We start from the raw sequence: 62,935 nt of genomic DNA, 5'->3' as shown, positions 1-62,935 counted from the left end.
GATGCTTGTTCCCTGGAAGAAAAGCTATCACAAACCTAGACAGCATATTAAAAAATAAAGACATTACTTTGCCGACAAAGGTCTGAATAGTCAATGGAAAACCAGTCCGAATATGGTTTTTCCAGTAGTCATGTATGGATGTGAGAGTTGGACCATAAAGAAGGCTAAGTGTTGAAGAATTGATGCTTTCGAACTATGGTGCTGGAGAAGACCCTTGAGAGTCCCTTGGACAGCAAGGAGATCAAACCAATCAATCCTAAAGGAAATCAACCCTGAATATTCATTGGAAAGGCTGATGCTGTAGTTGAAACTACAATACTTTGGCCACCTGATGCAAAGAACTGACTCATTTAGAAAAGAACCTTATGCTGAGAAAGACTGAAGTCAGGAGAAGGGGATAATGGAGGATGAGATGGTTGAATGGCATCATCGACTCAGTGGATATGAGTTTGAGCAAACTCTGGGAGATGGTGAAGGACAGGGAAGCCTGGCATGCTGCAATCCATGGGGTCACAAAGAGCTGACATGACTTAGTGACTGAACAACAAATATCAAAATTTCCCAGATTTATATCTCCATAGTTGAAGACAATGCTTAGACTTAGATTGCTTAGCCTTAGTTCTAAATTCTTTGAGAGGAACTGCAATTGCCCAGTAATGTCAAGTTGACCACTGGGCTGTCTCCAGGGAGCTGGGATCTTAGGACTGGGGGAATCCTCATGGTATGAGTCACACTGTACTGACCATGCAGATGGAGTTAGTGGAGAAGACATTTCTCAGAGGTAGAAATTCTCCAGGAGGTTGTTCAACAGACAAAATAATAACTGCCAATCGGCTTTTTAAGATTTTACTTCATTTTTATGTTAAGGGTCACTAAAGGAAAGAGAAACAAAATGTGCAGAAATTTTTAAAGATTCATATTAAAAGAGATTCAATAACAAAAGTGAGGTTGTTACTTTCCTCCTCCTCATAGTCATTGACCTGAGACAGGTTTGATTATCACTTGACCTTTTGAACACCAAGTTTATCACTTATGGTTTCTTAAAAGTTCTTTTCCTGAAAACTTGAGACATTTCATTCCATTTTAAAGAAATTACAGCAATCCCAGGGCACAGAATGGCAAGACCTGGGTCCAGAGCACTGGTCATTTCATTGTGAATTTACCAAAACCTAGAGATTTTCTGGCTTCTCATTTATGAAGAGGGCAGAGTGAATGATATTATCATCAAACCCTGAAACTACTTTGTGCGAAGTTCATAAAGCAAACCTCCTCGGATGACACAGGGAATAACATGAACGGCAAACAGATGAGGCCTTGACATCTTTTCTCCCAAATGAGATGAGCCGGCTTCACAGTGAGATGCGTAAGGACTCCTCAGGGCTCCCTCCCTGACCTCTGTCCCCCTGCCACCACAGACCCACTGCCCTACCTGGTAGACCAGCACCAGAGAGGAGTGCCCACTGCATTCCTGTGGGCTTCTTGCAGCCTGGGTGCTGGTCCCCAGCACAATCCACACTGGAGCCCCAGAGCTCCCAAGCCATGAACCAGCCATTTCCTCTCTACCCCACAGGAATGTTTATGTTCTTACAGCTTCCCACTCACCATGAGCACAACCCACTCCGGGCAGGTAAACTGTTCCCATGTCCCTAGTCAGGTTCCCCTCAGCTGTGAGGAACTGACCCCTGGACCCACTACATCCCAAGATGTGGTTATGACACACCCCCAAGGCCTAGAAGAATATCAGCCCAGGCCTGCCGCTTCAGCTTGCGGCCTTGGCCTTTAGCCTCAGGGATCAGCATGGAAGCTGCAGATCCAAACAGTGTAGATGGAACCACTGATGAAGGAGAAGGAGGCATTCTTTTTTTTTTTTTTTTTTAATGAGGCCAGAACAGCCCACAGGAGCCCAGTAGACAGTCCCTGTGAAACAGGAGGGAAGCGGGCAGGGCACAACCTTTAAAAGAATAACACAGCCCTTGAAAATATGGCATAAACTGGCTAAAGCCGACTAGGCCCAAGATGGCGGAAGGTTCACCTCCCCACAGACCTTGAGCCTTACTCACTGTAATACATTAGCACAAGCTAAATAACACACCACCAACACCATAACATCTCTGAGGCCGACCATAACAGGTCAAAAAGTGGGCAGTGGCCCAAATCCTGAAAATCTCTGCTCCTTCCCCAAAGACTTGAAATAATCCTCCCACTGTCGTTAGCATAAGAAATGACACAGCCCACAAAAACTAGCCTCCAGGGGTGCTCTTACCTTTTGAGACAGTCTGGGTTCTGTCTTTGCAGTATGTTTCTCCCAGGGCCGCTCTCACTTTCCAAGACGATCCCAGATCCTGGGGCATTGAGATGGAGCACACTCTGTCTGTCTACTATGTATCTCTTTTAATAAATCCACTTCTTCCCTATCAGTTTGTCTCTCACTGAACTCTTTCTGCGAACAAAGAACCTGAGCTTCAGTAAGTCCTGACTCAAGGGGAGCAATTTTGACTAAAAGACAAGTGCATTCAAGTCCCAGTCAGAGTTGCTTGGTTTCACCTGGAGCCTACTGCCTCGGATTTGTTCACAAGCCTCAGCTGTGGGAGAAAGAAGGTGGGGAAGAAGGGCCTGGCGGCTCAGCGGTGAGCCCAGTCTTTGACCTTGAACCCCACCAGCTTTTCCCCATGACATTTTCTGACCTTGCTTTTTTGCCTTTACCTAAATTTGTTAATGGACTTCTCTGGTGGCTTAGACGGTAGAGAATCTACCTGCAATGTGGGAGATCTGGGTTTGATCCCTGGGTTGGGAAGATCCCCTGGAGGAGGGCATGCAACCCACTCCAGTATTCTTGCCTGGAGAATCCCATGGACAGAGGAGCCTGGCAGGCTACATAGCCTTTGCTATATGGGGTTGCAAAGAGTCAGACACAGCTGAGCAACTAAGCACAATACAAAAACAAATTTGTTAATATATTGTTAAAACATTTGTTATAAAAATAATTCATCCTTGTTGTTGAGAATGAAGTGATAAAAGGTACTTTAAAGGTAGCAAAGTTGTTGAGAGGCAATTCTTATTACCAGTTTGATGTTTTCTTCTGCTTGTTTGTGTGTGGTTTCTATATATGTTAGGGAGAAGGGAAAGAGTGTGATTTAAAACCTTTGGTGCAGCTGCTGCAACCTTTTAAGAGAATGATGTAATTCACCATGAGGGACCTTGATTTTTTAATCTGGAAAAAATGTTGTGTAGGGGGTCCTTTAAGGGTAAAATGTAAGTAGCACTGACCTCCACCCTTCCTCCCACAGGTGAGAGGAAAGCATGAAAAGGGCTAAGTTGACAAGACATTTTAGAAATTATTCACTGAAAACCTAAAGGAGGGGTAAGGGCTTGCAAAGGTGGAAGAAAGGTTAGATGTGAGGGGAGACTATCCGAGTGCAAGTTCTGTGCCTGTCATTTACCTTAAATACAGAGCTATGGTACCCATTCTTGTTGGGCCCTCCTTTGACTTTATAAGACCCATGAGACTACCCAATCAAACTGCCTCTTGCCTCTCAGGGCCCATATTCCCATGCTTGCTTCTGTCTCCTACCAACACCGCCATCACCACAGGCCACCTGTTTTGACTTCTTAAAGGATCTGTCCTGTATTAACTACACATGGGAACTGATAGACAATGTGAGAGGGTTCTAATGGCTTACACAAAATCCAGAGTTGGCTTAAGATGAATTCCCAGTGGATATAAAGAACACCAAAGATGGGGTTCTGCTACATTTCTTACATTCACCCTTCCAGCCTCAAAGCTGGCCCCCTTCCAATGCCTCTCTCTCCCACTCCATATCCTGAAATAACTGCCTACCAGACCCCAAGAGAAGAGAGCTTTATCCCTAACTTCATAGTCAGAAATACTGTTATAAATAGCTCAACTCTGGCTGCTCTTCATCTGGCGAGTTGATTGGAACATAATACCAAGATCACTTAAGCAAGAGCTGGGGGTAGATTAAGGAGGGTGAAAGGGCAGCCCTCTCAGGGAAGGGCTCAAAGCACCCTCTCCAAGTGAGCCAGAAAACCTCTGGTCCACTGGGGCTGGCCTCAGATTCCAGATCCCTGAGCCCCTTCTTCTCACACACGAGGTGTGGCAGTGCTTAGTCATTCAGTCATGTCAGACTCTTTGGGACCCCATGGACATAGCCCGCCAGGCTCCTCTGTCCATGGGATTCTCCAGGCAAGAATACTGGAGTGGGTTGCCATGCCTTCCTCCTAGGGATCTTCCCAACCCGGGGATTGAACCCAGGTCTCCTCCATTGTAGGCCGATTCTTGATCATCTGAGCCACCAGGGAAGCAGATCATTGGACCCAACTATAATTTCCAGGGAGACTAAATCCCCCCATCCCTAGCCGCCAGTGACACTAGCCTTGGCAAGAGATTTGCTTTGGTCAGCGGATATAGTCAGCGGATATAGAGGCCAGCATTTCCACCAGCTCTTTTCCCCCTCCATTGATAAGGATGACATATTCCAGACAAGGGCTGTCCTTCAACCCGGCCCTGAGGTGAGAAGACACACACAGTAACCAGGGCAGCATGCCAATGTAACCAGTGGCGTGCGGTATGGATGAAAAGAACACACGGTTGTTAACGACTTCTGGGATCTGCTCTTGCAGGATAATCTGGCAGAAGTTAACATGCTTGGGTCCCAGACTCAATGCTTACGGAGCAAGCAAAGTAAATGAGTGACACAGAGTATGTAAGACCACGGGGACGGCAGGGCTGTGGATGGTAGAAGGCTCCGGTACTGAACTTTGTTATCAGTTAAAATAAAGAGTGCTGCTGATGTGGTTAAACATCAGAGGCCAAGATTTTAATAATACAGCTGATTAATACTGCTGCTGCTGCTAAGTCACTTCAGTCGTGTCCAACTCTGTGTGACCCCATAGACAGCAGCCCACTAGGCTCCGCTGTCCCTGGGATTCTCCAGGCAAGAACACTGGAGTGGGTTGCCATTTCCTTCTCCAACGCATGAAAATGAAAAGTGAAAGTGAAGTCGCTCAGTCATATCCGACTCTTAGTGACCCCATAGACTGCAGCCCACCAGGCTCCTCCTTCCATGGGATATTCCAGGCAAGAGTACTAGAGTAGAGTACTCTAGTACTAGAGTAGTACTAGAGTACTAGTACTAGTATGCCATCACCTACTTGGAAACAAACATGAAGTTAAAGACAAAAAATAAAATGACCCGACCTCTTAATGTTTTTCATAATCATTTAATTCTTTAGAGATCTCTTAAGCAACAATCTGTAGTTGAAAAGGAAAAATCTTCTAAAACTTGGCAATTATTCACATTTTACTTCTTTTTTTAGTCTTACAAGTGAAGGGACACTATCTTTTATTTCACAAGTTCTCTTTAAAACTTCTTTGAGTTTGCTTCCCAAACATGAATATAAACAACGCAAATTCAATCAAATCTAATCCTACCAAAAAAAAAACAAACAACCCACCACCTGTGTCTTAGAGAAAGTGACTCCCGGATGCGTGGGAATTAGCAAAGGCATGGATTGATTCCACAGAGTATTTATTTTATGATTTTTATTGTGATTGGATCAGGTCTGAGATGAGGGAAATGGAAACAGCCTTGTTATAAGGAATCACACGTTATAACACTTCTAATTCAAATTAAGCTTTTTTACAGGAAAATTACAAATGTATGAGTGTTCTGAGAGCTGACTATATACTTTAAAGTTCATATTTTCTCCCAACAGATTTGATCTTTTGCCATAGTGTAACCCAGAGAAAGTTACTTGTCCCATATCAGGCATAATGGGAAACTGCACAGCCCCAAGAATATGGGGGCAAGGAGTGCTCTTCTTGGACCAACTGGTAGGTCAAAGGTGACCTACGTCACCACTTCTATGAAACAACGCATTTCTCTCCAACATGGAAATTAGACTTGATTTTAGACCATGTAGTAGGGCTTTCCTCTTGATGTGAAACTAGTAACAACAGCAACAGTGCTTTTTTTCTTTATTCTTTTTTATTCTCAAACTGATTGTTAATGAAAAAAACATGGAACAGTTAACTGCAACTCAAATATTAGTCTTCTCTTTCCAACTCAAGCACTGAAATACGATACTGCTTTCCATGATATTCTGGCCATCGTGTTCGTTCGTTCTTTTTGGGCTTCAGAGTCCTTTCTAAAAGGAAACATGCTACCTGGCAGTCTATATTACTCCAAATTTCCAGGCAGAAAAATGAGACAAATGAAGTGACATCTAAAAATACCAGGGATTATGTTTCTAAAAACAAGACAGTAATTTTGATCTTCTTGCTTTAATTCTTCTCTATATTACCACGATGAAATATTTATCAAAGTCCAAGAGATTATTGATATACAATAATGACTACACATTAGTGGAGCTATTCATCATAAATTCATCACTGAAGTAACTGGAAAAAAAGTTTATTCTGTTTATGCAGTATTGAAACAACCAAAACATTCAAACATCCATAAAGTGTAAAACTCTAAGTATTATTAAATAATAACTCTTTAATACTGCAACATCTTGAAATATCTTCCAAATGACCAAAAACAGATTAAACTTTGTTCAGAAATAACTTCAGTTTCTTTTACACAGAACTGTATATTTAAAGAAACTAGTAATCCATGTAAGATATACACAAAACCCTGAACTGACTAGATGCCTCAATGAATAATGCTCCACACTGTTTTGTTGTTATGGATAAATGAGCTTATAATTCAATGAAAACCCATTTAAGAAGCTCTAGACTACAGAATGACATGTTCAAACTGTTTGGTCCTATTAGTTTTATTTTAAAAAAACCCCTCCCATTCCTATAAGATTTTAATTCCTCTGAATATCACCTTTAAAAGGCTTGACTTGATTGTTGTCATAATAAACCACAGGCCAAGTGTAACCCTCCAGTCTCCAGTCTATAGGCTCTATACGAGCTTCAGCTTTGAGCCACACAGTGACCTTCTCATGGGTTTTTCATTGGCGATTTCATAGCCTAACAATAACACTTTCCATAAAGTATCCTCCCTTCTCTAGGCTTTGGGTAGAATGTCAAATTAATAATGACATGTGGTGTTCCTTAGCATAACCTGCCAAAATGTGATGATTTCCTTGGAAGAAAAGCCATGGGCTGCAATCACACGTCTGAGCTGACAGACATCCAAATGGATCCTATATAAAAAGAAAAGGTTGGTGTCTTCTGGAATATGAATGTCCACTTTTAATAAATTCAAACAGATCCCAACATATACATCTTCAAACTTGATGGGTTTTACGTGACTCATCATTTCATAGATTCTCGGCACCAAATCTCTGGACATTATATAACCCAACCCACTGCAGTAAGGCGGGAACACCTTGAAGGGATATTCCTGGTATGAAATATGGGTTTTTTGGTAAAATCCTCGATAAGAATAATTATCAATTAGAGGATAACCTGTGAAAAACTTCTCTGAGTGGTTTAAATTTAAAAGATACTTCACTAAATTGCCAGTATTGACGAAAACATCAGTGTCTGTCTTCATGATATACCTGGCGTTGGGGCAAAACTCAGTTACCCACCTAAATGCCATAATGGTTTTCAAGGTCAGATTATTGTATGTATCTAAAAAATCCTGTCGTATTATGTCCCCATAAAGGAGGTGTTCATCCTCTAAGGATAATGCTAACATTTTGTCTTCCTTTTCAGCCTGTTGGCCTAATAAGAAAAATGTAAGAACTTCATATCCCCACCAAGACTTCTTTTCACCCCAAGTAACTCTAATGGCCTGCCTGGCTTTCACATCTGAGGGGTGTGAGGTCACCAGGATGACAAGAAATGGGTTTTGATGAGAGCAATTTGAATGCTCTCGAAGTGTGAAGCGGAAGTCTTGTCTGTAAATGGGCTCATACTCATAGAAGTACATCCAGTTCACACGTTCTATCACATTGTAGTGCGGCAGACTGAGGTACCACATCACCAGGAAACTCAGCAGCGACAGCAGCAGAAGGCTCCATTTCAGGGATCTGAGTGACATCCTAGCTGGAAGCGTGGTCAGGAGTGCCGGGGCCATTCACAGCAGCTCAGAAGCATGCAAGCCTCGGGTTCTGGAAGATTTATCAAAGACCTGCTTAGTATGCCATCACCCGAAACACATTTCCAAATGATACTGATCACCTCCTTAAAAGAAAAAGAACCGGGAAAACAAATGTATCAAAGCAAAATCAAATACCCTGACCTGAGTCTACTTAACTTCATTTAACTATAAGCAAAAGGATACCCACAACCAAAAGTATATTTCAGCATTTTATATCAAGACCAATGTTAAAAACATATTCTTAATTATTTGGGGAAAATTAATACTTCCTGCTTGACATAAATAACTGTTGAAATAATTCTTTACTTCTTTTTCATAGTAGTAGAGAAGTAATTTGTTTTATTTTTACTGTAGATTTATTTTGTAACTCCACTCCCCCATTACTCATCTCTTTCTGTCCCTCTGGATATCCAGGATAAAATCATTACTGCAAAGAAATATTATCAGCAACAAAACCATTAATGTGAAGAGATATTATCATCGACATGTCCAAATAGACCAAGGGTCTTTCTCAGCTGTGGGATCTGATGTGATTCTAGCAAATCTAGAGTAAGAAAAGGGCTACAATTGTTCTTGGTGACCTGCTTGATATGGGATGAGATAAAAGTGGAGATACTTCCCCTGAAAGGCGGGTCTTCTAAACATAAACAGAATAACCATCTCTGGAGTTTTTTAATGCACAAGACTATAAAATAGCTTTTTCTTGCCTCAAATACCACCCCAGCCCCTTTCTAACTCACTTGCTGAACTCAATGATCAGTGTGGACAGCAAGTGCTTAAAGGTCTGTCTGTAGTATGAGTTTTCATGTGTTTTCCATTCTAATCTGTTCAGAAATCCTGCATAGGATGGGATGGAATCTCCTAGAACTCTTGCCTTAACACAGAAATTCCATCTGAGACAAGAAAACAGAGCTAGGAGACATGGTGCATTCACAGTCTCAAGCTCAGCTCTGTTTTGGATCTCAAGGATGAAGTTGGTTTACAGTTCGGGACCCCACAGGGCTTTCCTGGTGCCAAGATCATGGGCCTCAGTCCAAAGGCATTCATGACTGTTATTAGACCTTCTACATCCACAGGCTGCACCAGGCACTAAGGAGGCCAAAGGAAGAAGGAATGGGAGAACAGATTCCAAGACAACAGGTCACAGTAATGCAGTACAAACTGTTTACATCAAGTGCCAAGGGACTTTAGACTAAGACAGATCAACTAACACCAAGGGCAGGCTGAGGAAGCTTCTTGATGATGACCTTTCACCTGCAATTATCTGGGGGAAGGGCTCCTGGGAACCCAGAATTTGCTGTGGAGGGCATACATTAATGTCATTACTTAGAAAGACTGGTTTACCAAGGGCTCTACCCTTGGGTTTATCTTAGGTCTTTGGACACAGTTCTGTCTGTTGAAAGTGAAAGAGCAAGTTGCTCAGTCATGTCTGACTCTTTGCGACTCTACGGACTATACAGCCCATGGAGTTCTCCAGGCCAGAATACTGGAGTGGGTAGCCTTTCCCTTCTCCAGGGGATCTTCCCAACCCAGGGATTGAACCCAGGTCTCTAGCATTGCAGCCAGATTCTTTACCAGCTGAGCCACGAGGGAAACCGAAGAATACTGGAGTGGGCAGCCTATCCCTTCTCCAGAGGATCTTCCTGACCCAGGAATCAAACCGGGATCTCCTGCATTGCAGGCAGATTCTTTATCAACTGAGCTATCAGGGAAGCCCCTCTTTAGTCTCTTAATACACATAAAAATGACAAGATCTCAAGACTCCTTCTCCTTTCCATCTGGCCATATCTTAGCTGCCCTGACTACTTATGGCCAATAATCTTTCCTATCTCTAATGTTTTTTATATTTTAAGTCACACAGTACAGTGGAATGCTTTGGAAAACTCTCTAGTTTGGTTTCATGTTTGTTTATGTGTCTTGCCTTTCCACTTATATCCTATGACCTTATTGGCAAAGAATGTTTTTGACAAGCGTCAAAATAGTTGCTTAAAACTCAACATGAAAAAAAACTAAGATCGTGGCAACTGGTCCCATCACTTCACAGTAAATAGAAGGGGAAAAAGCAGAAGCAGTGACAGATTTTATTTTCTTGGGGTCCAAAATCACTGTGGATGGTGACTGAAGCCATGAAATCAAAAAATGCTTGCTCCTTGGAGGGAAAACTATAACAAACCTAGACACCATATTAAAAGTAGAGACACTACTTTGCCAACAAAGGTCTGTATAGTCAAAGCTATGGTTTTTCCAGCAGTCATGTACAGATATAAGATTTGGCCCATAAAAAAACCTGAGTGCTGAAGAATTGATGCTTTCAAATTATGGGGGCTGGAGAAGACTCTTCAGAGTTCCCTGGACTGCAAGGAGATCAGGCCAATCAATCTCAAAGGAAATCAAACCTGAATATTCATTGGAAGGACTGATGCTGAAGCTGAAGCTCCAATACTTGGGCCACCTGATGTGAAGAGCTGACTCACTGGAAAAGACCCTGATGCTGAGAAAATTTGAAGGCAAAAGGAAAGAGGGTGGCAGAGGATGAGATGGTTAGATAGCATCACAGACTCAATGGACATGAATTTGAGCAAAGTCTGGAAGATAATGAAGGAAGAGAAAGGAGCCTGGTGTGCTGCAGTCCATATGAGCAAAGAATCAGATATGACTTAACTACTGAACAACAACAAAGTACAAGACAGAGACAGACCTACAGTAGAAGTGCAATGAACAATGACTTGTTTGATATGACATTTCTGTTTAAAGCTCAACATTCAGAAAACGAAGATCATGGCATCCGGTCCCATCACTTCATGGGAAATAGACGGGGAAACAGTGGAAACAGTGGCAGACTTTTATTTTGGGGGGCTCCAAAATCACTGCAGATGCTGACTGCAGCAATGAAATTAAAAGATGCTTACTCCTTGGAAGAAAAGTTATGACCAACCTAGATAGCATATTCAAAAGCAGAGACATTACTTTGCCGACTAAGGTCTGTCTAATCAAGGCTATGGTTTTTCCTGTGGCCATGTATGGATGTGAGAGTTAGACTGTGAAGAAGGCTGAGTGCTGAAGAATTGATGCTTTTGAACTGTGGTGTTGAAGAAGACTCTTGAGAGTCCCTTGGACTTCAAGGAGATCCAACCAATCCATTCTGAAGGAGATCAGCCCTGGGATTTCTTTGGAAGGAATGATGCTAAAGCTGAAACTCCAGTACTTTGGCCACCTCATGCGAAGAGTTGACTCACTGGAAAAGACTCTGATGCTGGGAGGGATTGGGGGCAGGAGGAGAAGGGGACGATAGAGGATGAGATGGCTGGATGGCATCACTGACTCGACAGATGTGAGTCTGAGTGAACTGCAAGAGTTGGTGATGGACAGGAGGCCTGGTGTGCTGAGATTCATGGGGTCGCAGAGTCGTACACGACTGAGCGACTGAACTGAACTGAAGGATAAAATGTAGGTCTGCCCATCCCACCCCCATCCTTCCTTCTCCCCATTAATAGTCTTACCCAGCCAGTTCCCAGAGAAACCTGAAACAGAACAGACCGTGAATGAGAATTATGGAAGAAATTAATATCTTCTTGCTCTTTTCCCTCACCTGCCCACTAGACACAGCATAACCCTAGGGGGCGAGCACCATCTAATCTCAGCCACTGATGCCTGTACATTAATCACAACAGTTACCAAATGGCAATTTTACATCTCATTCTAATGAATCAACACATTATAACAAATTACAGACAAATAGAAGGATCCTGAGTAATGCACACACAGTAATGGAGGCCCAAATACTCTTCAATAATGGGAAAAATTCAAAACAGCAAATATTATTATAAAAGTTATCCTATATGCCTTCTACAAGCCATAGTTCACAAATGTGAAATTGTGTCTGTGTTATTACATCTATTCCTTATGGGCCTATGAACAAAATAGCAGAAAAAAGAAAAGGAATGGTCTAATCCAAGAGTCGGGGGAAGGTCTTTCAGGACTGGCTGGAACAGACTGTAGGTTACCCACAACACAGGTGGCTCCAAAGGTGAAGACTAGAGTCCAAACCCAGCTCTATTCTTTACCAACCAGGGCAAGCTTGGGGCGTGTTATTTCTCTCTAGAAGCCCCAGTTTCCTCATCTCTGCACTGAAGATGTCAATATGGTGTGAATTAGTGACAGTGTGTGCAAAGCATCTGGCCAGTGTCAGGTACACAACAAACAGAGGCTGTCATCATGAGCCATATCCCACCCTTGGCATCTGTTTCTTCCTGTTTATGTTCATTAAATTGATTTTTATTGTTGAAAGGGATTGTTCTAAAGAAATTATCTTGATGAATTCTTCTTAACTTGAAGAAATGTATGTTTCAAAGCCATAAACAGATTTCTATTTCTTACCTTCTTTCTTGATTTTTCTCTTCTGAGTGAAAGACCTTCAATTTCAATAACTGAGCATTGATAGCAAGTAGCAGTCAAAATAATGCTTGGAATTTCTGTAAGATATATAAGAAGCGTAACAAGCATTTACTTATGGGTCAGGGGAATCAGAGGTCAGAGATGGAAAGGGAACCCCCTTCCCTATTCTGATTTCTTTCTAAAGTGAAACATATGCTGAAAAAGTAGTTAAAGAAAACCCTACCAGTTCACAGAATTCAGAAAGTTCATGGATTCATCATGAAGGCCACTCGGTATTCAAGACACAAAGCCTCTAAGTCCTCACGTCAGCTGGTGTCTCATGTCATCCTACCCCAGTTCCACTTGCCCTGATAAAGAACTCAGGGTCACTAAAAGCAGTGAAACTGCTAACAGACACTAAACTTCTAAAAGACACTTTGCTTGTAACCTCTCTTTAATCCTTTTTCACACACGTACATATAAGGTAACCCAGACGTGAGACTGTCAACTTCTCCCCAATCCACTCTTTCCCCCTTTGAACCTCCGATTCTGCTCACAAATACCCAAGACACATTAGTAAACTGAAAACTATGCACCACATCTCACTTCCTGCCACGATTCAGGATGCTCAATGTAGCTTCATTTTCCTCAGTCAAGTTTAAAACGCAGAACAGAATGTGAAAAACAGGAAGGTAGTGATATATATATATATATATATATATATATCTCCTTATACCAAAACCACTCCAGATGAGTTAAAGATTCTAAATGGGAGAGAAATAAACTGGTAAGAGCGTTAAAACAAAATATGAGTGAACATTCTAATACTTTTGAAGTGGGTAAGAACTTTCAGTTATCCCACGTAAGGAAACAACCCAGAACTCATAAAGGAAATTTTGATCAAATAAAAATGTCAAAAAATTCTTGAACAAGGTTGAAAACCAAAAAAAAAAACAAAAAACAGTAACATAATAAAAAGCACAAAGTTGAAAGATTAAAAAAAAAACAAAACAGGGTATTTATAGTAAATAATTTATAAGCCAAATAAGAAAAAGGTCCACATAGTTTAATAAGCAATGGATAAATGCAAAAAGATAATAAATGGCCAAAAGGAAAATTTTCAAAATAATTACAAAAGATCAATAAAACAAGAAAAGATACTCAAACCTCACTCAGTAAGATACTCAAATGATAATAAGCAGAGCTATTGATAAAAACCTCAAACTGGAAACATAAAGGGAAAAAATGACAATACTCAGTTTATGTGAGGAAAAGAGGCATTCTTGGACACCTTCTGGAGAGGAAAATTAAATATGTATAAAAAACGTGAATGTGCACACTCTTTGACTAATACCACTGCAAGCAATTTATCTTAAAGACATTTTCAGGCAACTGTGCGTACTTTATAAAATAAAAATAATTTTAAAGCCTCACAATACGGAATTGATTAAATAAAATTATGACACATCCATACAATAGTACGTGCATGCTATGTTGCTTCAGTGGTGTCCAACTCTTTGTGACCCTATGGACTGTAGCCTGCCAGGCTCCTCTGTCCATGAGATTCTCCAGGTATTAATACTGGCATGGGTTGCCATGCCCTCTTCCAAATCTTCTCGACACTATACATTTATTCAATGCTATATACAATGATGTTCATTTATATTCCCTTGATAATCACTAAGTGAGAAATGCAGTAGCAAAACTGCAAATATAGTATGATTCCTTTTGAAAGATGAAAAGGCAAGTCTCTATAAATCCATATAGCTACACATGCAGAGGAAGATGTGTTCTAGAAGGATGTGTTTCAATATGTCAACAGTTTTAATTCTGTGGGATTTCTGGAAAGATTTCTTTCTTTCCTCTTCTTTTCTTATCATTTGAATTTTACACTATTTGTGCATTGTCTTTGTAAACAGATAAAAACAAAGTAAAAAAACTGCACTTCACGCTTGCATGTCTCAAAGTTTTACTGAATGATAGTAACACTAAGTTGGCAGTTCAGTTCAGTTGCTCAGTCGTGTCTGACTCTTTGCGACCCCATGAATCGCAGCACGCCAGGCCTCCCTGTCCATCACCAACTCCTGGAGTTCACTCAGACTCATATCCGTCGAGTCAATGATGCCATCCAGCCATCTCATCCTCGGTCGTCCCCTTCTCCTCCTGCCCTCAATCCCTCCCAGCATCAGAGTCTTTCCCAATGAGTCAACTCTTCACATGAGGTGGCCAAAGTACTGGAGTTTCAGCTTCAGCATCATTCCCTCCAAAGAAATCCCAGGGCTGATCTCCTTCAGAATGGACTGGTTGGATCTCCTTGAAGTCCAAGGGACTCTCAAGAGTCTTCTCCAACACCACACTTCAAAAGCATCAATTCTTCAGCGCTCAGCTTTCTTCACAGTCCAACTCTCACATCCATACATGACCACAGGAAAAACCATAGCCTTGACTAGACGGACCTTTGTTGGCAAAGTAATGTCTCTGCTTTTCAATATGCTTTCTAGGTTGGTCATAACTTTTCTTTCAAGGAGTAAGTGTCTTTTAATTTCACGGCTGCAGTCAGCATCTGCAGTGATTTTGGAGCCCCCCTAAATAAAGCCTGACACTGTGTCCACTGTTTCCCCATCTATTTCCCATGAAGGGATGGGACTGGATGCCATGATCTTCATTTTCTGAACGTTGAGCTTTAAGCCAACTTTTTCACTCTCCACTTTCACTTTCATCAAGCGGCTTCTTAGTTCCTCTTCACCTTCTGTCATAAGGGTGGTGTCATCTGCATATCTGAGGTTATTGATATTTCTCCTGGCATTCGTGATTCCAGCTTGTGCTTCCTCCAGCCCAGTGTTTCTCATGCTGTACTCTGCATAGAAGTTAAATAAGCAGGGTGACAATATATAGCCTTGACGTACTCCTTTTCCTATTTGGAATCAGTCTGTTGTTCCATGTCCAGTTCTAACTGTTGCTTCCTGAGCTGCATATAGGTTTCTCAAGAGGCAGGTCAGGTGGTCTGGTATTCCCATCTCTTTCAGAATTTTCAGCAGTTTATTGTGATCCACACAGTCAAAGGCTTTGGCATAGTCAATAAAGCAGAAATAGATGTTTTTCTGGAATTCTCTTGCTTTTTCGATGATCCAGTGGATGCTGGCAATTTGATCTCTGGTTCCTCTGCCTTTTCTAAAACCAGCTTGAACATTAGGAAGTTCACGGTTCACGTATTGCTAAAGCCTGGCTTGGAGAATTTTGAGCATTACTTTACCAGTGTGTGAGATGAGTGCAATTGTGCAGTAGTTTGAGCATTCTTTTGCATTGCCTTTCTTTGGGATTGGAATGAAAACTGACCTTTTCCAGTCCTGTGGCCACTGCTGAATTTTCCAAATTTGCTGGCATATTGAGTGCAGCACTTTCACAGCATCATCTTTCAGGATTTGAAACAGCTCCACTGGAATTCCATCCCCTCCACTAGCTTTGTTTGTAGTGATGCTTTCTAAGGCCCACTTGACTTCACATTCCAGGATGTCTGGCTCTAGTTAGGACCCCTAATTTCATCTTATCCCAGCCGCTCTTCTCCCAAGGTGTGAGCAAGTACATTTCATGGTATTTCTAGTAGGTATTATTCTCTTTTATCTTAGTAAATATGATCTCAATACAGTAAGTGATGCTTTTTAGAATCTATTCAAAACACAGTAATTCTAATATAACTCTAATAGGATATAATATATATATATTATAATATATAATAGGAAATATTGGGCTTCCCTGGTAACTCAGATGGTAAAGAATTCACCTGCAATGCCAGAGACTTGGGTTCGATCCCTGAGTTGGGAAGATCCCCTGGAGAGGAGAATGGCAACCACTCCAGTACTTTGCCTGGAGAATTCCATGGACAGAGGAGCCTGGTGGGCTACAGTCCATAAAGTCTCAAAAAATTGGACACAACCGAGCGACTAACACTTTCACTTTCAGGAGGTATATTATCTAATAATAATAGCATTATATATACATACAAAACAGTGTATAAAGTGTTTCAACAAATATTATTAGTTACCCCCAATAACCCTATACTGTGGGCCAACTGGCTTTATTGTACATAATTTACAGGTGAATGTTAGAGAGTTCAGGTGAAATGAAGATGAAATAACAACATTCTGAAACAGATCAGGACTTTAAAGTACACAAACTCTAGCTAAAAGAAGTATCAAGGGAACGTATTTTAGTATGAAGAAAAATGAACTCAGGAGGAAGGAAAGGAATGCAAGAAACAAAAGTAAATAAGGAGATTATTGAAAGATAATGAAAACTAACAAATACACAGAGTAAAAGAGAGAGCACAAAAAGTACTTTTAGGTGTGATTTAACTAGTGAATCCAAAATACTATATAAAAATGACATGATTGCTGTAAAGAAAGTTTCACTTAATGCATATTAACCTTCAGAGTGACCACTGAAAGAACAGATACGGAACATATACATTTCCACACAGATTAAGAAATAAAAGAAACAAAGCAAGCTAATAGTTCAACAGAGGACAGAAGAAGAGGGGGAAAAAAAAGCGGAGAAAATGCATGGCAAATAGAAAAGCATAAGAAAAAATAGCAAAACTAAATTCAAATGTATCATCAGAGTAAATATAAATGTAAACTCACTTACTGAAAAACAGAGACTCTCAGATTGGCTTAAAATTCTGCTGTATACTGCTTATAAGACACATGCCTAAAACAAAACAACACAAAAATTTAAAAATTAGGAAATTTTTTAAAAATCAGGAAAATGACCATCAGAAATCTGCTGTAGTTATTTACTAACATCATGTATTTTAAATGAGCAGCATTTAAAAGAGAAAAGGCAGGCTTCCCTGGTGGCTCAGTGGTAAAGAATCTGCCTGCCAAGGCAGGGGACATGAGTTCCACCCCTGGTCCAGGAAGACCCCACAAGCCACAGAGTAACTGAACTTGTGAGCCACTGCTGAGTCTGTGCTCCCAAAGCATGGGAGCCGCAACTACTGAGCCCATGTACTGCAACTACTGAAGCCCTCAAGCCTAGAGCCTGTGCTTTACAAGAAAAGCCCCCACACTGAGAAGCCTGCACACTGCAACTGGAGCGTAGCCCACTCACCACAGCTACAGAAAACCCCAAACAGCAACAAAGCACAGCCAAAACCAGATTTTAAAAATAAAAAAATTAATTGAGAAAAGAGACAAGGAGATTTTGTTGCTAATAAAAGGAACCATCCAAAAAGATAATTTAACAATCATGAAGCTACATAAAGATAGAAACATAGGCTCAAAATATATAAATAAATCCTGAAAAGTGTGAGTACAAATGGAAAAATCTATAATCCTAATAGATTTTTAACAAAAGTCTCTAAATGGCTAATAGATCAAGCAGACAAAAAATAGGGATATGAGTGTTTCAAATAACATTATTAATATTACTAATAGTCTTGATTTAGGACTTTTCATTCAATTAAAAAGAACAGGAATGTTCTTTTCAAGACCACATGAAAACATTAATTAAAAAACTGATCATATTAGGTTACATAAGCTGTCTCTAAAATTTGAAATTCAATTTAACACAGGCCCCAGTCTGAACACAGTATTATTTTCATATATATATAATATATATATACAATATATAATGCAATATAATATATAATATATTTTTAATTACAAAAACATAATTTGAAAAACACAAAGAAAGAAAGAAACCTGTCTGGAAGCTCAAAACTCTCACAAACCCAACTTTTGTTTAATCCATAAACTTAAACACAACACCATAGTGGTAATTACAAAATACCTGCAACTGAATGCCAGCGATTTCAATTTCAAGGAGGCAGCTATAACATCAACCCTTTCCTTAAAAACTATTGGGGGGAAGACAAGTAAATTTTGATTATTGTTGTTTTGCTTTCAAAGAGTGATCTATGGTTCAGGAGAGGCAGATAGCTTCAAGTAAAAAGGAAAAGTTCTTCTTTATAGAAAAATGACAATTATGAATGTAGGTAGAGTGACAGAATAAGAAAATTATTATGTTGCAATATTTCATGAAATTACTGATTAAGGCAATGATTATCAATCAGTGTTTTAATCATCAAACAAAAGATTGACAGAGAACTAGACATTGTATGGTACCAAAGTAATACAACAAAGATTACTTCTTACTTGTAAGGACCGAAAAAAGATAAAATTCACAATGGAGGAATCAAACTCTCATTCAGTCATTAATCTCAGCATTATAAATAATAAAATACATATCGTATGTTTCCCAATGAGATACAATGAAGTGTACATCCTAGCCAAAATGTTTAACAGGAATCTAATCACATTTATATGAAATACAGAGGCCAGAAGAAAAAGCTAAGAACTCCACAAGGAAACACTCAAACAAACCCAGGAGGTAGGGTATTCTGTGATAACTAGCATGGTGTCTGCAGCTAGTCAATCCCATAAAACAAGGAATGACTCTGCAGTAAAGAAGATTAAGGGAATATACACAATTGCAATGTATGATCCCAGACTGGATCTTGGAGAAATTGAAGACAATCAAGATATTAGGTGATGCAAAAAGGATTACTGATTTTGTTAGGTGTGATAATGTTAACTGAGAATCCATATAATGGAATACTATTCAGCTATAAAAAGAAAGTACTGACACAGGCTATACAACATTTTATTTAAGAATTCAGAACATGGAGGTGGCTTCACTGGGGAATTCTACCAAACATATAAAGAAGAACTTAAGTCATCATATCACCCTGATACCAAAACCAGATGATACCAAAAAAGAAAATTACAGGCTGATATCTTAGATGAATACAGATGCAAAAATTCTCAACAAAAATTAGCAAATCAAATCCAAGAAAAAGATCATATGATATAATCATATTGGATTTATCCCCAGGTCACAAGGATGGCTCAATGTACACAAATCAATCAATGTGATACACCACATCAACAAAAGAAAAGAGAAAACCACATAATCATTTCAACAGATGCAGAAAAAGCATCTGATAAAATTCGACATCCATTCATGACAAAAACTCTTATCAAAGTGGGTGTTAAGGGAACACATCTCAATATAATAGAAACTGTTTATTACAAGCCCACAGTCAACATAATACTCAACAGTGAAAAGCTAAAAGCCATCCCTCACTAACATCTGTAATAAGACAAGGACGCCCAGTCTCACCACTTCTATTCAACATAGTATTGGAAGTGCTACCCACCGCAGTCAGATGAGAAAAGGATACAAAATGTACCTAGATGACAAAAGTGAAAGTGAAAGTGAAGTCGCTCAGTCATGTCCGACTCTTTGCAACCCCATGGACAGTAACCTACCAGGCTCCCCGGTCCATGGGATTTACCAGGCAAGAATACTGGAGTGGGCTGCTATTTCCTTCTCCAGGGTATCTTCCCAACCCAGGGATTGAACCCGGATCTCCTGCATTGCAGACAGATGCTTTACCGTCTGAGCCACTAGGGAAGCCCTCAGATTAGAAGGGAAGAGGTAAAACTGCCATTATAGGCAGATGACATGATTCTCTATATAGAAAACCCTAAAGATTCCACACAAAAACTACTAGATAAACAAACTCAGTAAAGTAACAGGATACAAAATTACCATACAGAAATCTGCTGCACTTCTTTATACTGGGCTTCCCTGGTGGCTCAGTTGGTAAAGGATCTGCCTGCAATGTAGGAGACCTGCATTTCTTTACACTGACAGTGTAACTTTTAAAATTGCATCAAAAACAAACAAAAAAACTTTGACCAAGAAGGTTAAAGACTTACATGTGGAGCACTATAAGACATTGATAAAAGAAGGGTGGTGTCATCTGCCTATCTGAGGTTATTGATATTTCTCCTGGCAATCCTGATTCCAGCTTGTGCTTCCTCCAGCCCAGCGTTTCTCATGATGTACTCTGCATAGAAGTTAAATAAGCAGGGTGACAATATACAGCCTTGAGGTACTCCTTTTCCTATTTGGAATCAGTCTGTTGTTCCATGTCCAGTTCTAACTGTTGCTTCCTGGCCTGCATACAGATTTCTCAAGAGGCAGGTTAGGTTGCTTAGTCATGTCCAACTCTGTGCAACCCCATGGACTGTAATCTATGGAATTCTCCAGGCCAGAATACTGGAGTGGGTAGCCTTTCCCTTCTCCAGGGGATCTTCCCAACCCAGGGATTGAACCCAAGTCTCCCACATTGCAAGTGGATTCTTTCCCAGCTGAGCCACAAGGGAAGCCCAAGACATGACACAATAAAGTTCCTAAAAGAGAACACTGGCAACACAGTCTCTAACATAAACTGTAGCGATATTTTCTTAGGTCTATCTCCTAAGGCAAAAGAAATAAAAACAAAAATAAACGAATGGGATCTAATTAAACTTACAAGTTTTTGCAAAGAAAGGAAACTGTAAACAAAATGCAAAGACAAACCCAAGTCTGGGAAAGATATTTGCAAATGATGCAACTGACAAGGGCTTAATTTCCAAAATACACAAACTGCTCACACAACTCAATAACAGAAAAAGGAAACCCAATCCAAAAATGGGCAGACCTAAATAGACATTTGCTGGGAGAAATATCAATAACCTCAGATATGCAGACGACACCATCCTTATGGCAGAAAGTGAAGAGGAGCTAAAAGCCTCTTGATGAAAGTGAAAGAGGAGAGCGAAAAGTTGGCTTAAAGCTCAACATTCAGAAAATGAAGATCATGGCATCTGGTCCCATCACTTCATGGGAAATAGATAGGGAAACAGGGGAAACAGTGTCAGACTTTATTTTTGGGGGCTCCAAAATCACTGCAGATGGTGATTGCAGCCATGAAATTAAAAGATGCATACTCCTTGGAAGAAAAGTTATGACCAACCTAGATAGTATATTCAAAAGCAGAGACATTACTTTGCCAACTAAGGTCCATCTAGTCAAGGTTATGGTTTTTCCTGCGGTCATGTATGGATGTGAGAGTTGGACTATGAAGAAAGCTGAGTGCCGGAGAATTGATGCTTTTGAACTGTGGTGTTGGAGAAGACTCTTGAGAGTCCCTTGGACTGCAAGCAGATCCAACCAGTCCATTCTGAAGGAGATCAACCCTGGGATTTCTTTGGAAGGAATGATGCTAAAGCTGAAACTCCAGTACTTTGGCCACCTCATTTGAAGAGCTGACTCATTGGAAAAGACTCTGATGCTGTGAGGGACTGAGGGCAGGAGGGGAAGGGGACGACCGAAGATGAGATGGCTGGATGGCATCATGGGCTCGATGGACGTCAGTCTGAGTGAACTCTGGGAGATGGTGATGGACAGGGAGGCCTGCTGTGCTGCGATTCATGGGGTCGCAAAGAGTCAGACACGACTGAACAACTGAACTGAACTGAACTGAAATAGACATTTCTCTAATGAAAACACACAGATGGCCAATAGGCACATGAAAAGATGTTCAATTTTGCTAATTATTAGAGAACTGCAAATCAACACTACAATTAGGTATCACTTCAACAGGTCATTAAAAAGTCTATACATAACAAATGCTGAAGAGGTGTAGAGAAAAGGGAATCAACACTGTTGGTGGGAATGCAAATTGGTACAGCCACTATAGAAAGCAGCATGGAGGTTCCTCACAAAACTAAAAATAGAGTTACACTATGATCCAGCAGCTTTACTCCTTGGCATAGACCCAGAAAAAACTCTAATTTGAAATGATACCTGAAGCCCAGTGTTTATAACAGCACTTACAATAGCCAAGACATGGAAGCAAACTAAATGTCCACCAAAAGATGAATGAATAAAAAAAAACGTGGAAAATTATCAGCCGTAAAAAAGAATAAAATAATGCTAACTACAGCAACCTGAATGGACCTAGAGATTATCACACTAAGTGAAGTCAGAGAAATACAAATACCATATGGCATTATTTATATGTGGAATCTCAAAGAAGATACAAATTAACTTATTTACAAAACAGAAACAGACTCACAGACATAGAAAACAAACTTGGGGTTACCAAAGAGGAAGAGGGATATGAGATAAATGAGGAGTTTGGGATTGGCAGATACAAACAACTATATGTAAAGCAGATAAACAACAAGGGCTTACTACATAACAGAGAACTATATTCAATATCCTGTCTGCACATGCTTGTGCTCAGTTGTGTTTGACTCTGAGACTCTTTGGACTGTAACCCACCGGGCTCCTGTCAATGGGATTCTCCAGGCAAGAACACTGGAGTGGGCTGCCATTTCCTCCTTCAGGGCATCTTCCCAACCCAAGAATCGAACCTGTGTCTTCTGTGGCTCCTCCACTGGCAGGTGGATTCTTTACCACTGAACAACCTGGGAAGCCCAAGTACTGACACGGAACATATGTAAGTGAAGAAGTATAGCACAATGTTTATAATGTGTTAACTTTTGTGTTAGAAAGGAAGAAGAAAGAAAGCAAACATTTGTATGTACATAAGAAAAACAAAGTCAAGACACAGAGAGGAGCAGGGTAGAGAACAGAGAGGAACAGGGTAGAGAAGAAAGAAAGGTGAGCGCACTCCTTTTTGTATTACTTCGTTACACTACTTGCTATCACTTGGTTAGATTACTCAATCCAACTTTGTATTACTTTGTGATATTACTTTTACATTAACAATGCAATATTACTAAGTAACAATGTAGTATTAGTAACAATTAATTACTAATATTATGGGGCTTCCCTTATAGCTCAGTTGGGAAAGAATCTGCCTGCAATGCAGGAGACCTGGATTCAGTTCCTAGGTCGGGAAGATCCCCTGGAGAAGGAACTGGCAACCCACTTCAGTATTCTTGCCTGGAGAATCTCATGGACAGAGGAGCTACACTCCATGGGGTTCCAAGAGTCAGACATGACTTAGCGACTAAACCACCACCACTAACATTATAATTAGTAACTGTAATATTATATTGTTAAATTACATCATTACTTATACATATTTAAAATATTATTTTGATTCTTAGGATACTTGAACAGAGAAGGCAATGGCACCCCACTCCAGTACTCTTGCCTGGAGGGTCCCATGGGCGGAGGAGCCTGGTAGGCTGCAGTCCATGGGGTGGCTAAGAGTCGGACACGACTGAGCGACTTCACTTTCACTTTTCACTTTCATGCATTGGAGAAGGAAATGGCAACCCACTCCAGTGTTCTTGTCTGGAGAATCCCAGGGACGGGGAAAACTGGTGGGCTGCTGTCTATGGGGCTGCGCAGAGTCGGACACAACTGAAGCGACTTAGTAGCAGCTGCAGCAGGATACTTGAATACATTACAATTCAAAACAAGGAAAATAAAATTTTTCCCTCCCCATTTAAAAAAGTGATGCATATAAAAATGCACTGGGTATAACTAAAACAATCCTTACGGAAAATTAACTTAAAAATAATGTACTTTTTAAAAAAAAAGTAGTATTATATATTTTTTGTATCTATATGATATATTTTCACTGGCATATAGTTTACATAAAGTTCATCATTTTTATTGTACTATTCTGTAAGTTTTGATGCTCATGTAACCACCAACACAATCAAGATACCAAACAGTTCCAACACAACAATCTACTAGTGTTCCTTTGTAATCAATTCTTCCCCCAATCCCCAGGCAACAACTGATTTTTTCACCCCTATAGTTTTGTCTTTACCAGAAAGCACATAAATGAAATAATATGTTATGCAGACTTTTTTCAGTCTGTCTTCTTTCATCAGCATTAACAGATAACATAGTGGCTCAGATGGTAAAGAATCTGCCAGCAATGTGGGAGACCTAGGTTTGATCCCTGGAGAAGAGAATCTTCACTTCAACCCAGTCCAGAATTCTTGCCTGGGGCATTCCATGGATAGAGAAGCCTGGTGGGCTACAGTCCATGGGGTCACAAAGAGTCAGACACAACTGAGCAACTTTCACTTTCACTATGTTAAAAAACAGATTGAAAATAAATGATCTGAGTACAAGAAGTTCAAAAAATTCCAATGTTACTACTAAGAAAACAAAAGGAATAATAAGATAAAACAGAAAATAATGAAAAACAAAAAACCAATAAGGATGACTTAGCAACTAAACAATGAACAAAAGATAATAGATAAAACCTGTGTGTCTTTCGGTGGAATCCGACAAGGCAGTTAAAAGAAATGAACTAGATTTGCACATAGTGTATTCATGTGAACAGTTCTCAAAATTACAATGTTGAGTAAAAATACAAGTTGAATGATTACACCATTATATATACACCTAATATAATACCATTTAGATAAACAGTTGTAAACTGTACACAAGAAACAGCGAATTTTTAGAAGCAGCTATAAAACTGTTTTTTAAAGGAACACCTTCCACACTAAGCAGTGTGGGTGTTACTATGAAAGATTGAAGGAGGCATGTGGGAAACATGGGAAAAAGCAGATTAGACACAAATACTATAAAGTATTAGCAGTTGTTAACCCAGGGTGATAGAAATGCAGGTTTACTCTTATATTCATAGTTTTCTTTGTATTTCAAGTTTATCAAAACAGGAAAAAAAAAATAACAAAAATGCAATTAGATGGCTCACTCTCCCATCTTGGTTGCAGCACTTAATGGTTGCGTGACCTTGGAGAAGTTAACTTCTCAAAAGCGTCTTCTTCCAGATATAAAACAAGCATTGATACCAATTTGGTTATTATGAGGTTTATGTGGGGAACATGAATTAACCAGTCAGCACTGGGGCACTCAGCAGTTTCTGAAGGTAAATGACATCCAGCCATGCAGACAAAGGCCCATACTGTAATGCCGCAGAAATCCAGCTGGCCTTGCCTGAGCTCTGGAAGCAGCTCATACCGTGATAGCTGGGGCAACTTAGGAAGGCTGAGCAGGAGGCTTGATGAACACTGACACTGTTCTAAACCCCATGCCCAAGGGGAGGGACAGAAAGAAAAACCTAAAACATTAATACACAGAAAAACACAAAAGGGCCCAACATGGATACTATGATTTTATTACTGACTTCTTAAATAATAATATCACTTTTCACTGTCAAGAAATAAATTGTATTTATAATTTTAAAATATTTTCTATTTTCTAAAAAATAAACTTGTGATTGTATTAACTGTACAGGCATTCACCAACTAGACTCTAAAAAATTTACACTAAGCAAACCATCTTCTCTGTCTCACAAGTCTAGCACAATGCTGGGTACACAGCAGGTTACCAGTAATTACTTGTTGATTTGGTGGTTGAGGTACGACAGCTTCCCAGGGGGTGCTAGTGGTGAAAAACCACCTGCCAAAGCGGGAGACATAAGAGATGCAGGTTCGATCCCTGTGTCAGGAAGATCCCTTGGAGAAGGAAATGGCAACCCACTCCAGTACTCATGCCTGGAGAATCCCATGGACAGAGAAGCCTGAGCCTGGTGGGCTACAGCCCATAGCTGAAGAAAAATCTCAAATAATAGAAAAGCCCAGAAAACCTCCAGAGACAAAACAGTTGTCAGCTTCTAGATTATTAAGTATGCAAATGCTTTAAATATCCAATGAAACCACCATCCTCAGAGAAGGAACTGGCGTCTCAGTTATTAAGCATAGGACTTTATGGCAGCCAAAGAGGGCTGCATCTGTGTCTTATCTTCAGGTGTTACAGAACCTCAAAAGGGCTGTGACAAAAAGACTGGAAATCATTCAAATTATTTTTTTATTCAAACTATTATTACTATTTTTTATTGGGGTGTAGTCAATGGCACCCCACTCCAGTACTCTTGCCTGGAAAATCCCATGGACAGAGGAGCCTGGTAGGCTGCAGTCCATGGTGTCGCTGAGTGAGACACGACTGAGTGACTTCCCTTTCACTTTTCACTTTCATGCATTGGAGAAGGAAGTGGCAACCCCCTCCAGTGTTCTTGCCTGGAGAGTCCCAGGGACGGGGAAGCCTGGTGGGCTGCCGTCTATGGGGTCGCACAGAGTCGGACACGACTAAAGCAACTTAGCAGCAGCAGCAGCAGTTGCTCTACAATTGTATTGGTTTCTGGTGTACAACAAAGTGAAACAGCTATAAGTATACATACATCTCCTATCTCCTCAACTTTAGCTCAGCTGGTAAACAATCCACCTGCAATGCAGGAGACTCTGGTTCAATTCCTGGGTCAGGAAGATCCCTGGAGAAGGGATAGGCTACCCAATCCAGTATTCTGGCCTGGAGAATTCCATGGACCATATAGTCCATGGGGTTGCAAAGAGTTGGACATGACTTAGAGACTGTCACTTCCTCAACCTCCCTCCCACCCCCTATCCCACTCTCATAGGTCACCACAGAGCACCGAGCTGAGCTCCCTGGGCTGCACAGAGCTTCCTACCAGCTATCAATTTTACACACAGAAGTGTACACATGGAGAGTTTTTCAGAGTTCTTAATATATTAATGTACATTTTCTGAGAAAAGGATATGTTGTGCAACATTTCTCAAACTTATCTGAACAAAGAACCTATTTTAAATTTCACAGCCTCTGGCAAGACTAGAATTTTGCACTTCGGGAAATCCTGTCCTAGAACATCTTGTATTCTCTGAACTGTGAAACTAATTTTAATAATTTAACAAATAAATATTTAAATAGTTGAAATAAAAACAAAAAGCTGAACAAATTGGTTCAATTAATGGAAACCGAAAAATCTTCACTGAGATACAACTGAGTAGCCCAATGACATGGCTACTATACCTCAGGCAGAACAGGCAACACTGTGTATGTCTGTTTAAGGATACCCAAAGATGTTCATGAAAGTTCTTAATAGCACACTATTCATGACAGCCCCAACCTGGAAACAACCCATGATAGAAGAAAGAAAGAAATTTAGAGAATAGCACTTTATGCAAAATGAAGACAAACTACAACCTCCCATGACACCATGGAGAATCTCTCAACCGTAATGTGAGCTAAAGAAGCCAGGTGCCTGAAGAAGAGACGTTATGATGCTGTTTACACAAAGCAGAAAAGCAGGCAGAAGTAATCTGCTGCTGCTGTTAATTCCTTCAGTCATGTCCGACTTTGTGTGACCCCATAGACGGCAGCCCACCAGACTCCCCCGTCCCTGGGATTCTCGAGGCAAGAACACTGGAGTGGGTTGCCATTTCCTTCTCCAATGCATGAAAGTGAAAAGTGAAAGTGAAGTTGCTCAGTCGTGTCTGACCCTCGGCGACTCCATGGACTGCAGCCTTCCAGGCTCCTCCGTCCATGGGATTTTCCAGGCAAGAGTACTGGAGTGGAGTGCCATTGCCTTCTCCGAGAAGTAATCTATGGTGTTAGAATTCAGGACAGTGGCAACTCCTGGGGAGAGGGAGGAAATGCAATTGGGAGAGTCTGGAGAGGACCTTTAGCGGTGCTGGCCATGTGCTATTTCTGTATCTAGATGGTGGCTACAGGTGTGGTCACTCTAATAATTTATCTTCTAACTTGCACACTTTTCTTTTCGCACAGCATACTCCAACAGAAACATAAAAAGAGCTTGGCAGTTCAATCTGTTATCTGTTTATTCAGACACCGTGTGCAATCTATGTAGGCAGGTGTCCACATGATATGCTGGCCCTGGGTGTCCCAACTATGGGAAGAGCACCAGGCACTAAGTCATGTCATCTTCAAGAGACTCCATGATTTAAGGAGCTTTTAGGACCTTTACTGTTCACATTTAACAGGTGAATAAACTAAGGCTTAGGGAGAGTTGATATATTGCCCAAAGTCACAGGCTATAAACAAAGGTAAACACAGGTACAAACACAGGTAGAACCAAAATCAAACAGAACTCCAAACCTCACATTCCTGGCCACTGCCCTTCCTATCCTAGGGCGTCTGCTGCAACCCTCATGACCAGAGCTACCCTGAGCGGGGTGAAACTTCTTCTAACCACTGAACCTTGAGAGAAAGAGTAAAGTGGCATCACTGCCTTACCATCTTTATACAGTAAGACTCAAGATGCCCATTCTCAAAACCTGACATATGAGTTATTAATAACAGTCAAAAAGAATAACTAACAATTCATGCAGGTATGGACCTTTCATTTTGCATCAGAAACATGCTGGGTACAAGAAAATAAACTGCAGGCATGGGTGGAGGGATCAGGTCAAATACAAGGGTTCCAGGGAAATGGAAAAGAGCATTATGGCAATGGTATAATTATTTAAGCCAAAATAATCTGATATTCTTCCCTGGGGTGCAAAAATGTTGCTTATTTTCTGCAAAGGGAAAATTAATTATTTAAAAAACATATAAAATGTTTCTAATTACAAATGTATGTTCATCAGAGAACTATGAATGCAAAAACAAAGACAATAAAAGCTGAAAGATAATGTTCAATTTTGAAGACAGGAGAAAGCAGGGAAAAAATAGCATATTTATTAGAAGATATAATTACAATCTAAAAAACTTTCAACAGGTTAGAATAGAGCCAAAGCAAGATGAAATCTGGTGACAACAAATTTACTGATCTGTGTCAGAGTTCAAAAAACCAACTGTACAAGAGAGGATGGGAGAGATTTTAACAGCAGTCAAAGTTAAGAAGACTTAAATGTTTTAGTTGAGTATGAACTCAATATGAAGAAAGGTGATGATGTAAAGGAGTAACTGGATAGAGAACACAAGGATTCTAGTTCCAAGGGCTGAAGAAGGGGACAAGCTACTGAATTTTGAGCATTGCCTGTTTCATTAGAATCTTTAAGAGAGTGGGCCAGATACCTTTCAGGCCCTGTCTAGTTCCAGTAGAACAGCAGAACAGAGACAATGTCCATTTTTATAGCTGCTGAGTCCCCAATCTCTAGGACAGAAAGCATTCCCCAAGTGCTTGTAAATGAATGACAATGCTTACAGAAATTCTACAAGTTAAAATACCATACTGTGTCCTGCCAAAACACACACAGATACTAAAACCCCTAATACACTCTTAGGTTCAAGAAACAGGGAAAAGTCTGGGCAAAAGGGATCATAATCCTATAGCCACATTTTAAAAGGAAAACTGACAAGTTAGATTAAGTGCAGAGGAAGGTTAAGGGTTTATCATCTCCTATAATAAGGACTGTATGAAGTAGTGGCTGAAGGAAGTGAGGCATATTTTGTTCTGGGGAAAAGAAAAGCTTAGAAGGACCATGATAGATGCTTTCAGATACTTTGAACAATACATCAGTGTAACTCTGGGAGGCAGATGGAAGCCCAAGGATAAAAATCAGTGGGAAGATTCAGGACAGATGACTGTACTAGAAGGGGCTGCTCCTCACCAACAGAAATCTTGAAGCAGTAGGCAGAAATTTTCAAAGATTAATTCCTTACCGAGTTTTAAGTTATTTTAGATAACTTCTAAGGTCCCTTCCAACTTCAAGATTCCATAACTTTGCTATTCATGTTTAGAATGTAGTATATAGAGGACTTCTCTGGTGGACCAGTGGCTAAGATTCCCCACTCCCAATGCAGGGTGCCCAGGTTTGATCCCTGGTCAGGGAACTAGATCCTGCACGCCGTTAACTAAGACCAAGGACAGCCAAATAAATAAATAAATGTTAAAAATAAAATAAAATGTAGGATATAGAAAAGGTTTCATTTTGCATAACAGTTTAAAGTTGTTCCATTTTTAAGAATGGATTTGAAGTACGAGTTTAAGAAAACCATTCATATTAAACATAACTCTGTGGTTGTTATACAGTTTTAGGTAGACAGTGAGTATAAATACCTAAAGCTTCATTAACACTTCCCCATTCTGTCCTTGCACCCCCTGCTGGTGGCAGCAGTACCACCTTCAGATACTCAGATGTGTGGGAGGAATGCCCTTCATTCCAGCCTCATTAGAGTAGAAGCCTCCAGTCTCCTGCCTATTGAGGTAAAAGATACCTGGGCTTTTAAAAACATATTTTAAACAGGCATGTACTGTTTATAAACAAGGTATTTTAGTGTAAGAATAACAACAGAAGGGAATACAGAGCTCTACAACCATGGGCTCCACTAACTTTTGATTAAAAATGTTAAAAAAAAAAAATTTCAGAAAGTTCCCAAAAGCAAAACTTGAATTTGCCATGTGCACTGGCAACTATTTACATATCATTTACCTTAAATTTACAAATAACATAACTAAATGTTATATTTTATATAACATTTATATTAGGTATTAGAAGTAACCTAGAGATGATTTGGAGAAGGCAATGGCATCCCACTCCAGTACTGTTGCCTGGAAAATCCCATGGATGGAGGAGCCTGATAGGCTGCAGTCCATGGGATGGCTAAGAGTTGGACACGACTGAGTGACTTCACTTTCACTTTTCACTTCCATGCATTGGAGAAGGAAATGGCAACCCACTCCAGAGTTCTTGCCTGGAGAATCCCAGGGACGGGGGAGCCTGACGGGCTGCTGTCTATGGGGTCGCACAGAGTCGGACACAACTGAAGTGACTTAGCAGCAGAGATGATTTAAGTATATGGAGGATGTGCATGGATTATATGCAAATATTATGGCATTTTAAGGACTTGTGATGGATTTTGGTATCTGAGGGAGCCCTAGAACTGCAGATAGAGGACATCTGTATTTTATAGATTTCTGTGGTTGTGGAGTGTAGGATCTTTAGGCTGAGAAAGATGAAGAGCAGTCAAAAGCAGGACCTGCCAATATGCAATTTTCTCTTTGCTTTTCATTTGCAATTTTCTCTTTGCTTCTGCCCTATATGCAACTGTATCCAACACACACACACACAGAGTATACTTTCTGTAATTTGCAATACATGTTAGAATTTTAGGCAGGGTTTAAAACATTTTTTAAATTATTTTTTTAATTGAAGTATAGTTGATTTACAATGTTGTCAGCAGGGTTTGTTTGTTTTAAGGTTAAGTGGACTTTTGGGCTTAAGTATTTATCATGTCTACAGCAATTTACAAAGCACATTTCACAACATGGTAAAATGCGTGTCACCATGTCATTTTTTCAGAGACCAGTGCAGCCCAAGAACAGGTGGACCTGGAACCCAAGTTCAGGTTCAACTCTAAATGCTATGTTCCTTCTCTAGAGCACAGCGCCTGTAGAAGAGTCCACCCTCACAGCCTTTCTAGATTCTGGTGCAGGGAGCAAAGTGTACAAAAAAGTGGACACAACTCTGCCCTGAGTGGTGGGCAGTCTGAGGGAGTCACATGACAAAGTAGCCTGTGGGAAGAAGCAACAGGATAACCAGGTCCAGAAAAGCTAGGAAAACTGGAAGTGTAGCAAAGACTGAGTAGCAAGCCAGGCAGAGTAGCACCAAGGCTGACTTGACAGCTTGGCTGCCTGTCTCTGTTTTGTTAGAGCTTCACTCACTGGAGGAATAGACAGTGAAAGCTGCTCTAGTTAATACTTCTTCCCACAGTGGCCCTAGATGAGGAGTATTAACAGATCTCTTGTCACTCTTGCCTGTCAAACCAAGTTACTGCTTCCCTTGTCCTTAGCTATTTGAATGTATTTCATTCACTCATTCAATATGCTGGACCTATGATAGAGACTGGGCTGCCTGGCCCTCAAGTTGCAGACACAATGCAGAGTGTAGAGGAAGGTTCACAACTCCAAGTTTCAGATTGAACATTATGAGCAAAGCCCACCTGGAGAAGATGGAGGAAGACCCCCTACAAGTCACTTCCAACTTTACCATGCCTTCCCTTCTCTTCTAATTCACAATGTATCAAAAGCTCTGGTTGCAAAAGCAAATCAACATTTATTACATGCAACATTTTACTAAAACAAAATCAATGCTCATAGTCTCAAAAAAGATATTTGCCAAAGAGCCTGCTATTAAACAGATTGCAACTCTTGAATCTGTTGTGCCAGGCCATTTAAAAGCACCCTGTTTGACTCTCCCATTGTGAATCTCATTCATGAAGCTGTAGCGTGGGTACCTACTACACAGTGAGCAGGGATGAGCAATGATAGCTGTTAGAGATGCAACAGAAAAGTGTATTTGGCTTGGACATTATATGGTGGCAGAAGGGATAAAGGCATTTCCTAAAATGGGGTTCTACCTGTATTATCCAATAGTGAACAGAACAGAGCTGGAGACTGGGCACAGAGACAAGGCAAATCATGTGAAAGGGAAGAAAAAGAGAGAAATAGTCATTGGAGTATTTTTTTAGGGATAAAGAGAGTTGAGTCCAATCTTGAGTTGAATACGACCACTAAATTTAGTATATATAGCTATGTTTCCCTGAAATACCATGGTGTTTTACACACACATATATCTTTATATAATCTTAAATGGTTTAACTGAGCTTAACTCAACTCCTCGAATCTTTTAGGGAAAGAAATATATTAGAATATATAACAAAACTTGCAGCTGCATAAATGATCCTTAAAATCTTATAAAGGACACTATTACATGCAATTTTAACCAATATGGATAATTTCTCAATTAAAATAAGATGGGCTTACCTGTAGAATTTCACATGAGACTAAAGTACCAGCTGAAGTGTTTTGTTTTCCATATTCCATGCTTTAATTACAAGACTTGCCATGAACTACTGAACAGAAGAACAGAAAAAGAATATATTTCAGTCATAACTTAACAACATTGGGCATGATAACATCTAAAGTTAATGTTCTGCGAACTTATGGTTGCAGGGGAAGAGGAGGGATAGTTGGGGAGTTTGGGATCAACATGTACACACTGCTATATTTAAACTGGATAAGCAACAAGCACCTGTTCCTGTAAGGAACACTCTGCTCAATGGTATGTGGCAGCCTGGATGGGAGAGGAGTTTGGGGAGAATGGATTCATGTATATGTATGTCTGAGTCCCTTTGCTGTTCACCTGAAACTATCACAACATAGTTAATCAGCTACATCCCCAAACAAAATAAAATGTTTAAAAAATTCATAAAATTAATGCTCTATACCTATTATCAACATTATTTTCATTTCTGTTAAAGCTTTGATCCTCTCTTCTTTCTCCTTGCTCTCAAATCACTTCATACATCTCATCTGGATTTATATTTGGCCACTGTCTTGATCACTACAAACAAAGCTAGTGGAGGTGATGGAATTCCAGCTGCTGCTGCTACTGCTAATTTGCTTCAGTAGTGTCTAACTCTGTGCGACCCCACAGACGGCAGCCCACCAGGCTCCCCCGTCTCTGGGATCCTCCAGGCAAGAACACTGGAGTGGGTTGCTATTTCCTTCTCCAATGCATGAAAGTGAAAAGTGAAAGTGAAGACGCTCAGCCATGTTCGACTCTTAGTGACCCCAGGGATCCCGTGTCTGACTCTCAGCAACCCACCAGGCTCCTCCATCCATGGGGTTTTCCAGGCAAGAGTACTGGAGTGGGTTGCCATTGCCTTCTCCAGCTGATCTACTTCAAAATCCTAAAAGACAATATTGTGAAAGTGCTGCACTCAATATACCAGCACTCAAAATTTGGAAAACTTAGCAGTGGCAACAAGACTCAGTTTTCATTCCAATCCCAGAGAAGGGCAATGCCAAAGAATGTTCAAACTACCACAAAATTGCACTCATCTCACATGCTAGCAAAGTAATTCTCAAAATCCTCCAAGCTAGGCTTTAACAGTATGTGAACCACAAACTTCCAGATGTTCAAGATGGATTTAGAAAAGACAGAGGAACCAGAGATCAAATTGCCAACATCCATTGGATCATAGAAAAGGCAAGAGAATTCCAGAAAAACATCTACTTCTGCTTCACTGACTATGCTAAAGCCTTTGACTGTGTGGATCACAACAAACTGTGGAAAATTCTGAAAGAGATGGAAATACCAGACCACCTTACCTGCCTCCTAAGAAACCTGTATGCAGGTCAGAAAGCAACAATTAGAACTGTATATGGAACAATGGACTGGTTCCAAGTCGGAAAAGGGGTACATGAAGGCTGACTGTTGTCAACCTACTTATTTAACTTATATGCAGAGTACATCATGCAAAATGTTGAGCTAGATGAAGCACAAGCTGGAATCAAGATAACTGGGAGAAATATCCATAACCTTAGATATGCAGATGACACCACCCTTATGCAGAAAGCGAAGAGAAACTAAACAGTCCCTTGATGAAAGCAAAAGAGGAACGTGAAAAAGCTGGTTTACATGGAACGTGAAAAAGCTGGTTTACAACTCAACATTCAAAAAACAAATATCATGGCATCTGGTCCCATCACTTCATGGCAAATAGATGGGGAAACAATGGAAACAGTGACAGACTTTCTTTTCCTGGGCTCCAGAATCACTGCAGATGGTGACTACAGCCATGAAATTAAAAGATGGTTATTCCTTGGAGGAAAAGCTATGACAAACCTAGACAGCATATTAAAAAGCAGAGACATTACTTTGCCAACAAAGGTCCATCTAGTCAAAGCAATGGTTTTTCCAGTGGTCATGTATGGATGTGAGAGTTGGACTGTGAAGAAGGCTGAACAGTGAGGAACTGATGCTTTTAAACTGTGGTATTGGAGAGTCGCTTGGAATGCAAGGAGATCAAGCCAGTAAATTCTAAAGGAAATCAGTACCGAATATTCACCAGAAGGACTGATGCTGAATCTGAAGCTCCAATACTTTGGCCACCTGCTAGAAGAGCGGACTCATTGGAAAAGACCTTGCTGCTGGGAAAAATTGAAGGCAGGAGGAGAAGGGGATGACGGAGGATGAGATGGTTGGACAGCATCACCGACTTGATGGACACTGAGTTTGAGCAAGCTCTGGGAGATGGTGAAGGACAGGGAAGTCTGGCATGCTGCGATCCATGGGATTGTGGAGTCTGACACCACTGAGCAACTGAACTGTCTAGATAACAGGCTTTACTTTCAGGACTGAAATTACCCAACAACCATTGGTTTGAATGAACTTTCTGTTTAGGAGAAAAAAAGAGTCTTAGACTTTTATCTCTAAATAGTAAATAGTCCCTCTCTACACTGATACAGGTTCAACGTATGCTTTTATCAGGCATCAACACATTTTGAGAGCAAAAACTCTGCTCCCTACCTCTGTCTAAGCCGCCTGGGGAAAAAAGGGTCAAAACACGAAGCCGTTCCCAGCTGAGGACTGCAAACTCAAATTTTCCTTAACTCTAAATACAGAAAGAAAAAAAAAGAAAACAACTTGTGGCTGACAAAGCAGCCACCTTCTAAACGCTAGAGAGGAAAGAAAACCATCTCTGCTTTGCAAATTTCCCTCCTAGAAAAGCAGCGAGAAGTGGAAGAGAAAGAAGGACTACGTAATGCTACTCCTGCTTCCTGCTGGTATCATTACTTACTGCTTGAAAAAGTGAGGCTCCATTACACCTTCAAGGTTTCCTTTAAAATGACTTGTAGGCTTGCTAAAACCGCCTCTTAAAAATCACATAGCCCCAGCCCCTTGAGGTTTCCTCCTCCCTCTGGCCAATTCGCCCGCCCATCCTTCTTAGGTCCATATTCTTCCCAATCCCTCCCCAGGAGGGACAACCCTCCCACAATTCGGCTCCTGGGCCCTTCCCCAGAGTCTGGGCGATGAATTACCCCAGGCCGGCTAGGGAATCCGACACCGAAACACCGTCCCGTCTCCTCCCCCGCCGACTGGGCCAACGAGCCACCGGCTGCTCCTACAATGTGCCACCGGAGCGGCCCAAGGCGACGGGCTGGGGTGGGTTGCGCCCTGGGGCGGGTCAGGGAGGACAGCGGGCTCCTTCTAGCTTCGGCCTGGCCCCACCACGCAGCCCGGCGCTCCGCGATGTCGCCCACAGCCCCACGGGGCCCCATCTCCCGCGCTCACCTGGTGGGGCAGCTGAACATCGCGGAGGCCAGAGCCCCAGGGCCCGGCTGATCGCGGTTCCACCCCAGCCGCGCTCCGGGAGAGGGCCTGAGGAGTAGGCGGCACCGCCCTGCCCGCCTCCCGGCCGAGCCGCCCCGGCCCGGGTAGTCCCTGAAGAGGGCGCGGCGCGGAAGGAGCGGGCCCTAGGGCCACGCCCGCCACCCAGCCCGCCACCCAACCCGGGGAGTGGGGGCGGTGAGGTGGGCTCTCCAAGGCTTCCGCACCTCCCTAGAGCCCGTGCCCACACTTACCTCCCGCGCAGGGCGCGCACCCTGCTCCGATGCGGGCGGGCGGCGGACTGTCCCTCCCTGCGCGCACACGCAGCCTCCCGCAGCCGCACGCACAGCCGGGCGCGCGCAGACCACGCGCCGCGCCCGGGAGCCCCTCGCTAGCTCGCTCGTACGCACGCGCGGGCCCCGAACCCAGCTGGAGGGCTCCGCGGTGGTCCGGGCGCGCGCTCTGAATCCTCGCCATCAGTTTGCATGTCACGCACCGGGGTGCTAGGTAGGCGATTTACAGTTGCGCCTAGCCGGGGTGAGTCGATGTAGTGGCCGACTTCGGGAAGGATTTCGATTTAAGACGCGCTCCTATTTGTTCTCCTAGCCCTATTTTCAAGTTGCGTAAATGCCCGGCCTCGAGGCAACCTGGGAGGAATTTACTTATTGCACTCCGCACAGAGCTAGGAAGGAAAGAAGAAACCTTGGAGAGTTCTTTTGCTCTTGCGTAAGAAATGCGCGTTTTCCTTTTAGAGTCTATAGAAAACGAAGGGTGGGGATACGTCGGGGTTGCAATGGTCCAGGGTGTGAACATAAGTCCCTGGCGTCTCGCGCTCTTGTGAAATGCCGCTCGGTACTCTTCCTTTGCCCTGGAGAATTCAGAGGAAGTCTGTCCCACCAAACTGCTGCTCCCTGGGAGGAATGGAGAGGCTTTGAGGCGCGGGAGCTGAGTGTGCTGTTTTTGAGGCGTGCCTCTGGTTGTACCGGTCTCTGGATAGAGGTTGTTGAATTAATCCAGGAATAGTATTTCCTCTCCTCTCTCGGCACCCCTGACGTAGTGCCATCTGAAAACTGCTTCCCATTCTGTCGTACCGGTGGCTGCACCATCGCGGTGTGAAAAGCTGGAAGAATAGTTCAGTGAACGCCCATGTCCATTCCTCCAAGAAATGAGTACCTCAACATTTTGCTTTCTTTCTATGCTGTCTGTCTCTTGCCTAAATAAAGACAAAGACATTCTCCAGTGCAACCACATTAGAAACTAAATCACATCTAAGAAACTTGGTAATTTGATATCACCTAATATCTAGCCCATATGCAAATTTCTACAGTTGTCAAAAAAGTTTTGTCTTGGTTTTATGGAGAAATAGCCCCGTAAAGAGTCATGCATGCCTTTGTTATTATGGTTGTCTGTTTTATTGGAGAATAAATAGAAAATAAACCCTCTACCTGTTTTTGTGGTATGTTTTTGAAGAGTGTGCACCAATTATTTAACCAGAGGATTCTTTCTTAATTTGTCTGACTTTGTTTTCCTCCTGATGTCATTTAATTTTTTCTCTGAAAAATTAGACACCACTTTGCCTGTAAGCTCGAAGAAAGGTTGAGAGGTTCGATTGTTGTTGTTCAGTCACGAAGTCATGTCCTACTCTTTGCAGCCCCATGGACTGCAGAACGACAGGCTTCCCTGTCCTTCACTATCTCCTGGAGTTTGCGTAAAGTCATGTCCATTGAGTCGATGATGCCATCCAACCATCTCATCCTCTGCTGCCCCCTTCTCCCTCTGCCCTCAATCTTTCCCAGCATCAGGGTCTTTTCCAATGAGTTAGCTCTTTGAATCAGGTGGCCAAAGTATTGGAGCTTCAGTATCAGTCCTTCTGATGAATATTCAGGGTTGATTTCTTTTAGGACTGACTGGTTTGATCTTCTTACTGTCCAAGGGACTCTTAAGAGTCTTCTCTAGCGCCACAATTTGAGAGCATCAATTCTTTGGTTTGATTAGATGACAAGAACCCTTCTAAGATGGCACACTTTATGAGGTGCTCTTATTATTGTTTTCCTTCAGGAAGAACATTTTAAATATTAAGCACCTGTCATTCTTATATGCATAATATTAAATTGTACCAGTATGAGTGGTCACTGAAATCTGAAATGTTCTCCAGATTCTCTGTTAAAGTCCACTTACTCTTTTGTAGTTAATGAGTGATCAGTGGAGTGGGGACTTTGGAAATGTTTGGAGGAGAAGGTCCTAGATCCCTGCAAGGAGAACATAGGTTACAAATCTATTCACCTGGGCAGATGGATTAATCATTTGGATTATTCTGGTACCTCCTACTTCAGATCACCTAATGTTAGAAGCCTCATTGAATTACATACTCACTTCATTCAAAGAACAGTAAAATTCTGTACTTGGTGGAGGTTGAGCCACCTTAGAGTTCTTTTGGATATGTGTGTGCATGCTAAGTCGCTTTAGTTGTGTCCAACTCTTTGCACCCCATGGACTGTAACTCTCCAGGCTCCTCTCTCCAAGGGATTCTCCAGGCAAGAATACTGGAGTGGGTTGCCATTTTCTTCTCAGGGGATCTTCCCCAGCCAGGGATTGAACCCATATCTCTTGCCTCCTGCATTAGCAGGCAGGTTGTTTGCCACTAGCGCCACCTAGGAAGCCCATTCTTATGGATAATTCAAGGGAAAGGCTACCCACTACAGTATTCTTGCCTGGAGAATTCCATGGACTGTATAGGCCATGGGGTAGCAAATAGTTGGACATGACTGAGTGACTTTCACTCGCTCACTGGTAAAAAATAGTGATACTTTCTACAAGATCTTGTGGTGTATGTTTTAAGAAGACTTGATAAAATCCAGGGGAAGTTTCCTGAGCAAACCTGAACTAAACTCCCAGTTCCATTCCAATAACAGAAACAAATCTCAAGAGTATATAATATATATATATGTAGTCTCAGTCTGTGGCTCATATCATAAATAGCCAGGAGTGTGAGCTCATCCATTTATGCTCATAAGCTCCACTGGGTGAGGTCTATGTCAAGTTTACACTGTATAACAATGGCCACTTCAACAATTTTTAGTAAGTCAGTCTAAGTCAGTGGATCATATCAATAGTTTTTGTTTGCATCAGCAAATGAGTGTCTGCTCATCCCTCTGCCAGTTGACCTGAATTTTATCAGAGTCAGCTTTCTAAGAGTCCAAGGCAGAAGCTAGCCTTGGGGCTTCTCTGGTAGCTCAGTGGTAAAGAATCTGCTGCCAATGCAGGAGACACAGTTTAGATCCCTGGGTCGGAAAGATCCCACAGGCCTTGGAGCAACTAAGCCTGTGGGCCGCATCTATTGAGCCTGTGGTCTAGAACCTAGGAACCGCAACTACTGAAGCCGTGCTCCACAACAAGAGAAGCCGCTGTGATGGGAATCCACCTGTGTGCTGCAATGGAGAGTTATCCCTGCTTGCTGCAACTAGAGAAAAGGCCATGCAGGAATGAAGACGGAGCACAACCAAAAACAAATAAAAAAGAAGCTAGCCTTGAAAGTTATGTAACATCATTTTTGGTAACATTTTATTGATCAATAGCAAGCATAGGACTGTTCAAGATTCAAGGAGAGAAAAAAAAAAACGATTCAAGGGGAGGGGATCAGACAGGGCATAAACAACAGGAGATGAGGCTCATGTGGGGGTGGGGAGGGAACATATTTGGAAAGGAGCTACCACAGTGCTCTCGGCCAAATGCAAACTTAAATGTGTAGTCTTGATCATAGTGGTCCTTTGCTTAAAATCAGGTGGGGCTGGATCATCTATTTAATTTCAAACTTAGTCATAACCTGGTGGCTCAGTTGGTGAAGAATCTGCCTGTAATGCAGGAGACATGGGTTCAGTCCCTGGGTTGGGAAGATCCCCTGGAGAATGCAATGGCAACCCACTCCAGTATTCTTGCCTAGAGAATACCATGGACAGAGGAGCCTTGTGGGCTACAGTCCATGGAGTCACAAACAGTTGGACACGACTGGGCAACTAAGCACACACTCACACTAGTCATAAGCACCCATTCCCAACTGTGATCTATACATTTTCATGAACACTATAGCTATAGGGCCATATTTCTTTTTGTTTACAGATTCTTTGGTTCAACTGCTTCTCCTTTATCAAAGTGGGTTTTTTCCCCTACAGAAGAGGAAAGAATAGGGATGTGAAATATACACTAAAAAATTATTTATGGTGATTTGAGTTGAACATAGTTAAAAATTGGTATATGACAGAATTATTTTTGGATAGTAGCAGTGTAGGTCCAAGCACTGGCCTTGGCTGACACTCTGTAAATATTCAGATTGGAAGCTATGGTTATGATTCTTTTCCTGGCTCCAGCCCTGGCAGGTAGTTGTGCCCTTTGCAAAGTGTAAAGTGATTGCTGCCAGCTGGTGCCTTTACCATAGCCATTCTTCACCTCACCTTGGCTGACAGTTCACCTCACCAAGTAAAGAAAGCCCATTGGTAACAAAACTAGAAAGACTCCATTGCAAATAAAGTAATACATTGAAAAAAAATCAACCTCTGTATTTGGAAGGATGCTTTAGGACACTCATAATGTATCTTACAAATTCTCTATTTTTATTTTTGAAAAGTTATATTCCAATTCCTGTTTTTAAAATGTTTGAATGTCCCATGAATAATGAGTGGCTATATGTGCTCATAGATGACAAAACCTCCCCAGGATGTGAAACGGAGCCGTGGACAGCAGACTAGGGGGAAGAAATCCTCCCAAGTGAAATAAGTGAGAAGAATGGTTGCAAAACCTTCAAAAGATTATTTCCTTCAAGGCAAAGTCCTATTTCTTTGTGTAGCATTTATTCAGTGTGTGATTCAGTTATCTATTGCGTCCCATTAGATGGGGAAACAGGGGAACCAGTGGAAATAGTGGCTGACTTTATTTTTCTGGGCTCCAAAATCACTACAGATGGTGACTGCAGCCATGAAATTAAAAGACGATTACTCCTTGGAATGAAAGTTATGACCAACCTAGATAGCATAATAAAAAGCAGAGACATTACTTTGTCAACAAATGTCCGTCTAGTCAAGGCTATGGTTTTTCCAGTGGTCATGTATGGATGTGAGAGTTGGACTATAAAGAAAGCTGAGCATTGAAGAATTGATGCTTTTGAACTGTGGTGTTGGAGAAGACTCTTGAGAGTCCCTTGGACTACAAGGAGATCCAACCAGTCCATCCTAAAGGAGATGAGTCCTGGGTGTTCATTGGAAGGACTGATGTTGAAGCTGAAACTCAAATACTTTGGTCACCTGATGTGAAGAGCTGAATCATTTGAAAAGACCCTGATGCTGGGAAAGATTGATGGTGGGAGGAGAAGGGGACGGCGGAGGATGGGATGATTGGATGGCATCACCGACTCGATGGACATAAGTTTGAATAAACTCCGAGAGTTGGTGATGGACAGGGAGACCTGGCGTGCTGTGGTTTATGGGGTCGCGAAGAATCAGACACGACTGAGCAAGTGAACTGAACTGATTGCATCCCATATACTGAAAATATCCATTTAATATTCCTCACAATTCTTAGGGTTGGTTGCTAGACTCCTTTGTGGTTTTATCTGGGTTTACTCACTTAGTTATGTTCAGGAGTCAGCAAAAGTTTCTGCAAAGGGTGGTAGATTGTGCACATTTTTGCTTTTGTTTCTGTCTCATTGGCCTTCCCTGGTGGCCCAAACAGTAAAACGTCTGCCCGCAATGTGGGAGACCTGGGTTTGATCCCTGGGTCTGGAAGATTCTCTGGAGAAAGAAGTGGCAACCCTCTCCAGTATTCTTGCCTGGGAAATCCCATGGACAGAGGAGCCTGGCAGACTACAGTCCATGGGGTCTGCAAAGAGTTGGACACAACTGAATGACTTTCACTTCCACTTCATATTCTTCTATTATTTATTAATTTTTTTACAAGCCTTTAAAAAGCAAAAGTTATTCTTAGCACATAGAAACAGGCTGAGGGCCGTGTTTGTACTAATAGTTTGCCAACCCCTGAACTGGAGAGTCAGCTAAGCTGAAAGTCCAAGGTGTCTTCAGTAGGTGTCTGGCAGTTGGTGATGCCATCCACTGCTGGCCATGATTCTTCTGGAGAATCTTCAGGGCTTCTCATCCTCCATGTGCTCCATTCTCAGTCTGTGGGCAGCACCCAAGAGTATGAAGGTGGAAGTGGCCAGAGTTAAGGCATAGCTGGGAAGTCACACAGGGTCACACATGCCACATTCTGTAGATCAGAAGAGACCATGAGGCCAACCCGGATTGAAGGGATGGGCTACTAGGTTCCCTGCCAGCGGGAACAGCTGTGGATATTGCGGCCACAGCTAGCTAAACTGAGTGGAAGATTTCTACTGTCCCCACCACCTTGGGAGATGGAAGGCTGATGCTGACACCTTGACATTAGATTGACTCTCAGAGCTTTATTCAGATAACTTCAGATTGAGTCATAAAACTGTGGATTTGTAACCTCTGATGGCAGCTACTGCTCTTAAGCTCTTGTTTGCCCTTATCACCCCAGCCTGTTTCGAATTCTGTGAGCATTCACACATTTTCCCTTGTACCAGTTTACAGATGTCTCTGCTAGGAGATACCAGCTCCGTGAAGGAAGGACCACACCCCACCACCCTGCCTTACTGTGACAAATCTTCAATAGATAAATACGAAATTTAATTAAATAACCTAACCGAGGTTTAAAATCAGGTTATTTGCTTACCTTGCAAAAGCAAAACTAATTTAAGAGTTTTACACTGCCTCCAAATTCTGAAAGAACATCATGTATCAAAGAGTCACGTTTCACACCTGAATACCATCTAATCAGATGGTTAAGCTTCCTAACAGTTTTTCAAACATATAATTAAGTGTTAGGAAGCAGTATGCTTAATGACAAATTTGAACTAGCAACCACCTTTAAGGACATATTACATTTTAACTTTAAATGTGTCTGCAGATGAAAATCAAAAAGTAAGAGCAGTTTATAATATATAGGCTGTGTATGTTCCAAGGCAGAACTAATTCTGGAGAGGGTATCTAATCTGCAGTAAATGCTGCTACTAATTACTCAGTTGAATTTTTTAATATGTGTTTTCTCCAAGATCTCATTGTAACTCCACTTGTCTTCTCCCACTTGATGGAAAGCTTTGACAATTTATTATGTTTAGAAGCAACTGGGGTGTATTTCTAATTGATGATTTGTTATCCGATATTTCTTACTTGACTGTCCCCATTTTTCATTCTCTTTGGCATTTTCCTCAGTGTTTCCTGTCTTACTGAACTAGATGGATGGTGCTGCTTTTGTGCAAACGCAGGCAGTTTGCACTCCCCTGCTGCTTCTTTCCATCAGACCACAGATACATACAGGACTGATGCTAGATAACATGTCTATGGAACCTAAACATGAACAAAGTATATTCACATATACTCTGTCAGTCGATTATTAATACATCAGTCCTGTGGGATGATGCTACCACCACCTCATCTGACAGGTGGGGAGACTGGTGGACAAATACTCTAGAATATTTCAAATTGAATGTGTTCAAGTCAACCTCAGTACCTTCCCATAAAACCTGTTTATTCTCCTAGCTTCCAAATTCGGTTAAAGCAGCCTCATTTATCAGGCTTCCAAGTTTGATCCTTAATTCTTCTCTCTTCATTACTCCCCAAGAACAACCACCAAGACCCTGTGGATTCTCTTTCTCTCTGAGACCTGACCTTCTGATCCGTCCCTTGCTCCCCAGAAAACCTCATTTTTCACCTGGGTTTGGGTCAGAGCTTTCTGTCTGTTCCTCTGACTTCTGAGTTGCCCATCCAATCCTTTTCATTACTATGAGGACTGTCTTCCTTAAACTCACATCTTTCCATGCACTTCTGGCTTTAAATGGGTCAGTGGCTCCCCACAGGGCACAGTCTAAAGGGTTACAAAGCTCTTTAGTCTGGCTCAGTTGGCAAACTCCTGCTGTTCTTGTTCCTGCTCTCAGTCCATTTTCATGCACCTGTCTTTGTACCCACCTCCCCATCAGAATGCACTTTCACTCCCCGATTCCCTGCACCCCAGAGCCATACCACCTGACTCCCCTAAGGCTCACAACTTCTATAGTAGTACTTCTCAAATCTAACTCCGGCAAGAGTCTAGAACTGTGCCATCTAATAGAACTATTTGTTGTGGTTGTTCAGTCACTCAGTCATGCTGGACTTTTTGCAACCCCACGGACTGCAGCACACCAAGCTTCCCTGTCCTTCACTGTCTCCTGGAGTTACTCAGACTCATGAACATTGAGTTGATGATGCCATCAACCATCTCATCCTCTGTTGAACTATCTGTGCTGATAAAAATGCTCTCTGCTTTCCAGTAACATAGGCACTAATCATTAGTAACTACTGAGCCATGCAGTGTAGCCAGTGACACTGAGGAACTGGATTTTTATTTTACATACTTTAAATTTAAGTAGCCACCATATTGAATAATACCCTTCTGTATGAATCCCTACCATACTGAATAATACAGATCTGTATGAGTCCCTTTTCATCTGTTAAACCTCAGTTCAAACATGGTTCAGCCTAAAGACCAGCTACATAATTTGTGGAGCCCAGTGCAAAATGAAATACAGGACCGTTTGTGAAAAAATTATTAAGACTTTCAAAGCAATAACAGCAGAACATTATACAAAACACAGTGCCCTTCTAAGCGCAGGGCCCTGTGTGACTACACAGTTTCCAGGCCCATGCAAATAGCCCTGTTTAGACCTGTAGAAAAATTCACAAAGGATGTGAGGAAGTAATTTACAGAAGAGGAAATCTGCTGCTGCTGCTGCTGCTGCTAAGTCGCTTCAGTCGTGTCCCACTCTGTGTGACCCCATAGATGGCAGCCCACCAGGCTCCGCCGTCCCTGGGATTCTCCAGGCAAGAACACTGGAGTGGGTTGCCATTTCCTTCTCCAATGCATGAAAGTGAAAAGTAAAAGTGAAGTTGCCCAGTCGTGTCCGACTGTTAGCGACCCCATGGACTGCAGCCTACCAGGCCCCTCTGTCCATGGAATTTTCCAGGCAAGGGTACTGGAGTGGGGTGCCATTGCCTTCTCCAAAGAGGAAATCTACAAGGCCAGTAAATATCTGAAAAGATGTACATTTTCCTAGGAACCAGGGAAATGCAAATTAAAGCCACAATGAGATACAATTTCATACCTACTTATTGTCAGAAATTTGAAAGTTCAATAATATCAAGTTGTCAGGATGTAATCACTGCTGATGATTATATAAATCACTTCTCTAGTAAAACTGAAAATGTGCGTATCCCGTAATCCAGTGGTTCTACTCTTAAGTGTCCTGCCTGGAGAAACTTGCATGTGTGCATGAGAAGGTGTGTACAACAATGTTTATGGTAGCTTTCTTTTAAGTGAAAGGCATTTGAAGCAAACTAATATGCACAAATGGGAGGAATGATAAATAAATGTAGCATGCTTTAGGAAGAATTTCATGTAATAAATTAAAATGAATGAATTAGAGCTATTTTTCTCAGTTTGGATAAATTTAAAATATATAATGTTGATCAGAGAAAGGAAGTTCCAGAAAGGTGCTTTTTATGGATATGTTTTACAAATGTGAAAATCGTAGTTATAATTGTTTGTAAATGTATATGTGTATTATAAATATATATCATATATAATAAAACATGCAAAACCAAACACAGGACTGATTACCTCTAATGAGGGGTAAGGGGTCAGAGACTAGGGTGACAGGGCAGTTCACTGAACCTTCAGTGATTTATTTCTTAAAAATAAATGACTTAAATGCACACAAAGAAAATAATGCAGGTAGTATTAGAAGGCATGAATGAATTGCTATATGACATAAGAAAGACAAAACTCCATAAAATATGATTCAAAATTAAGAACCAATAAAAGATACATAAATGCATTTATATATAAGTTTAAAAAAACACTTTTCATGAGGAAAAAACTATGAGCAAGTGAAAACTCCTGACAACTTGGAGAAAATATTTGTAATGTCTATCATTAAAGAGCAAATATTTTCCCCAAAGGTATTTTCAATTTGTATATGTGCTGGTGAGGTGAGCACAGTTTTAAACATTTTCAAATGTATAGCAAATCTGAAAAACTTTTGTGGAGAACATGTACCACCTAGATTCTGCCATCAGTGCTTTACTATACTTGCTTTATCACTTATATAATTTCTCTCTATCCATCTGTCAATCCATATTAATTTTTGGTGCATTTCAAAATAAATTGCAAACATCAGTATATAGATGCATGTATATTACTAACAATTCTACTAGGTATATATACAAAATAATTGAAAGCAAGGATTTGAACTGATGTCAGTTACCTAATGTTCATAGCAGTGTTATTCACAATAGATGAAAGATGGAAACAACCCCAGTGTTTATCAGTGGATGCATAAATAAGCAAAGTGAGGTATATGCGTACTATGGAATATGATTCAACCATAGAAAGGAATGAAGTTCTAATACATGCTGCAGCATGGCGGAGCCTTGAGGATATACTGTTAAGTGAAATAGACTAGACACGGATGTACTGATACTTTAAGATTCCACTTACGTGGAATACGTGTCTAAAATACTCAGATACGAAGAGACAAAAGGTAGAACAGAGGTTACCAGGGATGAGAGAAAGGAGTGAGGAGTTATTATTTAATAAGTATAGAGCTTCAGCTTTATGAAAGTTCTATAGATGGACAGTGGCGATGATTGCACAGTAGTGTGAATATACTTAATGCCACTGAACTGTACACTTAAAAGTGGTTAAAAAGATAAAACATGTATATTTTGCCACAATGAAAAATGTTTTACAAAGCAAAAAATAAGTTTACAAAAAAGAAAGAAATGCTAATGAAAACAACACTGAGATGCAATTTCTCACCCATTAGATTGACAGAAGTCTGAGTTTGATCCTATGAAGCTGTGAGGAAACAGGCCTTCTTATTGCTAGTGGCAGGGCAAAAAACAAACAAACAAACATAGTATAACCCCTCTGGTGGCAAGTTTGGCAATGTCTTGAAAAATAACATGAGCACTTACCCTTTGACCCAACATTCACTCACCTTTAGGAATATCTCCTGTAGATATCCTTGCAAAAATATAAAATTGTTATAAATTGTTGGAGTAGGCATAGAGCTAATTATGGTGGCATTATTTGCTATAGTAGGAAAAAAACCCCTAAGAACTAGAAACAATCCAAATGTTCAGAGATAGGGAAGTGGTTTAGTAAACTCTGGGGCATCCAAATAGTGAAGAACCATACAACCATAAAAAGGAATGAGGAAGACCTGCATGTACTGGTATAGAACTATGACTAGGTGATTGTTGAGTAAATTAAAGCAAATTGCTTTGCTTAGACAGTATTTCACCAATACTTTCACTTAGACAGTGTTTATCTTATGCTACCTTTTGTGTGAGAAATGGTGGAAAAGAAACATATTTGTTATATTTTTCAAGAAATAACAATGAGTATATGTCAAAAACTAATAAAAATGGTTTCCTAGATTGTGAAAGAGGGTGCAGGATGAAGGGGCAAGGAGAGCAGAAAAAGTTCTATGGGTGCATTTTGTTGCTTGGGAACCATATAAAGTGAAAATGAAAATTACTCAGTCCTGTTGGCCTCTTTGAGACCCCATGTCCATGGAATTCTCCAGGCCAGAATACTGGAGTGAGTAGCCTTTCCCTTCTCCAGGGGATCTTCCCAACCCAAGGATTGAACCCAGGTCTCCCGCATTGCAGGCAGATTCTTTACCAGCTGTTTATATAATTCAAAGACAGGGGGGAAAAAATCCCTGACAAATTGGAAGCAAATGAACCTAACAATATATCAATTTTGGCCATAGCTTCATAAAGAAAATAATCCCTTATTTAACATGTAGGACTTCCCTGGTGGTCCAGTGGTACCATGTTCCTATTGTAACACTAACAGTGACATGATGTAAGAAAAAAAAGGAACTCAAGTAAATACTTGTGTTAATGCTATTAGAAACTGAGATTTGCACAGTAAAAGAGTACAAGTGTAAAACTTTAAAAGTTAAGTGAAAACAAGATAATGACTGCAGTGGATCAAAATGTCAAATATAAATAAATCTGAGTTCATGATAATGCTTTAAAAACGCACTAGTTATTTTAATTACCATAGTCCTTCACCTCCCTAAGGAAGCAATTTTTGTGGTTAAACTCTTCTTACTTACTTAATTTAAACCTCTACTTCCTTATGGCTTCTTTTTGAATACAAATAAACTAAAGAAAAGTTTTAAATGTATTTCCCATTACAAAAGTTAAAAAACAGAATCACACTGGTTACCTAGTGCCATTTGTAGCAGCATGAATGGGCCTAGAGATTGTCATACTGAGTGAAGTAAGTCAGACACAGAAAGACAAATATGATACCACTAATATATGGAATCTAAAAAAAGGTACAAATGAACCTATTTACAAAACAGAAGTACAGTTATGGATGTAGAAAACAAACATATGGTTACCAGGGGATAAGGGGGGAGGGATAAATTGGGAGATTGGGATTGATATATACACATTACCATATATAAAATACATAATTAACATATATAGTTATCTGCTTTCCCTGTATATAGCACAGGGAACTCTACTCAATACTCTGTAGTGGCCTATATGGAAAAAGAACCTTAAAAAAAAAAAAAAGAGTGGATATCTGTATAACTGATTCACTTTGCTGCACACCTAAAATACAACATTGTAAATCAACTATACTCCAATAAAACAGACACACACACTGGTTACCATTGGAGGCTACTAGGTTACTAAGTCACTATTCTAAACATTGATGAATAAGGAAAAAACATCAAGGATCCTACCTTTCTTATATAAACGTAATAATTAATGAGGAAAAGTCATTTTTTGTACATGAATTTCAGCTAATGAATATAGAAGCAATGGTAGAATAGCCTACCACCGTTTTGCAGCCTCTAATGAAATAAAGAGGAGCTTCTCAAGTGGTGCTAATCATAAAGAACTTGCTTACCGATGCAGGAGATGTAAGAGACATGGCTTCGATCCCTGGATGGGGAAGATCCCCTGGACAAAGGCATGGCAACCCACTCCAGTATGCTTGCCTGGAGAATCTCATGGACAGAAGGTCACGAAGAGTCAGGTATGACTGAAGCAACTTAGCAGCAGAAGGAAGCTAGCACCTAAGGCTACCAAAAATATTAGGTAAAATGTTGATAGGGAACTTTAAAATGGAGAAAAGTGGCTAACATCACTAAAACCTGATGATCACCTTTAGCAGCAATAAAACTGGAAAAGCTGGTAATGTGGACCTCATGGTAAAATGTAATGTGAAGCACATAACACCATCAGCAAAGTATTCTTGGATAAAAATCTAATCATGCTTCTAGATCTAAGTCAATTTTATAGACTTAATTAGGAATATAGGGGATAGAGGAACAATGAAAGCAGCAATAGGAGGGAAATCAATAGCCTAAAATCCATCAGTAAAAATGGAAGAATGTAAATGAATAAAATTTCAAGTCCAAACCTGGATAGAGAATAGTAAAATAAAACAAAGGAAGCAGGGAGAAAAAACAAAAAAGCAAGGAGAAGAAAATAATAAAGAATAAAAAGCAGAGAAATTAATTATTAGACTAGGAAAAATAAACGAATTTATAAATAAACCTTTGGGGAAAATAACATAAGTATTTCTGTGAAAAAAATCCAATCATGATAAAAGGGAGAAAATATACAAAACAAGAAATGACAAGATACAAGCTCTGAAACAGAAGAAAATGTTAAACATTTAAGAGACTACTTTGTACAACTTCAAGCACATGCACTTGAAAACCTGGTTGAAATAACTAATTCCACAGAAAAATTAAAATTTCCAGAATTTTCCCTAATAAGGATGAAGCTTAAACAAATTAGTTTTCATAGAAGAAATACATGCCCTACATGCCCATCTATATAAAACTAGTTGAATAAAGGATGATACATTCAAATAGTGGACTACTACTAAGGTCCATCTAGTCAAGGCTATGGTTTTTCCAGTGGTCATGTATGGATGTGAGAGGTGGACTGTGAAGAAGGCTGAGCGCCGAAGAATTGATGCTTTTGAACTGTGGTGTTGGAGAAGACTCTTGAGAGTCCCTTGGACTGCAAGGATATCCAACCAGTCCACTCTGGAGGAGATCAGCCCTGGGATTTCTTTGGAAGGAATGATGCTAAAGCTGAAACTCCAGTACTTTGGCCACCTCATGTGAAGAGTTGACTCATTGGAAAAGACTTTGATGCTGGGAGGGATTGGGGGCAGGAGGAGAAGGGGACGACCGAGGATGAGATGGCTGGATGGCATCACTGACTCGATGGACATGAGTCTGAGTGAACTCCGGGAGTTGGTGATGGACAGGGAGGCCTGGCATGCTGTGATTCATGGGGTTACAAAGAGTCGGACATGACTGAGCGACTGAACTGAACTGATGCAGCAGAAATCTCTAAGTACTGATCTGGAGTGTTTTCAAGGAATATTGTGATAATAAAACATTGTTGCATTAAAAGGAAGGAAATAAGACTACATATCTACATCCTGTTCTGCGTGTGTGCTCAGTCGTGTCCAGCTCTTTGCAACCCATGTACTAGAGCCAGCCAGCCTCCTTTGTTGTGGGATTTCCCAGGCAAGAATACTGGAGCGGGTTACCATTTCCTCCTCCAGAGGATCTTCCTGACCCAGGGATTGAATCTGCATCTCTTACGTCTCCTACACTGGCAGGCAGATTCTTTACCACTAGTGCCACCTGGGAAGCCCTAAACTACATATATATTTGCTTATTGTGTAAAAAATTATGTGAAAAGGATAAAGTAGGAACTAACAAAAATGTTGAAAATGAAATGGAACTTCTCTGAGCTTATCTGTTTGTAGTTCTTACTTTTGAACCATGTAAATTTTTGCATATTAAGTGAACAAAAATTTAAAAAGCAAACTCTAATATTGGAAACAAGGAGCCACAAATTAACCTACCTAATGAAACTATCAAACTGATACCATGGGCACTCAAAAAATAATTAATTCAACTGACTTGAGCATAGTACTCCCTCAATAAAATGTATTCTAAGTACCAAATGAATTGCAAAGAAATGCTGATCTTTTCTATTTTTTAAAAATATTGATATCAGTGAAGAAATTCTAAAGGTATTTTGTATGTATTATAGATTAGAAGAAATTGTTGGAAACCAGGTTCTTTCTCACTGTGGGAGAAAGGAGACACCAACTGGAATAGGAAAAGGTTATGGAACAATCATTTTTAAAATTTCATTTGATTTACATTGGAGGTATTGGTATTAACTCATGGTTTAATATTTTCTAGCTCTGAAATTTTTATTTTCTAGTCTCCTGAAAAAGCCTAGGAGTGGTAATATTCTGACAACAATGGTATACCTAGCATGTGGATGCTGATTTCTAAATATTGTCCTCCACTGGAAGGAACTCAGGTTCCTTGGAGAAATGGCTGAATATGGAAAGTGCACAGTTTGAAACACGAAAAGTGCACAGTGAACTGGAGAATCTTGTGCATAAAATTGGGAAAGTTTTCATAATTTAATGGGGACATGTCAAAGGATATAGTAGCTAGCTTCGAATTGTTCCCGCTGGCCAAGTTTGTGATAAGTATACCATCAAAAAAAATAGTGATGGTAATAGTTATACTATCTCGAGTTAAAAAAGAATCTATGAGTCCATAGCTACTCAAAAAACTAAATATAGAACTATGATATGATCCAGCAATTCCAATCCTGGGTATATATCTGACAAAAACAAAAACACTAATTCAAAAAAATACATGTATCCCAGTTCATAGCAGCATTATTTACAATCACCAAGATATGGAAGCAATCTGAGTGTCCATCAACAGATGACTGGATAAAAAAGATGTTAGATATATATATATATATATATATATATATATATATATATATATGATAATATATATTTGATATATATATATTATCATATATTCTATGACTATGGAATACTATTCAACCATAAAAGAGAACATTTTGCCATTTGCAGTAGCATGATGGACTTGGGTATATCTTTCCTTTTCTCCTTTGCCTGTTACTCCAGGTATCTCTTGACATGAGCCATGAACTTCCAGATGTTCAAGCTGAATTTAGAAAAGGCAGAAGAAACAGAGATCAAATTGCCAACATCCATTGGGTCATTGAAAAAACAAGAGAGTGCCAGAAAAACAACTACTTCTGCTTTATTAACTATGCCAAAGCCTTTGACAGTGTGGATCACAATAAACTGTGGAAAATGCTGAAAGAGATGGGAATAACAGACACCTTACCTGCCTCCTGAGAAATCTGTATGTAGGTTAAGAAGCAACAGTTAGAATCAGACATGGAACAACAGACTGGTTCCAAATTGGGAAAGGAGTATATCAAGGCTGTATATTGTCACCATTTAACTTACATGCAGAGTACATCACATGAAATGCCAGGCTGAATGAAGCACAAGCTGGAATCAAGATTGCCAGGAGAAATATCAGTAACCTCAGATATGCAGATGACACCAAGCTTATGGCAGAAAGTGAAGAACTGAAGAGCTTCTTGATGAAAATGAAAGAGGAGAGTGAAAAAGTTGGCTTAAAACTCAACATTCAAGATCATGGCATCCAGTCCCATCACTTCATGGCAAATAGGGAAAAAATGGAAACAGTGAGAGACTTTATTTTTGGGGGCTCCAAAATCACTGCAGATGGTGACTGCAGCCATGAAATTAAAAAAGACACTTGTACCTTGGAAGAAAAGCTATGACCAAGCTAGATAGCATATTAAAAAGCAGAGACATTACTTTGCCAACAAATGTCTGTCTGGTCAAAGCTATGGTTTTTCCAGTAGCCATGTACAGATGTGAGAGTTGCACCATAAGGAAAGCTGAGGGCTCAAGAATTGATGCTTTTGAACCATGGTGTTGGAGAAGACTCTTGAGAGTCCCTCAGGCTGCAAAGAGATCAAACCAGTCAATCCTCAAGGAAACCAGTCCTGAATATTCATTGGAAGGACTGATGCTAAAGCTGAAGCTCCAATACTTTTGGCCATCTGATGAGAAGAACTAGCTAATTGGAAAAGAACCTGATGCTGGGAAAGATTGAAGACAGGAGGAGAAGGGGACGACAGAGAATGAGATCATTAGATGGCATCACCGACTTGATAGACATGAGTTTGAGCAAGCTCCAGGAGTCGGTGATGGACAGGGAAGCCAGGAGTGCTGCAGGCCATGGGGTTACAAAGAGTTGGACACAACTGAGCGACTGAACTGAACTGAACTGATGGACTTGGAGGGCATTATGGTAAGTAAAATAAGTCAGACAGAGAAAGACAAATACTGTCTACTGATATGCCTTATATGTGGAATCTAAAAAAAAAAAAATGCAATAACATACTGAATTTAACATAAAAGAAACAGACTCACAGGTAGAGAGAACAAACTAATGCTTACCAGTGGGGAAAAGGAAGCAGGGAGGGGCAAGAAAGGGATGGGGGAGTGAGAAGTACAAACTATTAGGTAGAAAATAAACTACAAGGATACATTGTACAACATGGAGAATTTGCTACTGCTGCTACTGCTAAGTCACTTCAGTCGCGTCCGACTCTGTGTGATCCCATACTCGGCAGCCCACCAGGCTCCCCCGTCCCTGGGATTCTCCAGGCAAGAACACTGGAGTGGGTTGCCATTTCCTTCTCCAATGCATGAAAGTGAAAAGTGAAAGTGAGGTCACTCAGTCGTGCCCAACTCTTAGTGATCCCATGGACTGCAGCCTACCAGGCTCCTCCATCCATGGGATTTTCCAGGCAAGAGTACTGGAGTAGGGTGCCATTGCCTTCTCCATGGAGAATATAGCCAATATTTTATAAATGTAAATGGATTATAACCTCCAAAAATTGTTAATAACTATATTGGACACCAGGAACATTGTACAGCAACTATACTTGAATAAAATAAAACAAAACATGAATAATGATAATGATTCTGTTGAATCAGAAAATTATCCAATAGCTCATAGTGACACTTAAAAATGGTGGTGTAAGTAAGCTTTCTTCTTTCAAAGACTGCTAACTAGTAAATGTAAAAAGAAAATATTGAGTCAGAAATATTACCATTTTTGCCACCAATATTGTAATAATTTAGGCAAAGATCATAAATTTAGATGCTAAAATGATTGAATGAAAGATTTTCAAGGATTATTGAGCAACAGGTATGCACACATTATCATGTATCACCCCACAGTTACCTATTAATTATAATATCACACACACACACACACACACCCTGGAATGTGTCGAGATTAGTACCCTGATCTTTATAAACCTTCAGTAGCCCAGAAATGGGAGGAACTCTTATGAGATCTTCAACAGTAATCTTCATTGAAATAAGAGACTTCCATTTTTATCTTTGGGCATGTTGTTTTGGAACGCTCCTACTTCTAGACACAAAAATATTGTTCCTGTGGTAAACTGAGGCTATCGGAATAGAGATGCTGAGAAGCTAAACCAAGTACCTTATTTAATAATATAAATCCACTGTGTCTTGCTGCAAAGCAGTATTTTAACAAAGCCAAGGTCCTGCAGAAGTGTATCTTCCATCAGAGAAAGGATTCTTTTCCATGTTTCGATTTAGCCTGTGCGCAGCTTCATGGGCTTCTCTGGTAGCTCAGCTGGTAAAGAGTCCGCCTGCAATGCAGGACAGCCCGGTTCAATCCCTGGGTCGGGAAGATCCCCTGGAGGAGGGCACGGCAATCCACTGCAGTATTCTTGCCTGGAGAATCCCCATGGACAAAGGAGCCTGGCAGTTACAGTCCATGGGGTCACAAAGAGTCGGTCACAACTGAGTGAATAGACGCAGCACAGCACTGCTTCGTTGTTATCACTGAAGATGTGTTTACATTCTTCTTAGTGGAGTAACGGACAGTGAAGAAGGAGCAGAACCCCTAAAGCTTCAGGAGAGATACACACACCTGATCTTCCTCCAGGACTTCATGGAGGAAGTGACCTACACCGAATCCAGGTTAGCACAGAGTGGATTGTGGATACACTCACTGAGATTCCATAACCCAGATTCTGCTGATTCCAGCCACTGTTATGTTGTAATGTCCCTGAGGACTGAGAGAGGGTGGAGCTCAGAATAACCTGAGGGTTAGTGTGGGGATTCTTTTGAAGGGAAACAAAATTCCAGTGCCAGTCTTCTACCTGAATAATGGAATGTGTACCCATTATTCTTTAGCTGTCTGAATATAGGTTTATATAGGTTTTATAATAGGGTCACAATTATAAACTACTGGGGAGTAAAATCTGAGGATGGAAGAGGGGCAGGAGCTAGAGAGGAAGGAGAACTTTTTCCTTGTTCTGGGTCCTTGTTGAAAGTTTACATCAAGATAGTTGGGAGCTGGGAATTACCATAGTCCAGAGGTTAGGACTAGGAGCTTTCATTGATGAGAGCTGGTCCAGATTCGATCCCTGATCCCAACAAGCTGCATGGTACTGCCAAAAAAAGAGGAAGAAAAGAAAGTTGGGAGCTCAACAGGGAGGCAGTCAAGGCAGGGCCCACTGGGGGAGGCATTTCTGAGAGAAGACACTTCTAAGAGCAGCTGGAAGAACATGACTGCCTGCGCTAAACTTCCCTGACAGCCTGTTTCAGGTGTGCTGGGAAAATTAAGAGAAGCATATGCCCCAGCTAGGGGGAAAGCACTGCCTTTCCCCTGGGACCAAAGGGGAGACAGCAGGGATACGGCCAGTTAATAAAGATATAAACAAATTTGCCAAAGGGTAGAGGTCATCAGGCACACATATTTTGTGTCTGTTAATTCATGGAGTATGTAGCCATTACTCAATGGTTGTGTCTCTTCCTTATAGCAGGTTCACAATCTCCTATCAGTAATTCTGAAATCCCCATGACTTTGAAGACTTAATATGTTTTTTTACAGGTTTGAAACAATCTCATTTGGTGGCAAAAGTTGACTAGAACTTATGTGAAATTCTTTATACTGTTTATCTCACTTGATTTCTGAATATTTATATGCTTTGCTGCAGAAAAATGGATGTGTTTGTCAGTAGGGCACTGCCTGAGAGTTCTCTCTTTATGCTCTGTGGCAAAGGCCCTGTAAATCTGAAAGCTACTGAGTTCCAAATCCTGTCTGGCCACAACGGATAAGGATTTAGACTTAGATAAGGGATTTGCAGCTGTATGAACCTTCATTCAAGCTGAAAGTTGGCCTGAGTCCTTGGGGAAGCAGAGCCTGTTTCCCTTGATCTTTAGATATAAACTCCATCCCACCTCCTGCTCCTGCTCTGAGATAAAAATGAGTCTTTGGGCCTAGAAAAGAAAACAGTGGTCAAAGGCCCTTGCTGAATCATCTGACCTCAGGGAAAACAAAACGGAACTTTAGGTCCTGCCCTGATGCTCCGGGCCCTGTTGCATATACCTGGGACTTACCACCCCCTGCCCAGAAAACTTCCACCCAATGTACAACTACAAATGCCATCTCAACTAAAGAATACCCAAAACGTCCCACCTGACTAACTAATTTCCCTTATCGCTTCCACAAGTTCAGTTCAGTTCAATTCAGTAGCTCAGTCGTGTCCGACTCGTTGCGACCCCATGAATTGCAGCACACCAGGCCTCCCTGTCCATCACCAACTCCCAGAGTTCACCCAAACTCATGTCCACTGAGTCAGTGATGCCATCCAGCCATCTCATCCTCTGTCGTCCCCTTCTCCTCCTGCCCCCAATCCCTCCCAGTATCAGAGTCTTTTCCAATGAGTCAACTCTTCGCATGAGGTGGCCAAAGTACTGGAGTTTCAGCTTTAGCATCATTCCCTCCAAAGAAATCCCAGGGCTGATCTCCTTCAGAATAGACTGGTTGGATCTCCTTGCAGTCCAAGGAACTCTCAAGAGTCTTCTCCAACACCACAGTTCAAAAGCATCAATTCTTCAGTGCTCAACTTTCTTCACAGTCCAACTCTCACATCCATACATGACCACTGGAAAAACCATAGCCTTGACTAGATGGACCTTTGTTGCCAAAGTAATGTCTCTGTTTTTGAATATGCTATCTAGGTTGGTCATAACTTTCCTTCCAAGGAGTAATCATCTTTTAATTTCATGGCTGCAGTCACCCCCAAGACAGGCAGGCATGGTGGAGGGATCTGACACAATGTTGTCCACTGGAAAAGGGAATGGCAAACCACTTCGGTATTCTTCCCTTGAGAACCCCATGAACAGTATGAAAAGGCAAAATGATAGGATACTGAAAGAGGAACTCCCCAGGTCAGTAGGTGCCCAATATGCTACTGGAGATCAGTGGAGAAATAACTCCAGAAAGAATGAAGGAATGGAGCCGAAGCAAAAACAATACCCAGTTGTGGATGTGACTCGTGACAGAAGCAAGGTCCGATACTGTAAAGAGCAATATTGCATAGGAACCTGGAATGTCAGGTCCATGAATCAAGCCAAATTGGAAGTAGTCAAACAGGAGATGGCAACAGTGAACGTTGACATTCTAGGAATCAGCGAACTAAAATGGACTGGAATGGGTGAATTTAACTCAGATGACCATTATATCTACTACTGTGGGCAAGAATCCCTCAGAAGAAATGGAGTAACCATCATGGTCAACAAAAGAGTCCAAAATGCAGTACTTGGATGCAATCTCAAAAGCGACAGAATGATCTCTTTTCATTTCCAAGGCAAGCCATTCAACATGACAGTAATCCAATTCTATGCCCCAACCAGGAACACTGAAGAAGCTGAAGTTGAATGGTTCTATGAAGACCTACAAGACCTTTTCGAACTAACACCCCAAAAAGATGTCCTTTTCATTATAGGGGACTGGAATGCAAAAGTAGGAAGTCAAGAAACACTTGGAGTAACAGGCAAATTTGGCCTTGGAATACGGAATGAAGCAGGGCAAAGACTAATAGAGTTTTGCCAAGAAAATGCACTGGTCATAGCAAACACCCTCTTCCAATAACACAAGAGAAGATTCTACACATGGACATCACCAGATGGTCAACACTGAAATCAGATTGATTATATTCTTTGCAGCCAAATATGGAGCAGCTCTATACAGTCCACAAAAACAAGACCAGGAGCTTGACTGTGGCTCAGATCATGAACTCCTTATTGCCAAATTCAGACTTAAATTAAAGAAAGTAGGGAAAACCACTAGACCATTCAGGTATGACCTAAATCAAATCCCTTATGATTATACAGTGGAAGTGAGAAATAGATTTAAGGGACTAGATCTGATAGATAGAGTGCCTGATGAACTATGGATGGAGGTTCATGACATTGTACAGGAGACAGGGATCAAGACCATCCTCATGGAAAAGAACTGCAAAAAAGCAAAATGACAGCACCTCAGCTAGCCCTAAATAAAACTTAATTCGCAATTCTCACATTTGTGCATCTTTTTAAGTCAACAGTTATGGCAGCTGACAAAGTGACCCAGAGTGGACTTCCCTCCTTGACCTGAACTGTATGGGGAACCAGCAGTTCCTGGTACCAGCAGTGCCCCTTGTGCCCATCTTCCTCTTTGGGGAGTCTAGACAAACTTGGGTAAGTGTCTCCTGGTTCTCAGATCTCCTGTTTTGATTGATGATCCTGAGTTTTATTTAGTGGTGGAGCAGGTTACCTGGCCCCTCTCAGCTGAAAGATACTGGAGCAGTTGAAAGATATGGGGGTGTACCCACTCATCATCTAGACACTGAGTGGGACTTGGTTGAAAGACACCAAGGTTGCTTAGTTGTCGGAGTCAGAGTGGTCTGTGCTGAGTAGTTAGGTGAGAGGCTGATCTGAAGCTTTCCCCACTCAGATTTCCCTAAATTTCCCTAAAATTTGTCAGGATAAAAGTGAAGATATTACATGAGAACTTTGTTCCAAAGGAAAGGGACAAGACTCCTCCCGGCCAGTTACAGTTTTCTCAGATGACTGAGAAATTTATAGGAGTGGTAGAGGCTGAGTCCTATACTATGTGGTAGTCCCACAGGGACTCTCCACTCCCACACTTATTAATTAGAATGCTTGCTCATCCAAGTGGCACAGGTAAGAACGGGCCACTCAGTGATCTTAGGGTGCGGAAGGGAGTTAACTGAGGCACATGAAAGGGCTGAAGCGACTCCGGGATGACTCCTGGAGGAGTTAAGCTCACAAGCGGCACACTGGCCCACCGCAGTTCCACCACTGATTGTTATCCCTGACAGATTCAACTAAAAATTGAAAATAGATTCACTCAAACACAGAAACCAGGGGCATCAGAAGTGAAGTGAAGTCGCCCAGTCATGTCCGACTCTTTGCAACCCCATGCCCGACTCTTTGCAACCCCATGGACTGTAGCCTACTAGGCTCCTCTGTCCATGGGATTTTCCAGGCAAGAGTACTGGAGTGGGTTGCCATTTCCTTCTCCAGAGGATCTTTCTGACCCAGGGATCAAACCCAGGTCTCCAGCACTGTAGGCAGACACTTTACCGTCTGAGCCACCAGGGGCATCAGAAACCAGCTTCTAACACTCCAGCCAGGGTTATGTACTTAATAAAACTTGTAAGTACCTACTTAATTTGGAAATTATACTAAAGGGGATCTCAACTAAAATGGCAAATTTGGGGTTCTTTTGATACTCCAAAATTGATATTTTTGTGTGCACAGTTAGAAAAAAAAAAAAGAGCCAATCATGAGATCAAACAGACTGAATGGAATGTTTTGGTGTCTAGAAACTTCTAAAAGAGGAAATGATAGAGTAATTTCTTTGCAGGAAACCAACAAGAAATTGCTTGAAACTCTATCAGAACTAAGAAAGGCCACCAGCACCGCCTCTCCCTCTCCCTCTGCTCCTCCTGTGTATCCTTTTCCATCCGAACTGCCTGGCCCAGACTTTTTCTCTTCCAACTCTTCTGCTTCCTGCTGCTCCCTTTTCCCCAGCAAAAGAGGATTAAAAAAAAAAAAAATCAGAAGTGATTATAGCTCTTTTAAGGAGAAACCTATTACAGAGAGAAATGAACTGTCCTCAGTGTTTATCTATATACCCTGGACCCAAACAGAACTTAGGGCCTTAGCTAAAGAATTTCCTGATCCGAGTCAGGGTCCATTGGGATTTGCTAAGGAGTTTGAGTTAACCATCTGGTCCTATAAGCCAGGTTTTCTGATCTGTATCAACTAATACAGCTGTTACATTCCATAAAGCAAAGCAAGGGAATGAAGAGAGAAAGCAGGAAGGAAAAGCCCCTTAATGGACTTTAAATCACATAGTCCAGACAATCACAATGAATGCAAGGAATTAGCTCGGCAATTACCTGAAACGATCCCAGAGGTTTCTCCAAAAACTGTAAACTGGACAAAGGTTCAACAATGCAAGGGAAGATCGGAATAATCAATCCAGACTATTGTGGGAAATTGGAAAGAAAAAACTTGTAAGCAATATTCTGGCTTGGCACCTCTAACCACCAAAATGATGCTTTGCTTAATTCCGCCTTTAAAGAAGACTTAGATAAGGATTTGGCTACTTTTAGTCAAAAAGAAAATTTAGGTTGGTCTGAGTTATACGCAAAATGCCCTTGTTATACTGGCTGACCAACTTTTCAAAACTATTAAAAAGAAAGAAAATGAGGTATCTATGAAAATTATGAATATTCACTTCTGCCAATTAATTACACAATGCCAGCAAGGTTTGTCATTCAGTCACTCAGTCATGTCTGAATCTTTATGATTTTGGAGCCCAGGAAAATAAAGCCTGTTACTGTTTCCATTTTTTCCCCATCTGTTTGCCATAAAGTGATAGGACCGGATGCCATCATCTTAGTTTATTGAATGCTGAGTAGAAGGTTAACAGGCCCCTAATCAGTTTAACTCCCAAACAGTAGAGAAAGCTTGAAGGAAAAAATATCTCTTTAGAATTCTTTCCCTGAGGAAATAACTCCTATTAGGAGAACCTGATTTTTGCTTCCTGTGCCTTGAGACCAGAGCTCTCTGAATCACTTATCACTTATCTCTGTATCTGGACCATCTCTAATTTCTGAAACTGAGGAGACAAAAAAAAAGGGAATGAAACATTTAAAAATTTTCTTATTTCAACTGTTATTTACAATTAGTAAGTTTTATATTGTGATATCAGATTCATAACTAAGTTTAGAAAATAAAGCTAGATATCTCATGGTGTCTGTCTGGATGTATGTATGTCTGAATATGTGAGTTTGTCTTTGGATAATATTACTGAGGTTAATTTGTAAAAGAACTCCAATCTAATTTGCCTAAAGAAAAGTTGTTGTTGTTCAGTTGCTAAGTTGTGTCCAACTCTTTGCAACCCCATAGACTACAGCACGGGAGAAGGCAATGGCAGCCCACTCCAGTACTCTTGCTGGGAAAATCCCATGGACGGAGGAGCCTGGTAGGCTGCAGTCCATGGGGTCGCGAAAGTCAGTTGTGACTGAGTGACTTCACTTTAACTTTTCGCTTTCATACATTGGAGAAGGAAATGGCAACCCACTCCAGTGTTCTTGCCTAGAGAATCCCTGGGACAGGGGAGCCTGGTGGGCTGCCGTCTATGGGGTCGCACAGAGTCGGACATGGCTGAAGCAACTTAGCAGCAGCAGCAGCAGCAGACTACAGCACGCCAGGCTTCCCTGTCCTTTACTAGCTCCCAGAATTTGCGCAGTCATGTGCATTGAGTCAGTGATGCTATCTAACCATCTCATTCTCTGCTGCCCCATTCTCCAAAAAGCCTTCAATCTTTCCCAGCATCAGGGCCTTTCCCAGTGAGTTGGCTCTTTGCATCAGGTGGCCAAAGTATTGGAACTTCAGCTTCAGCACCAGTGCTTCCAAAGAATATTCCAGGTTGATTTCCTTTAGGATTGACTGGTTTGATCTCCTTGCAGTCCAAGGGACTCTCAAGAGTCTTCTCCAGCAGAATTCAAAAGCATCAGTTCTTTGGCTCTCAGCCTTCTTTATAGTCCAACTCTCACATCCGTACATGATTACTAGAAAAATCATAGCTTTGACTGTATGGACCTTTGTTGGCATAGTGATGTCTCTGCTATTTAATACACTGCCTAGTTTTGTCATAGTTTTCCTTCCAAGGAGCAAGTGTCTTTTAATTTCATGGCTGCAGTCACCATCTGCAGTGATTTGAAGCCCAAGAAAAGAAAATCTGTCACAGCTTCTGTTTTTCCCCTTCTATTTGCCATGAAGTGATGGGACTGGATGCCATGATCTTCATTTCTTGAATGTTGAGTTTTAAGCCAGCTTTCTCACGCTCCTCTTTCACCCTCATGAAGAGGCTCTTTAGTTCCTCTTCACTTTCTGCCATAAAGGTGGTGTCATCTGCATATCTGAGGTTGTTGATACTTCTCTCAGCAATCTTGATCCTACCTTGTGCTTCATCCAGCCTGGCATTTCACATAATGTACTCTGCATATAAGTTAAATAAGTAGGGTGACAATATACAGCCTTGACATACTCCTTTTCTAATTTTGAACCAGTCCTTTCCATGTCTGTTTCTAACTGTTGCTTCTTGACCTGCATACAGATTTCTCAGGAGGCAGGTAAGGAGGTCTGGTATTCCCATCACTTTAAGGATTTTCCACAGTTTGTTGTAATCCACACAAAGGCTTTAGTGTAGTCAATGAAGCAGAAGTAAATGTTTTTCTGGAATTCCCTTGCTTTTTCTATGATCCAGTGGATGTTGGCAAT

At 41.0% G+C, this 62,935-nt stretch overlaps 1 protein-coding gene across 20 annotated transcripts; it reads right to left on the bottom strand.

Annotated features, from left to right (window-relative positions):
- Positions 1-5,225: 5,225 nt before the first annotated feature.
- B3GALNT1 (beta-1,3-N-acetylgalactosaminyltransferase 1 (globoside blood group)) lies at positions 5,226-36,493 on the bottom strand. 20 transcript variants are annotated; one of them, XR_009595168.1, is made up of 7 exons: positions 36,155-36,493; positions 32,839-32,927; positions 32,433-32,469; positions 17,103-17,165; positions 12,462-12,556; positions 11,585-11,605; positions 5,226-8,094 (listed from the first exon to the last, which is right to left on the bottom strand). XR_009595168.1 is itself a non-coding variant. In XM_060394221.1 (7 exons), the coding sequence occupies exon 7, from the start codon at positions 8,058-8,060 to the stop codon at positions 7,065-7,067; it is 996 nt and encodes a 331-aa protein (XP_060250204.1). In that variant the 5' UTR covers positions 8,061-8,094; positions 11,585-11,605; positions 12,462-12,556; positions 17,103-17,165; positions 20,243-20,373; positions 32,839-32,927; positions 36,155-36,493; the 3' UTR covers positions 5,226-7,064. The 20 variants fall into 20 exon arrangements, 16 of the variants coding, with proteins under 16 accessions (XP_060250204.1, XP_060250214.1, XP_060250207.1 ...); XR_009595171.1 differs by lacking the exon at positions 36,155-36,493 and adding an exon at positions 35,661-35,714; XM_060394221.1 differs by lacking the exon at positions 32,433-32,469 and adding an exon at positions 20,243-20,373.
- Positions 36,494-62,935: the final 26,442 nt, after the last annotated feature.

The sequence above is a fragment of the Ovis aries genome, chromosome 1, assembly GCF_016772045.2.
Source record: "Ovis aries strain OAR_USU_Benz2616 breed Rambouillet chromosome 1, ARS-UI_Ramb_v3.0, whole genome shotgun sequence".
In the NCBI taxonomy this organism is placed as follows: domain Eukaryota; kingdom Metazoa; phylum Chordata; class Mammalia; order Artiodactyla; family Bovidae; genus Ovis; species Ovis aries.
Note: the sequence above shows the minus strand (reverse complement) of the source record. Positions and strands in the feature narration are given on the sequence as shown.

Excerpts from the sequence above, each read along its gene's own strand:
- B3GALNT1 (XM_060394222.1), bottom strand. The coding sequence starts at position 8,060 with ATGGCCCCGGCACTCCTGACCACGCTTCCAGCTAGGATGTCACTCAGA.